The sequence below is a fragment of the Zalophus californianus genome, chromosome 5, assembly GCF_009762305.2.
Source record: "Zalophus californianus isolate mZalCal1 chromosome 5, mZalCal1.pri.v2, whole genome shotgun sequence".
In the NCBI taxonomy this organism is placed as follows: Eukaryota; Metazoa; Chordata; class Mammalia; order Carnivora; family Otariidae; genus Zalophus; species Zalophus californianus.
The window spans coordinates 670,241-738,390 of record NC_045599.1 but is presented as its reverse complement, the minus strand read 5'-3'; the positions used below and the strand labels follow the sequence as shown (position 1 = coordinate 738,390).

Below are 68,150 nucleotides of genomic sequence, written 5' to 3'. Positions count from 1 at the left end.
GCAGAGCCAGTCCCGGCCGGCCGGCGCCGGGGTCCTGTGCGCTGGGAGGGCCGGGCGCGGGTGGAAACGGGGCTGGGGCCACAGCCGCTAGAGGATGCAAGGGTGCAGAGGTGCGGGCTACAGGGGTACCTCGCGCCGGGACGCACAACTGAAGGCGGTGCGGGAGGTGCAGACGTGGGGGCCGCGGGGGACGCAGAACTGCAGGCGGTGCCGGGAGGTGCAGAGGTGGGGGCCGCGGGGGCGCAGAGCTGCAGGCGGTGCCGGAGGTGCAGAGGTGGGGGGCGGGGGACCTTCGCCTCAGGGTGCCCCTCACCCGCACAGCCCCGGGAGGCCCCTGCGCGGAGCAGGAAGAGCGGCGGCCTGTGTGTTTATCCGAACAGCCCATCCCGATTGGTGCTAACTTAATCGTACCCGATTGGCTGAGGCACCTTCTGGAGCTTTCCAAACCTCCCCTTGATGCCATTGCCTTTGAGCGCCCTCTCAGTTTGGTTTATGAACTTGGAATCCCTTGTATTTTATTCACGTTTGTGCCTTAATGTTTCCACCCCTGTCTTTGGCTGTCCTCGTGATTTCCTGGCAAGCGGGTGACTTAGGCAGTTCGGCTGCTCTGACAAGGAAGAGGGGGACCTTGGACTAAGCCGCGCGGAAGGGCGGGGGTGTCCCCAAGGCATGCTCCTGTGGGTGAGGCGGCTGTCTGCCCAGCCCAGGCCCCTCCCTAACACCCTCCTGGCTTCCCCCACCTCCCCTGCGAGGCTCCTCCCCCACCCCCTCCCACCTCGCCTCTTAGACCCCACCCCTGCCCCATCTCCCTTCCTACCCCCCGCACTCACTCCCCTCCCCCCACCTCCCCTGCGAGGCTCCTCCCCCACCCCATCCCACCTCGCCTCTTAGACCCCACCCCTGCCCCATCTCCCTTCCTACCCCCCCGCACTCACTCCCCTCCCCCCCTCCGAGACTCCTCCCACCCATCCCCCAGCTACGCTGCCTACACTGCTGCAAGTCTCCTCCCCGCCCGTCCCCCCGTCTGCCTTCTCAAACCCCTCCTGTCCATTTCTCACAGCTCTCGCTTCCCAGATCCAGGCCACCTCTCCCGGAAACTTAAACATACAAAATATAAAGTATGAAGTATGGAAAAATTATCCTCATAAAGTCTCAAGTTTCGTGTTTTCAGACATATGTGTGTTCCGTTTTCTCTGTGTTAAGAGGTAAACAGGCCTACTGAGACGTTTGGAATTTATTTGCGCCCGGATGAATCGGAATTGGGCGGCCTCCAGGCTAGCGGAGAGCAGGGAGCTCCGGGGAGCTGTGGAGATGAAAGACTTAGAGGCAGAGGGGAACCGAACCGGGACGTTATTCTCGGCAGGACAGCAGGTTATTGCAAGGACATTTTCCTCGCGGGAGCGGACGGCAGGGGCGTGTCGGGCAGATTTCCTCCCTAGAGCTGATAGGGGGCGATCCTGATGACTGGTTTAAGGTTCGGTTTCGGGGAGAGCCAACACTATCATTGAGTATCGGCTTGGTGGCCTGGGGCTGGGCATACGCGTCTCCATTTGGGACCCGGTGTCTCGTTTTAACTCCCCTCCGCAATTCCCAGCCTGAGAGACACGATCAGAATTTAAGGCCCTAGCACCACTCTTCGCTACCGCTGGACTTCCGCCAGTGTTTTGAGTTGGGGTTTGGTGTGTTTGTTTGTTGATCCTATGTGACATTCACAGGCCACTGTTCCGGGCTCACATTCTGTAAACTGGTCCTTGCTTTTGTTCCTTTTCTGACACTCTGACCTCAGAGGGATCATCTACTTGGTGGTGAGCGACTGCAAACATAAACCTTTAGTGTTTGAGAGCCTACATGGCACCAGGAAGCTGGTTATGGTTATGATACACGACAGTGTAATTCCCAATGTGTGCCGTGCACTTCGCAGCCGTGGTCCCCAAGATCCGAATGAGTCAGGATCACGTAAGTCAAGGAAAGATCCCGTTCAAATATTTTCCTACACCAGGAGATCTGGCACAGCTGAGTCTCAGCTCCCCCCAGGACTGGGGATCCAAGTGCAGCGGGTGGTGGTGGCCACAGGGCAGACTCCTTGCTCAGCTAAGAGATCATCAAGGGCTCTCCTATTAGCAGGAACGAGTCTGGCCAGAGAGTCAAGGGATTTGGGTTGGGCAGCTCCTGGTTCAATAGCAGATTCCACAACATTTTCATGAGTTAAGGGGACGTCCCCAGTCATCACCTCCTTTGTGCTTGCTCCTAGCCAGGGGAGTAGGGATCTGCCAAAGGAAGCCAGTTTTGAATCATGATTGCCTCCCGGTCATGCCCATTTGGATCTGTGGCCCAGGACTCCCTCCCTGGTCAGCTCTAGGGAGGAAAGGTGATAGCCATGGATGCCCGTAGGCCACACAGGTGGTTTTGTTCTGGGTACCCTTGCCTTGGGTCCCTTTCTTTGTCCAGAGCCTGGATGGAAGGTGCCCCAGGTTTGGGGTTGTTAGCCAGAGGCAGGGAGATGGATCCCCAGGTGAGCCTGGCACAGTAGAGATGGAGGGGTGAGTCTGTTCCCAAGAAACTGCGGCATTGCAAATCAAGGAGGGGGTTTGGATGGGCAGAACTGCAGGTTCACCAGCATCCTGGCAAATCCAACAGATTTTGCAGGGTGGATTATCCCCCTTTGCAGTGGCTGGAAATATGTGGCCAGTGGTCTTGTCCAGCATTTACACAGGACCAGATGTCAGGTGGAGCCTTCCTCAGTTTCGACACCTGCTGGTTTGGCAATGGCGTCAGCGATTGGGAATACTTGGTAGGGTCCTTTCAGTGAGTCTTGCTTTTGCAAGAGCATCAGAGTAAAGCAGCTAAGTGTTTTTAATGCCTGTGGGTAAAGACGTGGTGAGTGTTTCTTCGATAAGGAAATGTAATTACTTCTGTGGCATGCCACAGTATAAGGTCATAGCTGGACAATGAGCATATTGACAAATGTCTCTGAACTTTGAACAATCCCTGGAATACCTCTATTACTCACATATACACACTCATTCAGCCTAAGGTTTGACATCATGTATTTGACAACGTTTCCTATGTAATTTAGCACTCCAAAGAAACCTAATTAATCTAACATCTTTCCTCTACAAGGTGAGAGACACATCCTTTGAGATACTCCAGGATCCTGCTTGGAAATGTCAAAGTTAGTGTAAGGTCAAAGGCTCCATTTAAAAATTTGATTTGGGGGAGGGGCGCCTGGGTGGCTCACTCGTTAAGAGTCTGCCTTCGGCTCAGGTCATGGTCCCAGGGTCCTGGGATCGAGCCCCGCATTGGGCTCCCTGCTCCTTGGGAAGCATGCTTCTCCCTCTCCCACTCCCCCTGCTTGTGTTCCCTCTCTCGCTGTCTCTGTCTGTCAAAATAAATAAATAAAATATTTAAAAAATAAAATAAAATTTGATTTGGGGGAAATGTCAAAAGGTTTGGACATTTGATTACATAGGATGACAGATTATCATGAAATAATATTTAATAATAAAATAATAAAATAATAATACTCACCCCTGTATTTGACCAAAGTGGCAATCAAGGAGGATAAAGGCGAAGACAGAAGTTTACAGAAGTGTGGACCAAACCTCCGTCTCGCACTACTGAGAAAACTGGGGTTCCCTAAGGATTCAGACACCTGATAAAGACAGTGTGAGGCAGGGCGAGGTATTTGGGTAAGACACAAAATCTTTGCTGTCTAAGCAGATGACTGAAGCTTTTAAAGAACATCATGATGGCTATAATCTCTTATTAAGAGCAGACCAGGAACACCTGGGTGGCTCCGTTGGTTAAGCATCTGCCTTTGGCTCAGGCCCTGATCTCAGGGTGCTGGGATCGAGCCCCGTGTCAGGCTCTCTGGTCAGCTGGGAGCTGCTTCTCCCTCTACCCCTCCCCCCGCTTGTGCTCTCTCTCGCTCTCTCAAATAAATAAGGAAAATCTTAAAAAAATTAAACAAAAAAAAAGAGCAAACCAATCATCTAAGAAAACTTTGTCCTTTTGGCAGAGAAAACCAAATTCTAATTTTGTATTGTGTACTTTTTTTAATTTTTAAAAATTTATTTTTATTGTAGTAAAATATATGTATGACATATACATATACAACCACTATCCACTTAAGCAAAAATTAAAAACACAAATTTTACTATTATTCAGCAATTGTGCTCCTTGGTATTTATGCAAATAAGTGAAGAAGTTGTCCACGAAAAAAACCTGCATATGGATGGTAATAGCAAGGTTATCTGTAATTGCTAAAACTTGGGAGCAACCAAGATACCCTTCAACAGAATGGATATACTATTGTACATACATACAATGAAATATTATTCAATATTAAAAAGAAATGAGCGGTCAAACCGTGAAAAACCACAGAGGAACCTTAAGTACTTATTACTGTGTAAAAGAAGCCCGTCTGAAAGGCTACAAATTGTGTGATTTCAGCAATATGACGTTCTGGAAAGGGCAAAACTACAGAGACAGCAAGATCTTGCTTGCCAAGAGTTGGGGATAAATAGACAGAGTCCAGAGGATTTTTAGGGTAGTGGAAATACTTGATATGCTATTGTAATGGTGGACACAAGTCATCCTACATTTGTCCAAACACACAGAACACACAACACCGACAATGAACCCTAATGTAAACTATGAAGTTTGGGGGATGATGTGTCAGTGTGGGTTCATCAACTGTAACAAATGTACCACTCTGGAGCAGGATGCTGATTTTGGAAGGCAGCTGTGTTTGTGCAGGGTTGGAGATACATGGTAACTCTGGACTTTCTGCTTAGTTTTGCTGGGAACCTAAAACTGTTCTAAATAAATAAAGTCTATTAGATAAACTTTACTTTCTAAAATGTTACCCTTCTGGCATTGAGGACATAAATACTGAAACAACACTTAAAAACGCCCATGTTTGTTAAAAAAAAAAAATTCCCATGTTTACTGACAAGAAAAAATAAGCTGATTATGTTGTTCAGGCAAAAAAACAGGTAATCCAGATGTATGCCATCAGTTATGTAAAACAAAATCAATAGATACAGAAAAACATCTGAAGGGATACACACCAAATCGTTAACAGTGGTTTTTTATATATAGGATGGTAAGATTATGGATATTTTCTTTTCATTTGGATTTTTTTAAGTAACAAATTACTTACCTGAAAACAAACAAAAGCAAAGCGATGACATCATTGGTACACTCAGTTATTTTTTCATCTCGTTGGTCTATAAGTTGTTTGACGACAGGAGCAATAACATTAGGGATATGCACGGTTTTACACCAGAGAGTACCGCAGGTCTCAGAGTGTTCACACATACCACAGGGCAGGCTAAGACAGTCCGAGTGGGCTGACTGGAGACCCTAATCCAAATCCTCAGAACCCGTATCACTTTACGTGGGTAAAAAAAAAGAAAAAAGTGACAATTACATTACAAAACAGAAGATGGGATTAGTTAAGGATTCTGAGGGGGGAATGTGAAGACGGAGGCAGGGACTACAGTGATGTGGGCACAAATCCAGGAATTCTGGGGAGGCCCCCAGGAGCTAGAGGAGGTGAGCAATGGATGCTCCCCTAGGGTTCCCAGAAGACACGTGGCCCTGCTGGGTTTTCTGCCCTCCAGAACTCTCAGAGAGTAAATTTGTATTGCTTTCAGCTGCTACATTTGTAGTTCGTTAAGGCAGCCTTAGGGCAGTAACACATCAGGTGTTCCCATTTTACCAACAGCAGCCCTCGGGTGCAATTGTGCTGAATAGTCTTAGAGCTACCAGGTAACAGAACGGATTAGAACCCAGATCTTTGGCCTCCCAGGGCAGAGCGGTACTTTTCCCATTACTCAATATTTTCTAGCGCTTACTTATTCAAATGAGGGGTAATTCAAGCATTCCAATGGAAAAAACCTGCCAAAATAATTTTTGGTAAGGATTATGAAAATAAGACAATTTGCTGAACTATCTTTTAAAATATATTTATCTTGATGTTTTTAAGCCTTGCTATACATTATGAAACATAAAGAAATCTAAGAAAAATGGGATGCCATCTATGAAATGCTTCAAAATTCAAGTGATACCACTCTATTTGCAATTTTTGGTTTTATTTATTCACAAAGTGATTTCCCTTGGGCCTTGCTAATTTCTTTAAAACCTTGATTTGATTCACTTGACTAAGTTCTCTCTTTTCTAGACTAGACGTAAGATTCTAAAACCAGAGTGAGACCCCGTGAAAAAAAGACAGCTTCATTACCTGGAATACATGAATATTTTGCTCGAAATCCCAGTCCTTCAAGTTCTTCATCAGAACGAAACTTAATCCACACGAATCTCCCTGTTGACCTAATTAGTGCAGGGCTTTTCACACCACAGTAACGATCTGTAAGTGCAGAGAAACCAAATGGCCCATCTCGAACCTCCAAGTGGCCAAACCGACATTCCCATGATGGTTCTATATAATAATGTTCATCAAAGGTCAGCTCTATTCTTTGACGTGGAGCAGCTTCCAAAACGTAGATACACTCCTTTTTTTTTTTTTTAAAGATTTTATTTATTTGACACAGAGAGAGAGACAGCGAGAGAGGGAACACAAGCAGGGGGAGTGCGAGAGGGAGAAGCAGGCTTCCCGCGGAGCAGGGAGCCCGATGCGGGGCTCGATCCCAGGACCCTGGGATCATGACCTGAGCCGAAGGCAGATGCTTAGCGACTGAGCCCCCCAGGTGCCCCAACGCAGATACACTCCTTGTTTGGTGGACTGGAGTCGGGATAATTTGGTGGGGCAAAATGACCTCCATTGCTGGTTCGAACCCAAATGCCACACTGGGTTGCAGGAATATGCTTGATCCCGATATTTTGTGCCTCTTGGGTCTTCCGGGCCACAGCAGCCCCTTCGACTGCAAGTGTGGTTGTTAATAACGCTTCCAGGGAGCAGTCGCTTCTCCGTCCGGAGCTGTGGCTACTCTCCTCTCCGATCTCCTGGTGAGTTCGTAGGTGTTCGGAATGGTTGGGTCCCTATTCGGCTGGACGCCTGAGCCCAGACGGAATCCGGGTCTCCCACTCCCCCGCCCCCCTGTACTGTGTACTGTGGATATTGGAAGGCATTCTCGAAAAACCTCAGGAAGTCCATTCCAGTCTCGACCGCATATAACAGTCCTTTCTCCCAAACCTCCTACGACTGTTTTCCCATATGTATCCATTCGGATTTCAGCCCGTTTTTTCCTTCTCCCTTCTCATTTCACAGCAAGCCATCGCTTTACTTTCCTCACATGCGTACTTTTCATACTATTTTCTTTCTCCCTTCTTATTTCTAAGTGGCTTTGTGACATATTTTTTTACAGTTTCACTTATTTAAGTGATCTCTACATCAAGGTGGGACTTGAGCTCAAGACCCTGATATGGAGAGTCGTGCACCCCTCCGACTGAGCCAGCCAGACACCCCGTTATTAGGTGTATTGATTAGAACTGTTAGCCCTCAGATTTCGCGGTTTCCAGTGAAAACTGAGGATGTGCGGACTGTCACACTGGCATGCTGTGGCCTGGGACATTTATAAATACGATTCCTGGGCGCCTGGGTGGCTCAGTTGGTTAAGCGACTGCCTTCGGCTCAGGTCATGATCCTGGAGTCCCGGGATCGAGTCCCGCATCGGGCTCCCTGCTCGGCGGGGAGTCTGCTTCTCCCTCTGACCTTCTTCCCTCTCGTGCTCTCTCTCTACCATTCTCTCTCTCTCTCAATAAATAAATAAAAATCTTAAAAAAAAAATACGATTCCTAGTTTCTGGGAGCATATTCTTCATACCAGCTTTCAAATGTGGCTGCAAACGTGTTTGCTAAGAGACCCAGATAACCTTCATTCCTCCGTAAAGAGAAGCCAGAAGTGGATAAATCTTTGTTCCGGAATTCATGATTCCGTGTTTCTCATATTTAGAAAAGATCTGGATATTCAGCAAACGCCCATCACTCAAATTATCTCGGTATGCCTGGAAGGTTTCGGACTGCCAAAAAGATTTTGGAAGCTATTCTTCTTCAGTGGACATACCATAAAGCATAATAATTGTTGAGAAGCTCATTTATAAACCATCATGTTCTTTGCATCTATTTAATTCACTTGTTCCCAAGACTTATGGTTGGATTAGCCAGGACAATATGATGAGATATTCAGCAGCTACCCATTATCTGAATTGTGTAAAAGAAATAACGAGCTTATTTAGTAAACCTAGGCAGACTAAAAGTATTGTATTTAATATTGTCAACTCTAAAGAAATGCCTTTTTTAGTTAAACCAACAAATTTCAGCTAGCTTGCATATACCAATGATGATCCTAAATTGCATGAACTAGAAAAATATGTTTCCTGGGTCTCCTGGGTGGCTCAGGCTGTGATCCTGGGGTCCTGGGATCGAGCCCCGCATCGGGCTCCCTGCTCGGTGGGGTCTCCCCCTGCTTGTGTTCCCTCTCTCGCTGTGTCTCTCTCTGTCAAATAAATAAACAAAATCTTAAAAAAAAAAAGAAAAATATGTTTCTGAGAGTGTACTTGATCTTTATAAATGCTTGTTTGCCTCTCAGCCAATTACATAGACCAGTTTACAAATTCACTTTGGCACTACCATCCAGAGGTAGAAAAATATCACACATTTATAACGTGCATACATTGACACACAAAAACATACAGGCAGAGGCAAACAGATCCTACAGTCTTCACTCTAAAATTTTAACCGTGAGACAGGATAATGTAAACTCTCTAGTTTCTAAAACGACAGGTGGATCCAATTTATGTTTCTGGCAGATGTTATGTTTATGTGCTCAGATGGCAGATTGCCAAAGCTTTCCACTACTTTGTACGTGTGGAAGAGGTTTTTAGGATTTTTATTTGCCTCGACAATTAATCTCAGGGGGGTGTGGACTTGATTTTGAGCAAGAGACCTTTTATAACGCTTTGTATTTTTAGAAGCCTCCTTCCTCTCTTCCCTTCGGTGTCAGGGGTCTCTGGGCAGTGTTTTGGTCATGTCCTGGGGTGTTCACAATCCAAAGACACGGTAATATGGTCATCTCCAAGGGACACAGGAAGAATGCAAGTTTCCTCCTAGGAGTTTGGGGTGTATTCGTCCATTATCAGAACTCTAGGGTAATTACTATTTAAATTTTTCCTTCCGCGCAGGACAGTTCTGTTTCCAAAGTCCTAATCTTTTACGGTGTCTGCAAGCATTTTGAGATGAATAGCAGACATTTGGGGAACCGTAAAGATAGGTGGACGCGTAATTGTTTCTAGAGCTGTGTTTCTGGTTTTGCAAAGATTTGCCAGATGAGGACAGTGGATGGTGTAACAGCCTGAGTGATATCAAGGAGCTGACCCAGCCATCCAACAACATCACCCTCACTTTGCCTCTTGATATCAGGGAGATCCCCAACTGCAATGGAAAGCAAAGGATTCCTATGTTCCAGATTTTACCTGAGGAGAGAAGGCCTAAAACAAAGTTCCTACCGGACTCTGAATATCAGGTTCCAGTTTGGCCAGCCTGTGACCACGGAGCCACATTTTAAAAAAATCCCTTTGCATATCTTGTCAGGTTTCAGGTGGGGCAAACAGTAGATATTCTTGGCGATATTAAACAGCCCTTTGGACGCAAGGGGGGGGTCCCCAAAGAGCATGCAAAATATGCGACCCTCCCGAGATGCACAGCCGCTCCCAAAGAAAGGAAGATTTGGACAATTTTCCCTAAAGCTGGTGACAGTGGGTGGGACCCCGGCTGCAAATGGACCACAACCGGCCATATTTTGGGGTCCCCAACCTGACAGCTGCCAAACCAAGTTCCCAGGACACAAAACAAGACAAACGTAAGGCACTAGTTGTCCCTGGGAGAGAAAGGACCGACAATCTATGGGTACCCGACTGCAAATCCACAAGTCACCATTCCAAGATCTCAGTTTTACAAATGTGATTCTCCTGCTGACCCAAACTTGGAAAAGAAGGGAGGATGTGAAATTTTACCTACCTCTCTCGACCAAGCACCGCAGGTGGAGGTCTGGTAAGATTTCTCAGCCTGTGCCGGCTTCTGCCTTCTTTCCCAGGACCTCGTCTGTCTGCAGATTCTGGAGCGAGTGAGGTGTCCCAGCGAGTGTCAACTGTAACGGAAGAAAAACAACTTTCTGTCTAGCTTTTACGGTGAGTGCTTGGCTGAGACCCCTTTTGTTCTGGGACACCTCATAATGGACGAGCTCATCTAGGAGAAAAGTTCTCCACGGTGGCCACTGTGTCTCAGGATTATCTTTGGACATCCAGATGGCCAACAGACACATGGAAAGATGCTCAACATCACCTAGCATGAAGAAGTGCAAATCAAAACCAGGATGAGCTATCACCTCACACCGGTCACAATGGCTAGAAATAACAACTCAGGAAACAACCCAAGAAACGACAGATGTTGGCGGGGATGCGGAGAAAGGGGAACCCTCGTGCACTGTTGGTGGGAATGCAAGCTGGTGCAGCCACTCTGGAAAACAGTGTGGAAGTTCCCCAAAAAATTAACAATAGAGCTACCCTATGACCCAGCAATTGCATTCCTGGATATTTACCCTAAAGATACAGATGTAGTGAAAAGAAGGGCCATATGCACCCAATGTTCATAGCAGCAGTGTCCGCAATAGCCAAACTGTGGGAAGAGCCGGATGCTTTTCAACACATGAATGGATAGAGATGTGGTCCATATATACAACGGAATATTACTCAGCCATCAGAAAGGCTGAATACCCAACTTTTACATCCACATGAATGGGATTGGAGGAGATTATGCTAAGTGAAATAAGTCAAGCAGAGAAAGTCAATTATCATATGGTTTCAGTCATATGTGAAAGTCAAGAAAAAAGCAAAGTGGCAAAGGAAAATAAGATACAAACCAAGAAACAGACCCTTAACTACACAGAATAAGCTGAGGGTGACCAGAGGGGAGGTGGGCAGGGTGATGGGGGAACCAGGTGATGTGGATGAAGGAGGGCACTTGTGATGAGCACCGGGGGTTGGATGGAAGTACAACAGTGAGTCACTATACTGTGCTCCTGGATCTAATATTACCCCGCATGTTAACTAACTGGAATTAGAATAAAAACTTTAAAAAAGAAAGAAGATGATGTTTGGTATGGTTAACCTGCTTGTTCAGCCTCTAAACAAACTTTGATTCACCTGAGGCCTCACACTGGACCAAGCCCAACCTCAGTCGCACCCAATCCAACCCCAGACCGTGCCAGGTTTGTACGTTGGGCCCAGTCTGACTTCAGCCGTTTTCTGGTCTGGAAGCTCATAACACAAAAGCTCAGACCAGAACAAGAGCAGGGCTTCTCCACGACCACCAGGCGTGGCAAGACAGTGGTGGGCTCAGATTCAGCTCCCTGACCTGGTCCCACCTCTGCTGCCATGGTCCCCCGTCTCTCAGTCACCCCTGGAGATGCGCTTTGATCGCAGATCGATCCACTCTCTTCTGCCTGCTGAAATCCTGCGGAATGAGCACAGACGACGCTTTGGCCAACCCGAGGTCGAAACCCAGTCTCCTTGCACAGGATGTGGGGCAGTACCCGTCTCAGCCGGATGCTGCACAAGTGGGCCCAGAGCCCCCATCCCCGTGAGGAGTAGGGCAGCACTTTGGAGGGGTGGGTGCCCAGCCTCCTGCCGAGGGAGGTTCGGCAAATAAGTCTTAAAAAAAAAAGAGAGAGAGAGAGAAGAAATCTGAACTGGACTTACGTGTCCAGACTGTAGAGTTTTCCTTTGACCACTCTGTGTCCCCTCCCTCCCTCCCTCTCAGACAATCTCGGCTTGCCCTACACTGTTCCATCTGTCAGAACGCCATGTTGCTCCTGGCCCCAGGCGCTGCGACAAACACCACCGACCGGGCCACTTGAACAACAGGCATTCATCCTCAGGGTTCTGGGGGCTGGAAGTCCAAGACCAGGTACCAGCCAGGTGGGTTCCTGATGGGGTCTCTCTTCCAGGCTTGCAGAGGGCCCCCTTCTCACCACGTCCTCACATGGAACAGAGAGAGAGAAGCAAGTACTGTCCTGGCTCTTTTTTTTTTTTTTTTAAGATTTTATTTATTTATTTGACAGAGAGAGACACAGCGAGAGAGGGAACACAAGCAGGGGGAGTGGGAGAGGGAGAAGCAGGCTTCCCGCGGAGCAGGGAGCCCGACGCGGGGCTCGATCCCGGGACCCTGGGTCCATGACCTGAGCCGAAGGCGGACGCACAATGACTGAGCCACCCAGGCGCCCCACGTCCTAGCTCTTCTTATAAGGACACTAACCCCACCACAGGGGCCCCAGCGCCATGACCTCCTATAACCTTACTCTCCTCCCAAAGGCCCCAGCTCCTGACATCAATCCACTGGGGATTAGGGTTTCAACACATGCGTTTGGGGAAGACACACACATCCAGTCCATAGTACCGGCCCAGGAGAGCCTGGTCCTGACTTTCTGGCACTAACCAGCCACTCTGTGGGGGTAGAGGGACTCCCGAAACTTAGCACCTACACAGAAACACAGCCTCTTACTCGAGGCCGTGCCTAGAAACACTCACCTCCTCTCCCACACCCCAAGGAAGCCAAGAACCCCCAGCAGGACCTGTGGAGGACCAGCGTTCCAAGGGCTGGCAGGACCAGGGCGGGTGCAGGGACTGCGGGTGACAAGGGGTAGGCCCACGACCCCCACCCCCGCATGGGGCCTGCAGGTTGAGGGAAACCCAGGGCCAGCTCCATTGGCCAGCAACCTGAGCCCACGCCAGGGCTGCCCCGAGAAGCGCCCCGAGATCGCCTCGATGCCCTGCTGTGGGCATCCTACAAGTCTCGGTAGTCTCTGGACAAGATGCCGAGATTCTCATTTTGCACCAGTTCCTGAAAATCCTGTCACTGGCTCTCTGACATACTCAAAGCACGTCCCCCCCAAACCTCCAGCTCCTCAGTCGCAGAAACGCTTTCCTCCCTGACATCGCAAACATGTTAACAGCCCCAGTGCCTGCCTCCCATGAGCCCCAGCTGAGACAGAAAGACCGCCTCTGAATGGGGAGTTTCGAGAATACGTCAGAGAGATCTGAGCCAACTAAATCTGCAGGCAAGAGGAGAGCAGTTCCTGCTTGGAGTGCACCTCCTGGGTGAGATCAAGCCTCAGACCTCTTCCAGTGGTGCTGGGAGCCTAGATGAATCATCTCTATGCATTACCCATTACATCGCCCAGAGAACACGGTAACGATGTCCGCAAAAGTGGTTTGGATAGATGATGCAGAAACAAGCTCTTTTTCTATTTTCTTAAGTGCCTTGTATTCAAAGACTTTATCTTCCTAGTGGAATCCGCGATTGTGGAAGTCGGTGCGATTTCATCGATAATACCATCTTTCTACCGCAGGAGAAATCATACAACGTCTGACTTTTTTTTTTTTTTTTTTTTGGCCAGGAACTTAAATACAGAGCAATGCATCTGTGTTTTAATATTTTTCTTCTACACACCACATCACAGTGGTGTTCCTTCCTTCTACAAAATGAAAGAAAGGTCCCTATCCAAAAATTTTCCAACTCTAGGTTGCAGTTGGCTTGGTGCCTGGTACCAGTCAACCTGATTTCCAGGGTCAGCTCCTGCCTCACGGGCTGCTTAACTTGGGACATATTTTCTCCAGCCTTCTGCTACCCATCTGTAAGATGGGGTTGATAATAGTGCAGTCCTGGAAAGGCTGTTATGGGCACCACATTGAATTAGGTATTTAATAAACGGTCACCTATCTCCTAATGAGCTCCATAGAAATATTTGTTAAATCAGTTATATATCTTTAAGGTAAAGAGATAAAATGGTTTAATGCTGAGTATGTCCAAAGCAGCTCAGGGCACCCAAATGTCAAGAGGCCCATGGACCTCAGAGAACTTATTTGCATATGGAGGGCATTTGTGTTGGTATCTTGAAGGTATCTTGTTAACTGCTCTGAAGCTGTGAGCCATTTTGTCCTGGGGGCACCGTTAGGGTTCCTGGCCTGCTTGGAGAATGCCCTGGGTGGCTAAGGTGGCCAGAGAAGTGACCCCCTGAACAGAGCTGTTTGAAATACAGATTCTGAGTCAATACCTTTGAGGTGGAGCCCAAGATTCTGCATTTCTAACGAGCTTCCCAGGTGATGCTGAAGTAAGTGAGAAATGTGAATTCTGAACACCTTTTCTTTCCCTCTTGGCATTTAACATATAGGGAAACTTAACTCATGTTTATAGGAATTAATCTGGTAACTTCTGATAAAAACAGGACAAAAGGTCCAAAATGGAGTGCCTCATGCTAAGCTTCTGGTCAGCTAACCAAGACTTAATTTATGGAAAGTGTTAGCTCTCCCAGAATGCTGTCAGTCAGGAATTCCCTGATCAGCTCTAAAAACCTGATCTGGTTTTGGTCTGATAGCCCCCTGCCATCCTGGAAAAGGAAAGGGACCTTGCAATATTGCTTTCTTTGCTTCGCGTGACTTCTTGTTCACACTCAGTTCTGCCTATACACGTTTTTCAGTTTGTACAGCTCCTTGGAACTCCTTTCTATCTGTTAAATTGGGTGCTGCCTGATTCTAATCAATTTTTGCTCAAGTACATTCTTTAACATTTTTAATAGGCCTTGGCTTATCATTTAACAGGTCTACAAGCCTGTGTTCTGATGCCTAGAGAACAATAGCACTTACCTGCAGGATTTTTTTTTTTTAAGGTTTATTTATTTGAGAGCGAGAGCGGGTCCTCACGTGTGCCCACCATTGGGGGGCAGGGGAGAGAATTTTCAAGTAGACTCCCCACTGACATGGAGACTGTTGCGGGGCTCAATCCCACCACCCAGAGATCACGACCCCAGATCCCCACCTGAGCCGAAACCAAGAGTCCAGCTCAACCCACTGCGCCAGGCAGGTGCCTCCAACCGTCGGACGTTTTGGCAGACTAGATGAGCTCCTATGTATCAAGCACTTAGCATGTACCTGTCACTTCAAAGGGGAGTCGTCAGCGTTGAAATTAACAATGTGAAGGAGAGGGCGCCTGGGTGGCTCAGTTGGTTGGGCGACTGCCTTCGGCTCAGGTCGTGATCCTGGAGTCCCGGGATCGAGTCCCACATCGGGCTCCCTGCTCGGCGGGGAGTCTGCTTCTCCCCCTGACCCTCTTCCCTCTCATGCTTTCTATCTCTCATTCTCTCTCTCGCAAATAAATAAATAAAATCTTAAAAAAAAAGACAAAAAAACAATTTGAAGGACTTTTTCCCTTGAAACGGATTCATTTCCTCCCTCCGGTTGAATGCCTGCCCTGTAGCTACACTTCCAATACGAGTACCTTAATGAATTTTCGGTGTTTTCTAAAGAGCCCTTTGCATTTGCTCATGAACTCTTACACTGGCCTCTTGGGGTGGGGGTGGGGCGATATGATGGGAAATAGTTAAATTTTTCCCCATCCCCCTCTGCTCAGTAAGTATCAGCTTCTCCTCCCCAGCCTTTGGCCTCAGAATTGTGTTTGCCCTTGGCCGGAGAAGATGGAGACGCGGGGTTAAACCGGTTTTTATTTCCGTATTTTGGCGTCCTTTTTCCGGTTCCTATTTTGTCCCATCCAGAACCTACGACTAGACAAAGAGCCCTCTCCCGGCTGGCACGAAGATCCTCAAACCTGACTCCCGCGCGCGGCACACGCGTCTTCCGATTGGTCGGATTACCGTCCAATAGGAGAGAAGACCGGCGTCTGCTATTTACATAAATTCCTAGCGGTCCCGGCGGCGCAGCCGGCCGTCCAATCGGATTCCAGCGATTTGGAGCCTTCATTTGAATATGGAGACCATAAATAGCGCTGCCGGAGCCGCCCGCGCGCCTCTGGGCGCTGTCCCGCCGCCGCCCCGCCAGCCATGCCCGAGCCGTCCCGCTCGGCGCCCGCGCCCAAGAAGGGCTCCAAGAAGGCCGTCACCAAGGCGCAGAAGAAGGACGGCAAGAAGCGCAAGCGCAGCCGCAAGGAGAGCTACTCCATCTACGTGTACAAGGTGCTGAAGCAGGTGCACCCCGACACCGGCATCTCGTCCAAGGCCATGGGCATCATGAACTCGTTCGTCAACGACATCTTCGAGCGCATCGCGGGCGAGGCGTCGCGCCTGGCGCATTACAACAAGCGCTCGACCATCACGTCCCGCGAGGTGCAGACGGCCGTGCGCCTGCTGCTGCCCGGGGAGCTGGCGAAGCACGCCGTGTCCGAGGGCACCAAGGCCGTCACCAAGTACACCAGCTCCAAGTGAGGCGCGCCCGGCGCCCCGGAACCCAAAGGCTCTTTTCAGAGCCACCTCTGTGCTCAGAAAAGAGCGTGCCACCCGGTCTAATCTAGTGCTGCTCCATGGGGGTCCTGGGGCACTGGAGTGCGCGACGGGGCGCAAGACTTGGTCTAAAGCTGAATTCCTCTAAAGGCGTGTATCCCGCAAAGGCCTCTCGCCTCAGTCTCCACCGAGCCAGCAGCGGCAGAGGGAGCGCGCCCTTGGCTTTATAAAGGCGGGGGCCCGGTGGGGTGAGGGCGCGCGTCACCTCCAGGAAGTCCTCAGGCCACCCTCCCCAGCAGCACCCCCCCCCCCCGCCCCGGTCCCTGAATGGGTGAGGTCGGGGTGCGCTGGGCGCGATGGTAGTGAGGCTCCGGGTGTTGTGCGTCTTTGGTGGTGGCGTCCTTCCCTGGCCCCACTGGGCACCAGGAGCTTCTGGCCACAGCCCCCTCAAGCAGTGTTGAGTTGAAGCAGCTTTTTATGGGCATCGAGCGTTTCTGTTGCAAAAATCAAAACGGCGGGAGCGCAGATCGTGGCCTCCGAACTCCTACTCCGCCAAAAATCCTTCCTATTAGGATACCGCTATTTCCTTTTTCGAAAAACGTGTATACTTTTAACATAAGCCTAGTAAGCGGCCAAATATCCTTTTTATTGTGTTCATTAGTTCCAGATGTGTTTAATATTTTATCAGTATCTGTGTAACACCCAGTGGAAAGAGCCTTTTTAACAAAACGAATGGAGGGCATTTAAGGAAAACAAAACAAAAACAAATAGGTAAATGATACGCAAAGGGGATAAAATGTGCCTGCTTCATAACTGAAACATCCGGCTCCCTGGCCCTAAAAACGTCTGGTACTGGTGACTCCCGAAGTACAAAGCACACCTCCAAGAGCACCCTAGTCTCCGAAAGCCAGCAGGCCTCCCAGGATCTGGGTGGAAGCCTTGGTTCCCTCAGGCGGGCCTTGGCCTGATTCCTGTGCCCTAGGGGCCTCACACCATCTCTGGTGACTGCCACACCTCCTTCAGCATTTAACCTATTACACAGTAAGCTGTTTGTTTGCTTTCTTATTAAAGGGATAGCCCCTCCCACTCAAAATTGACTTGAAATTTTTAGCTGAGATGGAGGGTCGGGAGAGTTTCTTAAAGGCGCCTCAGGTAAGATACCTGTGAAATCCCTCCAGTGCCTTCCAGATCTAAGCGTTTACTTCCTTATCTCAAACCCGGAGAATTCTTCCATTGTGTTGGGTCCTCCCTCTCCGAGCCTATGTGCTGTCAGTACCCAGCGAGCCTCTTGCTCCCACCTCCAGCTTAACGTAAATCACGTTTCTCTTGCTCTGTTGTAGCAGTATTACAAACGTGGGCTCTCTATTCAATCTGCCTCCATTTTCTTGATTTATAAATTCTCAACAGCAGGGACTCTCACCCTGCATCTCCCGTAACAGATTCCCTGGGAGGAGAGGGCCCAATCGGGCCCATGCTACGACCGGGGCTGTGGGGCTGGCTGTCTGCAGCCTCCACCATACTGTTGAGCACATAGAGGCAGTCGTCTTTTTTTTTTTTCTTCATGCTAATGAAGTGTGTGTGCCAGAGCCCCGAAAAGACTGAGAAATTAATCTGCATTTTGCATTACCCACAACAAAACATTCTCATACTGTTGTATTTGGGATTTATTTTCCTTTTTTATTTTTGTTGCCTACTGCTAGCAATTTCACACACTGGTGGAGACGAGTTTCATTTCATTAAACCTATGTCTTAAGCTCATTATGCAGGCAGAGAATCACGTGGGTCCGGGAGACTAGTTTCCTGTTGCCTCATGAAGATGCTGACTCCTAATCTACCTGGGTAGTGGGCTGAGGGATCAGACACAATCAGGAGGCCCCTGCTTCATAGTGGAGGGCTGGATTCTGCAGTGTTCAGTATGAATCATACATCTCTTAAAATTAAAGGTGTCGATTCTGATGATACCTCACCCGTTTTCAAATGCTGGGATAACTAGGAATGATAGAATGGAGTAAAATAGCCACGACAAAATTTCTGTCACTATGGGTTTTGGGGTGTTTTGTTTTGTTTTGTCTGTAAATACTGGTTCAGAGCATGTATCTAAAAAAGAAAGTAAAGGGTAAAGCCAGGATGCACAGCGGTATCACTCTAACCATAACAATACTGTATGTGCCTATCGAGGCATAAACTGAACGAATGCAGGGAGCACCACCACCAATCTCACTGAATGACGTAGGTTTCACCAAGATTAGATTCTGATTGTTTGAGGATTACAATTATTTCTCTTTGATAACTGTGTACCAAAATTATGTTTTCATCCATTGCGCACTGCCCAGGTGATTTTTTAAGTATTTTTAAAATTTCAATTTACATAACTTTTATTAATTTTTTTTTGGATAAGGAAGGGTAGTAGATAAAACAATTAAAAACATATCTTACATTTGGATGAAAATCTGAGAGGTGCAATGGGTATGAGTTCAGGGAGAAAAAAAGGATCATCTAGACCATCTCAGTGTTAACGAAGAATTTGATCGTGTGTTGTATGAATTGATTATGGTATCGAATTGCTATTTCAATAGATACCTTGAAAAGATTGATGTGATCACCTATATCTCAATCAAAAAAATTTTGAAAATGTGTAACAGCTCAAGAACTTTACAAATATTCCAACGTTTCTTGGAAAATTTTTGTTGGTAACGTCCTGTGTTGGGATTTGCATCCTTGTTAACTATTAGAACTAAGGATAAAAGTATTTTAGATGTCAACTGAAAAACGTGTGAGATTTTAAATCCCTTTAGATTGGACCCACGCAGAAGGAATGGGTGGGTGGGCTTCCAGCCGCTGGGGCGGAGGACGCCCGGGTGGCGACGTTCCCTCCAGACCCTCCCGCCCAGCCCGATACCCGACCGGCCTCCTCCCGAGAGACGATTTGCAGAAACACGACTGTTCTCTTTCATTGTGTATCAATGCCACCACCTTCCAATACATCTAAGACTCGAACACGCTCAAGGCAGCGATTAAAAATCCCTTGTTTACAAATAAGAAGAGCAAAGTGAAGGAAAAGGCAAAGCGATGTCTTTTCCCAAGTGAAGACTCTTCGTGCCACAGCGCTTTCTCGGACCAAGAGAACACTTTCCAAATTAAATGTCATAAATTCAAAGAAAGGGGGGAATTCTACGTCACTGACGCTTCACAGAATATAATAACAAAGTCGCTGAAAGGGGAAGGAGCCAATTTGTTCAGAAAAGGAGGCATTACAGAGAAAGGGAATTGTTGTCCTGAGCCATGCCCGCAGCAGGAAGTGGCTTATCACATCTGGCTCCCGCGCACAGGACGCTGCCGTCTCCCTCTCGGTTCCAATGCCGCTGCAAGATCCAGCCACGCAAATATCCTCCCGGAAATGTCCCCTGCTTGAGAATAAAGATGTCCGGTCCAGGCAGGGATGCAGCTCCAGGCGCCACCGCCCGGGCTGCGCAACAACCAAGCCCTCAGCTCCGGAGTCCATTCAGCAGGGACACCGGGGAAGGAAGGCTCGCATGAGGTCCTTACGGAAGCAATGACCCGCGCCCTTCACCCACAGGGGCACGCCACGCGCGGACCGTGCGCCGCCTGGGAGTCCACGCGCGCAAACGCCGGGGATACGCTCTGCAGCCACCAGAAGACGCAGAGCTCGAGGGTCCTACTTCGACTAACGATGCATTGATAGCCCCCAAGGGGAGGGTGGACACGGGATCCTTGGTCGCACTGGCCGCGGCCACCATCCCAGACCTCCGTAAAGAACACTTACACATTCTTCCTCTCTGCTCACGTACGCACAGGCGCGCGCACACACACAAACCCGATAACCAGGAAACGGACGCACACAACGGAATTGGTTCACATGACAACCCTTCACCGTGTTCGAAACCCTTTTTCGATTGTGTGGGTGGCTCTGAAAAGAGCCTTTGGGTTCCGGGGCGCCGGGCGCGCCTCACTTGGAGCTGGTGTACTTGGTGACGGCCTTGGTGCCCTCCGACACGGCGTGCTTCGCCAGCTCCCCGGGCAGCAGCAGGCGCACGGCCGTCTGCACCTCGCGGGACGTGATGGTCGAGCGCTTGTTGTAATGCGCCAGGCGCGACGCCTCGCTGGCGATGCGCTCGAAGATGTCGTTGACGAACGAGTTCATGATGCCCATGGCCTTGGACGAGATGCCGGTGTCGGGGTGCACCTGCTTCAGCACCTTGTACACGTAGATGGAGTAACTCTCCTTGCGGCTGCGCTTGCGCTTCTTGCCGTCCTTTTTCTGCGCCTTGGTGACGGCCTTCTTGGAGCCCTTCTTGGGCGCGGGCGCCGACTTGGACGGATCAGGCATGATGGCAGACCTCTCCAAACAAAAGGAGCCCACGTCCTGAGGAACTGTATTTATACGTCCTGTATGCAAATGAAGGATCCAGAGTTCCTCGTTTCTGATAGGCTCAAGTGCCGCGCAACGTCACTACCTGAAAAGGCGCATGCAAATTAGGGGAATGGAGGCCTCCTTTTCTGATTGGCCACCATTGCTATCCAATCGGGCGAGGCCGGCTTGACTACCTCCGAACCATATATAAGGGCTCACAGAGGCCAGTACCTTCGTTACTTTGCCGGGGTTTTTCGGCTTTTTCTTTCCCCGACACCCGTCTTGGAAATGTCCGGCCGAGGCAAGCAGGGCGGCAAGGCGCGCGCCAAGGCCAAGTCGCGCTCGTCGCGGGCCGGCCTTCAATTCCCCGTGGGTCGCGTGCACCGCCTGCTCCGTAAAGGCAACTACTCGGAGCGTGTCGGGGCCGGCGCCCCCGTGTACCTGGCGGCCGTGCTCGAGTATCTGACGGCCGAGATCCTGGAGCTGGCGGGCAACGCGGCGCGCGACAACAAGAAGACGCGCATCATCCCGCGCCACCTGCAGCTGGCCATCCGCAACGACGAGGAGCTCAACAAGCTGCTGGGCCGCGTGACCATCGCGCAGGGCGGCGTCCTGCCCAACATCCAGGCCGTGCTGCTGCCCAAGAAGACTGAGAGCCACCACAAGGCCAAGGGCAAGTGAGGCTGCGGAGGCGGGCTGGCAGCGGCCGTGCGCCCCGGGCGCCCCGTGACACCAAAGGCTCTTTTCAGAGCCACCCACAGTCTCGAGAAAAGAGCCGCACTGAGCACGCATCCTTTCCTTGTTTTAGGACTGCGTTCTCGCGGGCGCACGGGGAGCCGGGCCCGAGGCACGATCCGGGCGAGCCTACGCGCGCGGTGGGCTCCCGCGTCCGTTTGCCGCAGGAAATGCCAGCGGACACGTGTCTGCCGTCTGCCTTTGAATCTCATCCCCACGCCTCGGGCTCGGTCCGGGTCATCGTGAGGGTATCTGTTCCTGCGGCTAACCGCTGCCTTCGGCTGCGCAGAGTGTCATGCGGTCACATCTAGACGCCAAGTGCAGGCTGTTCTTTTCCCGGGCCTGGATACCCGGGCAGTTTCACCTGGTTTTGAAAATACGTACTGTGTAGGGAGAATCTGCTTTTTGAGGTTCTGCTACGTAAACCTTATGATTTACCTGTAAAAATGGAAGGGTGCTTGACTGATTGGATGTTGCAAAGTTCTGGAAACCGGTGCTTTGGAGTTATGAGCTAATGTGGAGATTAAGATCTTGGAAAGGGTTTTTGCTCTAGAGGCGTTTGCAACATTTAAAAGAAAGTCGTTTTTAAGGGGAGGGTAAACTTTATGACGATTTAAGAGAATTTAAATTACTCAATTTGGGTTGGCCAAACATGAATCCGAGTCCCTTAACCTGATAGCTAAAATTAGGGACTAGAATAATTTGTCTATTGAGTTTGGTCAGGAAAACTAGGTTTGTGAATTTAGTTGCGGGTACAGCGAACATTGTTAGGATCAGATTATGTAATACATATGTGGCTATTTCAGAAGAGGGCTGTTCATGAGCTGCATATTGTGTAATAAACGGGAGTTGGACAATCCCAGGGGTCCTGGCAACGTGATGAGAATGTACATAGCACCCACCTCATGGGGGAGGAGGGATTAAGAGGTTGATTCATAATAATTCCTTTAAAACAATGTCTGGCACAGAGAGAGCCTGATAACTGTTGTTGTTCCTATTGTCATTATCTTTATTGTTTTCGTTACTTTTTTATAGCAATAAAGACAGGCAGGTAAGACAATTCAGGATTATTACATAATTTGTACTTACTAAAATTAGGTCTACTCAAACCAGGGCTGCCTGGACACCATCTGGTGCTAACCACACATCTGCTGGTCTTAGGAAAATATCCTAGTGCTGTGTAAGGGAGACACCAGGGATGTACGAGTCTGCTCTGTCTACGTGCATCTGAGCACAGGACTCCCCTGCAGTGGAGGGACGCAGCAGAGCAGGTGGCTGAGCGGGCCCCATTTCTGTGATGCAGGCTGCATGGACTGTCCAAGAGACTATAGAGCTTTCTGGAGATGGAGCTGGCCATTCTGTTTCCAGTGACGGTCTTCAATTCTAGCTGAAATTTGTGTTTATGCGTTGATACCGGTGTTGGTCATTGTATGTCGTCAAACCCTTCAGTGGTATTTAAGAAATGTTTTTCGGGGGCAGGGGGGCTTGGGTATGCCGAGTGTCCCTGTGGAGCTCCCAACTTTTCATTCCTGAAATGGGATGCTAAGAGGGAGGCAGCCCCAAGGTGGCTGAGCTGTCCCCTGTGGAGAGCAAGAAGCAACAAGGGCTGTTCGGTTTTCAATGACACAAAATGAAACACACGGATACAGTTTCTTAGCCGCCCCAGCCACACATCGGACAGCGGGGAAACAGATTAGCTCTATCATCGCCTCAAGTTCCATCGCAGGGCTCTGGTCTAACGTCTGATCGTTTGCGAGGGTTTCCTGGTTCAGAAATGTGATAAAATCCTCAGAGCTGCCCACCTCTGCAAGCCAAAGCCCATCAGACCCTCGCTCCAGTAAGAAAGCCCCAGGTGGCCCAGCAGGCCCACTCCCAATGACTCGGTGACTCGCACATTCCCAGCAGCACAAGATTGCTCACATCCCAAAGCTGGAAACAGCCCAAAAGTCCCCGCAATGTATGCGCAAACTAACTGTGCTCTGTGCGCTTAGTAGAATGTCATTCAGCCAAGGACAGCCGCACCGGCAAGCGCTACCACGTGGCGGAACCTCGAACACATATCCGGGAGGCCAGACAACAAGGCCACGCAGGGTACGGTCCCATTGATAAGAAATGGCCAGAAGAGAGAGATCCGTAGAGGCGGGAAGCAGATCAGTGCTTGCCAGGGGCTAGGGAAGGAGGTTGGATGGCGCAACACACCACCAGCCTCTGCGGAGGCCGGAGCTTCGAGGCCAGTTCCCGGCTCCCTGTGGCAAGTGCCATGGGATTATCTCTGTCGTGCTGCCCACGCCCCTGTGGGGTGAGTAGTTTATTCAGAAAGGTGAGCCAGGGAGATACAAAGTCCCACAGGAAGAATGCGAAAACATCCACACCCACTGCCAGGAAGGTGCTTCCAACTTCCGGAATTCTCCGCTCACTTTGGCCAGGTCCCATAACTCACCCTTTTCTGGGCATGGGTCTTTTGCTGCTTTTCTGGGCATGGGTCTGCTTTTTGGGCTGCTTTTCTGGGCATGGGTCTGTCCCCAGCCTGCCCCACATCTGGTCTCTCCTCCTTGCTCTGTTCATTTCCAGCACGTTCAAGAATCTCCCAAGGGGGGGTGCCTGGGACGCTGGGTGGCTCAGTCGGTTAAGGGCCTGCCTTGGGCTCAGATCATGATCTCAGGGTCCTGGGATTGAGCCCCATATTGCGGGGCTTCCTGCTCAGCGGGGAGTCTCCTCCCTCTCCCCAATTTTGCCCCTCCCCCCCGCTCGTGATCTCACTCTAATGGTTAAATAAAAGCTTTAAAAAATGAAAAATAAAACTTTAAAAAAATCTTTCAAGTGAATAAGCATAAAAGGACCCCCTCGTTTTCTGTGTTTGCTTAGACCCTGATTTAGAGTGTTAGGGGACACGCCTTGAGGAGGACTCGGTCACGCAGCCTGAGAGCTGTCAGGTCTAGGCTGAGCGGAGCTGTTCCCTCGCATGGAGGTCCTGGACCTGGTCCTCAGAATCGACCTCATGCTCCCAGGAAGGTCTGTTTCTGTGCACTGCTCACCAGGCCTCACCGAAGCTTTGCTTTCCTCCCGCACCTGCCCAGCAAAAGTTTTAAAATTGCATCATCCCCTCGGCCCACGCCCCTCCACGTGGGTGGCCAGGTCCCAGGCAGCTCTCTGGGGCGACCACATCCTGGTGCCTCCTTCCTCCCCCTGGGACCGTGGAGCCTGTGACCACCTGTCCTGCCAACCCTGCCCTCGGGCCTCCAGGACACCTTTCCTTACCCAGTGCCCGTCTGCGGCTCGCCCCAGCCCTGGGGCAGCCCTACTTGGGTGCCATCTTGCCAGTTTTCTCCGGCGGGATGATGGAGCAGCCCAAAACGTCCCAGCCGCTGGAGGGGCAGGGCGCTCCTCATGGCTGGGTGCCTTGTGTCCTCATGTATAGTCTCACTCCTTGGAGTGACGCCGTCCCCCAAGGACAGAGTCCCCGGGACCCCTGAGGCCCAGCCTGCACCCTGCGTCGAAGGCACACCCCCATGGCCGCCCCTCCTCAGTGTCCCCCCAGCCAGGTACGCCCACCTGGAGACCATCCGCACATGCAGAAAGTCGGGAGGCAGATCCTCTCCGTGGAGACACCCTAGTCCTGGATCCCATATGTAGTGCTCTCCCCCCAAACACCCCATTCTAATGGCCAGAACTTGTGACTGTGATCCTATTTGGGGACGGGGTTTTCCAGGTGCAATTTAAAGATCCTGAGATGAGAAGGTCATCCTGGATCAGGCACTAGACTAGAACATGCCAAGAACTCACAACACTCCACAGTGAAGAAGCACTCTTGGCTTTCGGCAGGCCAGGCCTCCCTTCTGCCGTTCATCCGCTCCGTGCACCCTCATTCCCTCCACCTGGATGCAGCCTCCTGGAGGCAGCACTTGTTCTATTGTCTTAGAAGATTCTATTCTGCTGGAGAAGACAAGAAAAAAAAAAAGTGTGCGGGGGGGAGGGGGGAGGAGAATGGATGAATTTCCTAAGATGGAAGCATAGATAAAAGTGAGGCGAGAGAGTGGGGCTTAAAGATACGAGAGAAGCAAGACACAGGGTAGTTAAATGTGAGGCTTCTGGGCACTAAGTATTTGTGAGTGTTAAGTATACCGGAGGAGCTAAATATTCAGGATTATTAAGTATGCAGTAGACACTAAGCAATCACCTTTGAGGCCCTGAGTTTCCGTTAGGCCTTAGCCACCTCTGGGACTCTCCATAGGTGAGCCATCCCGGAGTGGCAGGGACCCCACACCTGTGTGCATGGGCCCAGCACCCCCGGTGACCCCACCATCAGCGGGAAAATGACCGGACACGTGACAGGTGTGCCCGGGACGGGGAGGGGCACGGGGGTGTGTGCCCGGGGCGGGGAGGGGCACGGGGCGGGTGTGCCCGGGACCGGGAGGGGCACGGGGCGGGTGTGCCCGGGACCGGGAGGGGCTCGGGGCGGGTGTGCCCGGGGAGGGGAGGGGCACGGGGGTGTGTGCCCGGGGAGGGGAGGGGCACGGGGCGGGTGTGCCCGGGACCGGGAGGGGCACGGGGCGGGTGTGCCCGGGGAGGGGAGGGGCACGGGGGTGTGTGCCCGGGGAGGGGAGGGGCACGGGGCGGGTGTGCCCGGGACCGGGAGGGCCACGGGGCGGGTGTGCCCGGGGAGGGGAGGGGCACGGGGCGGGTGTGCCCGGGGAGGGGAGGGGCACGGGGGTGTGTGCCCGGGGAGGGGAGGGGCACGGGGCGGGTGTGCCCGGGACCGGGAGGGGCACGGGGCGGGTGTGCCCGGGACCGGGAGGGGCACGGGGGTGTGTGCCCGGGGAGGGGAGGGACACGGGGCGAGTGTGCCCGGGGAGGGGAGGGGCACGGGGCGAGTGTGCCCGGGACCGGGAGGGGCACGGGGCGAGTGTGCCCGGGGAGGGGAGGGGCACGGGGGTGTGTGCCCGGGGAGGGGAGGGGCACGGGGCGAGTGTGCCCGGGACCGGGAGGGGCACGGGGCGAGTGTGCCCGGGGAGGGGAGGGGCACGGGGGTGTGTGCCCGGGGCGGGGAGGGGCACGGCGGTGTGTGCCCGGGGCGGGGAGGGGCACGGGGCGGGTGTGCCCGGGGAGGGGAGGGGCACGGGGCGGGTGTGCCCGGGGCGGGGAGGGGCACGGGGCGGGTGTGCCCGGGACCGGGAGGGCCACGGGGCGGGTGTGCCGGGACCGGGAGGGCCACGGGGCGGGTGTGCCGGGACCGGGAGGGGCACGAGGTGCGTGTGCCCGGGGCGGGGAGGGGCACGGGGCGGGTGTGCCGGGACCGGGAGGGCCACGGGGCGGGTGTGCCCGGGGAGGGGAGGGGCACGGGGCGGGTGTGCCGGGACCGGGAGGGGCACGAGGTGCGTGTGCCCGGGGCGGGGAGGGGCACGGGGCGGGTGTGCCCGGGGAGGGGAGGGGCACGGGGCGAGTGTGCCCGGGGCGGGGAGGGGCACGGGGCGAGTGTGCCGGGACCGGGAGGGGCAGTGCTCCTCCCCACTGACACCATCTCCTCCACCTTGCTTCTGCTGGGAGCGTTCAATGGATTTAATAACCCACCTGGTTTGAGAGCTCAGATGGGCCCGCGAGCCCTTCGGTGCCAAGACCGGTAGCGACTTCGGAGAGCCCATTGGCCTCCAGTGTCCGCTGCACCCGGTAGCTGGAAGCAACCTCCGGGCAGGTGAGCTGGAACCCCGTGGAACTCCTGTTTCCTCCCCTCACTGCACTGGCTAGTGTGCGGGACTCTCAGAGCTCGCCCACGGCAGGAGAAACCCTGGGCGCCCTGAGTCCCAAGGACACGTGTGCACGTGGAATGGCGCGGCGCGGTGAGCGCCCCTACAGGTGTGCGGGAAGCCGGGTGCACGTCTGCGTGTGTGAAACATGGCCATCTCCCACGCCACGTGCGTGTCTGGCCGGAGGCGCTCTAGCGACCAAAGCCCTTGAAGGCATCACGGCCCGGAAACCGTCCAGGGACAGCACACGTGCCGTGTTAGCCTGGCAACAAGTCACCAAGAAAAGAAAATGAGGGACTCCAGAATGAGCGCCACCTTCCCGCAGGCTCCGAGACTTGACGGAGCTTGCGAAGCTTCAGGGGCGGTCGGGGAGAGCGCGCACGGCTGCTTTTGCTGAAACGGAAAAAGGGACTGGGCTTGATGATGTCTTCTGAAGCCGGGGTCGCCATCTCGGGGCCGCTCCCGCAGGCCGCGGCGCATGCGCTGGGCCTCCCCGGGCGTGTCGCGGACGCGCCGGGCGGGGTGGCGCGCTGGGGGGGGCCTAGCGCCCCGGGCCGGGCGGCTCATCGCCGCGAGGCTCGGTTTTGGGGTCCTAGGTCCGGGAAGGCAGCGCTCGATAGGGAGGCTTGGGGAACCCCTGAGGGTGGCGGAGCTCCGGGGAGCCGCGGTGGGGGTGCCGGGTGGCAGGGAGGCAGGAGTGAGGGCATGCGGGGCGGCGGGAACACAAAAGCGCAAAGGAAGCAGGGATCCCGGGTTGCGGAGGCCCCCGCTCCTGCGGGCTGCGCTCGCGACTCGCTGGGTAAAGCTCCGAGGCCGTTGCGGCCCTTGTTTACGCTCGCGCACGTTTCCCGGTTGGTCATTTCAAAAGCTCTCCGCCTGACCGCGCTGTAGGCGAATTCGCCCCGGTGGCCTTGGGATGCTGAGCGCCATCGTGGGCCCGGTGGCCGCCGCGCCCCAGCCCTGCTTCCTCTGGGCTCCGAATCTCGGACGCTGACCGGGTTCTGCACGCTGCACGTCACTGATTTCTCGCATTCGTTAGATGCAAGCGCTACGTGCGTTCTTCCGGAAAGGGATCGTTCTGTCTGTCCGGTGACGGCTCGCCGAGGCCTTTTCTTCACGGCGCGCACGGATGGAGCTCCGCCAGCACCCCTTAGCGCCCAGCTTTCCCCTCGCCCCTTCCCGGCTGCGTATCTTCCCTCCTCCCTTCTGCTCCGAGCGCATCGGATCTCTGTCCACGCTGTTTCCCTCTTTGCTGCTTCTAGGGATACGCGCACGTCTACATCTGAACGTTTCATATGCTTAAGACCCAAAAGGCCATATAGGTCAGCGCTTTCCTGGTCACCCAGGTCCGTAAAAAGGCAGCGCAATCTTATTTACATCCTTCCGTAGCCTTATGGTTGTAATCTTTGTGTAAACTGCACATTCTAGTTAACCGTGAAGCTGGACTTGCCACTGGCGTCGGATCTAGGGGTGTTGTAGTCTTATGGGACTGAGCCCTGAGCCTGTGGGGTCTGATCCTGTCTCCAGGTAGATAGGGTCACAACCGACATAAACTTCTGGGACATGCAATGTCCTCCAAGGCCGGGAGAATTGCCTAGGGACGTTGACAAACACAGATTGGATTTAGGTTGTTTTTTTTGTTGTTTGTTTTTACTCAAAACAGGAATTCAGCTATTTTGTTTCTGTTTTTTGCACTCAGGGTGTGAATGAAACCACACTGCATGGAGTTTTGCTCTTGATGAAAATTAGTATTGCAGACGTGGTGAAGAGCTGGGTGCACACCTTACCGGCTGTGCGGCGGGGTGGGGGGAGGTAGTCGGTGCTGCTTCTATTATATCTGCTTCTCTTGCTCACTGTTCTCTCCTCATAGTGACATCCGTGACCCTCCTGCGGAGACAGACTGATCTTCAGAGTCCTGGGTCGCTGGTGGTCCTCTACGTTTCCACAGCCGACACTGGGTCAAACTGGTCCTTCGGTGCCACCAGCGATGGTAAGAACGTTCCTTGCTCCCACTTGACTCTCAATGAGCCCTTTCTCTTTGGCAGAGTCGGCTGCGATACGGGTGTATTTTTTCCATCAGAGTCACTCCATGTAGCAATGCAAATTTAAGAAAGGTCACCAGTGTGCAGTTTACTTAGTTCTGCTCCTGAGAGGAGGTGGGTTTGCCCTGCACTAAATCTCCCTGTGCTGCTTTGAGTTCAGCAAATGTTCGCCCACCTCAAGCCCCACGCTTCACCCCAGGGGTGAGCTGCCCTGCTCCGCTGACCTTGGGAGTGGCCTTGTGTGGCTGGCTCCAAAAACCGCCGTGGAAGGAACTACTCTCTTCCTCATCCCAGAACCTTGTGACTACTACCCTGTGTGGGAAATGGGAGGAAAGCAAGGATTTTGGGAGGAGGAGCTTCTCCTGGATTACCCTGGGCCTAAATGCAATCCTGTGTCTCTTGATAGAAGAGTGGCAGAGGCACTGTGGACACAGTGGGGGAAAGGTGAACAGGGATCCAGAGACTGGAGTAATGTAGCCACAAGCCGAGGCACATCTGGAGCCCCCAGGAGCTGGAAGAGGCAGGAAGGATTGGCTCCTAGAGCCTCTGGGGGGAGCATGGCCCCGTGACACCTTGATCTGGGACTTGTGGCCTCCAGCCTGGGGGGGGGGGCATTAACGCCTGTTGTAAACCCCACAGTTTGTGGTAGTTTGCTAGGGCAGCTCTGGGAAGCTAACACACCGGAAAAGACCTGGGCCTATTTACAACTAGAGGTGAAAGACAAAGGAGAGTAGTAACTCCAAGTTTTCTCAGCGGGGAATCTCCAGAGAAGCAGAAACAATACGACAGACAGAGAGACAGATGTGTTTTAAGGAATTGGCTCCCGTGATTGGGGGGCTGGCAGGTCTGAAATCTGCAGGGCAGTTTGGGGACCCAGGAAGGAGCTCATAGTGCAGGACAATCACAAAGTTACAGACTTTGTCTTATGTTTTTAATGTGCAAGGCTGTATGCCTTTAATGTGGGAACCAGGGAGGTTTTTTTTGTCTTTCTTATCTTTATGGTTAGAATATTCCTTCTTGGTTATTATTATTAATATTTTTTTTATGAAGCACACATATGGAAATAGAGCCCATGCTCTGAGGTTTTACCAAATCATTGTCACCTTGGTAAATGTTACAGTATAGCTTTCCTGGGAGCCCAGGACCTGGGCCCACGCAGGTTAGAAATTGAAAAATCTTCCTCTATTTATGCTTATAAGCTCTGTGTAGCATACTGTTGAGAAGGTTTGTTACTGATAAACACCTGGAAGACAGGATCTGCCATTTCTTGAGGAGTGACATTCATTGTATCCCTGATTTATTAAACAATCTTTCAGTCACCTGGAGTGGCCTAGGAACTCAGGAAAATATTTATGTATGAAGTGTTATGATATTTTGGATTTTATTTTTCAAAATAACCTGAGCAAGAGAAAGATAATGAGTCAAACTTGGTCTTTGGCTGATAATTGCTGAAATCTAGTCCATTTTACTATTTGTCTATCTTTGTACGTGTTTGAAATTTCCCAGGTTTTAAAGGGAAAACCCTAGTTATTTAACAAATTAGTTGACCCTTGAACAACACAGGTTTGAACTGTACAGGTCCATTTATACACAGATTTTTTTTATTTATATATAAACACATTACAATACTGCAAATGTATTTTCTCTTCCTTCTGATTTTCTTTTTTTTTTTAAGATTTTATTTATTTGCGAGAGAGAGAATGAGAGACAGAGAGCATGAGAAAGAGGAGGATCAGAGGGAGAAGCAGACTCCCTGCTGAGCAGGGAGCCCGACGTGGGACTCGATCCCGGGACTCCAGCATCATGACCTGAGCCGAAGGCAGTCGCCTAACCAACTGAGCCACCCAGGAGCCCTCTTCCTTCTGATTTTCTTAATAATATCTTATTTTCTCTAGTTTACTTTATTGAAAGAATCCTGTATATGATATATATCACATACAAAATACATGTTAATCAACTGTTGATGTTATCAGTAAGGCTTCCTGTCAATGGTGGGCTATTGGTAGTTAAGTCTTGGGGGGAATCAAGAGTTGTACATGGATTTTCAAGGGCTCAGGGGATCGGGCACCTAACCCCTGCATCGTTCCAAGGTCAACTGTGTTTTCGTTCTTCTTGAGTGTGAGCCACAAAGACTTTGAGGTCGCCTGATTTAGCATGACCCTGATGGTATGGACATCACCGAATCCATGGCCATATATGTGGGTAGCATACATCCCGGGAGGGTGACACTTGGCTCTCTTTCCACACTTGCCGCTGAGAGCAGACGCATTCTGCTGTGAACACATTTGGGTTTGTGGCTGCTGTTGTTGTTGTCTTTTATTTGACAGAGAGAGAGCACAAGTTGACAGAGCGGTAGACAGAAGGAGAGGGAGAAGCAGGCTCCCCTCTGAGCAGAGAGCCTGATGCGGGGCTCCATCCCAGGACCCTGGGATCATGACCTGAGCGGAAGGCAGACGCTTCACCTTCTGAATAAATCCTAAATATTCATTCATTCAGGCAGGCAGATATCCCCACCTGGAAAAACTCAGACATAGCACGCCTTCTGTGTTAGTGTCGTCCGACACATCCCCGTTTCATCAGGTCATTTTTCCACCACCAAGCAAACACACCTTCCAGCTTTGCTATATCCCGTTTGGTTGAGCCATCTGTGGATGTTCGAGCGAGGACGTGAACCCGGCTTACTCGTATGGGTGCACCTCCGGAGGAACGAGCTTCGTTTTTACCACATAACCTCACTGGTTTGCAATATAGACGACTACAGAGGTCCTAAAGGAAAGTCTAGAGATGTCTCTGGTAGACAGACTGCACCCCCCTGCCCCTGGCGGGACTTGCGGCTGCCATTACCGCTACAGATCTGAAGAGAGGGAGATCATCCTAGATCTCCCAATGTAATCACAGGCGGTTTAACAGCAGAGAGCTTTAATCCGCTGGAGCAGGAAAGGCGCGGCGCAGACTCAGACACACTGGAAGCCGGAGGGGGGATGGGACGGGCCCCCGCTGGAGGGGACCACCTGGCTGGCAGAGAAGGAATTCGGGCCGGGTCAGGGGGAAAAGACAGCCCCCAGTGGATCTGCTAGCAGCCGCGAGGGACTGCGGCAGCCTCGGTGAGCCCCCCGGGGCGGGGCGGGGTGGGGGGGATTATGCAGAGCCCTCGGGCAGGAAAGCAGCCTCGACGACACCTTCAGCTGAGCCCCCGAACCTCTACAGGGGGCCCAGCTGAGCCAGGACCTGCGACCTGCAGAACCGCAGAATAAATGCGCTTTGCTTCAATCTGCTGTCTTGGAGGTAATTTGTTACGGCCTCAAGAGGAAACCGATTATGAAGTCTGTTTTTTTTTTTTTTTTTTTAAAGATTTTATTTATTTCTTAGAGAGAGAAAGACAGAAAGCACGAGAGGGAAGAGGGTCAGAGGGAGAAGCAGGCTCCCTGCTGAGCAGGAAGCCCGATGTGGGACTCGATCCCGGGACTCCAGGATCATGACCTGAGCCGAAGGCAGTCGCTTAACCAACTGAGCCACCCAGGCGCCCTATGAAGTCTGTTTTTAAAGTAGCTGGGAGGGTTTGGGTTAATAGAGAGGGTCTCGGAGTTTACTGGAGAAAGAAGCAGCCCCCTCGCTGCTGCCGAACCTGGAGATCTGGGCGTTTCCGTCCTGAATATCAGGCACACCCCACCGTCAGGCCCTCCCGGGGCAGGGGCGACAGCGCAGCCCCCGGGGATGGTGAACGGCACCCGCCGTCCTATTTATGTGGCTTACATGCAAATGAGGGCTTGGGGACAGGCAGCATGGGATTGGATCAGAGAGCATATTTACATAGCCGGAGGCAGCTCGGCTCTCTGATTGGGTTGAAGAGCTGGGGAAGCGAGCCAATCAGAACGCAGATGCCCCAGAAGCCCTTGAAATAGCGCTCCTGCGGTTTCTCCCGCCACCAGAGCGAAGCTTGGGCTCCCCAAGAGCGCTGGTGATTTTCGTCCCGCGAGGTGAGAGCTATAAATGGGGCATTTGGGGTTGATGGTAAATTCATGGCTCCTCGTTGTGATGAAGACCCAGCATGACATATAACGGTGAAACCCATCACCTTCCGAGTGACAAAGAAATCCGGTTCTTTTTTCTGGAATATCAGAGAATGTAGAGAAAGAGGGTTTGGGGGTGTCTCTGTGGGGTGTTTGTTAGTTTTCTTAGGGAGACGATATATACTTCAACGTACGAGGGTATTTAGGATATTAGGTATTTAGGATTTATTCAGAAGGTGAAGCGTCTGCCTTCGGCTCAGGTCATGATCTCAGGGCCCTGGGATGGAGGCCCACGTCCGTCCGGCTCTGCTCAGCGGGGAGTCTGCCGTTCCCTCTGTGCTCGTAAGTGCTCGCTCTCAAATAATTCAATTAATATTTAAAAAGAGAAAGAGTGTAACGCGCCACAGTTCTGGAAACTAGAAGTCCAACATCAAAGTGTTGGCAGGGTTGGTTCCTTTGGGGCTGTGCGGGCCGTATCTGCTCCAGACCCGAGATCACCACCGGAGCCGAAATCAAGAGTCGGATGCTCCCCCTTCTGAGCCCCCCAGGCGCCTCCCAGGTTTTCCCTTGAGACGAGGAAACCTGTCGAATTAAACTAGGGCTCACTCTAATGACCTCACTTTACCTTGATGACCTGCCTGAAGACTCGGTCTCCAAACACAGTCACCTTCAGAGGGGTCGGATGTCAGTTCTCGCACCTAGGAACCTAGGGAGGGATACACTTCAGCGCGTCGCAGGGGAGGAGCACTACCTATAAGCCAAATAAACCGGTTTTCCGAATCCACATGCTGTGTCGCCGTGTTTCCTGCTGGAAACTGGAGGAAAGCTGCAGGGGTCTCTGGAGAGAGCTGCTGCAGGGCCTGACCCTTACTCTGAAGCTCCGAAAACGCACTCAGAGCTGGTGTACTTGGTGACATCCTTGGTGGCCCCGACCATAGGGACCCTGGCCAGCTCATGTGCCCCTCGAGGGATGAAGTGGCAGAACGGCTCTTGGAAGTCATGCACCCGGTGAGAGCCTGCACTAAATGGGGTGCCATCCGTAAAAGCACTCATCTCTCCTAAAATACTCAAAAATTTGACTGCCTGTAACCTATACAATCTAACCCGGGTTCCCTGACTTCCCCAAGGGGCCCTGGCACCTCCATCCAGTTCACCCGCACCCCCACCTGCGTCGACATCTAGCACGCTCTCAAATCCCGCGGCCCCTGGGTGTAGGAGGCTTTGGTTCCGTTTATCTTCACTTTTGTCTGAAAAGGTGTGTATCAGTTAGGGTGCTCCCCACAAATAGAATTAATAAGATATTTAGATATATCGTTCTTATTAATCCTGTTATTAGTAAGATATCTGTATCACATATATATAATTATGCATATAATGTACTCTGAGTCTGAGGGCCCGGGAATGAGGAGCCTCAAGGAGAGCATGGACGCGCTAACTCCTCAGCCAGACAGAAGGGCTCCTTCCTCCACCCGTTGTTCTGTCCTGGCCCTCAGCGGCCTCGGTGATGCCCACCCACATTGGAGTGAGCCATGGGCTGTACTGAGTCCATCCATTCAGAAGTGAATCTCAGCCAGAAACACCTCACAGACACACTCAGATTCGTGGGTAATCTGGGTGCCCTACACAGCAGTCAAGCCAGTGCACAAAAGTCACCGACACCAGGTGCTGTCTGCGTTTCCTTCTTTTTCTAGGTGCCCCTGTGTTCCCTGAGTTTCCCTATGGTGAGCAGAATTAGGAGCTGTGCGCTCCCACCTCGGGCCCTGTGCAAATGCCAGCCTTCCCCTATGAGGCCCCTGTGAGGGTCACAGCCCAGTGACATGGGCCGTGAAGAGACTGAGACTTAAACAGAGGGGCACGCTCCGCCTGCCCATGGCCTACCACCGCCCCAGCAGCATCCCGCCAGGGGGTCAGAGCGGGGAGGGCCGAGGAGCCACTCCATCAGAGACGGGGTTCTTCGGGAAGCACAAAGACAGCAGGGCACACAAACGAGGACCCTAGGGGTATTAGGAGCTTCTGGGGCCTGGAGCTACCCTACACGCTAAGTGCAGCCCAACCCCCCACACCCGGAGCAGCACAGACCCTCCCCCTCGAAGCTGACTCACTCGAGTTCTCATCACCCAGCATGAACCGCGTGTCTGGCTTCCAACCAGAAATTACCAGACATGCCCACAGGCGAGGAAAACTCCGTCTGAAGAGCTAAACGGCCGTCAGGACCAGACGCAGGCTGACACAGGTGTTGGAATTAGCAGACCGGGGATTTAAAACAGCTGTGATATTATGCTAAGGGCTCCAGGGGATAGAGTAGACAGACGGGTATGTACGCGGAGGGACGGAAGTGCCAAGAGAGACGTGGTCAGAATCACCGAGGCAAAAGCAAAGGCCACCTCCGAAGGGCTCAGCCAGCTGGCCGTGGCCGAGGGGAGAATCGGAGAGCTTGAAGAAAGGCCGGTAGGAACCTCCCAAACTGAAATGCAGAAAGAAAACGGAGTAATATTATTTTATTTTAAAAACCCAGAGTAGCCAAGGACTATGTGACAATCACCAAAGGAGTAATATGTGCAATTTGGGGGCGCCTGGGTGGCTCGGTGGGTGAAATTTCCTACCCTTGCTTTCGACTCAGGTCATGGTCCCAGTGTCGTGAGATCAAGCCTCACGTTGGGCTCCACACTCAGCCTGCTGTCTGCTTGAGGTTCTGTCTCTCCCTCTGCTCGACGCAGGCCCCCCACCCCCGCTCACACGCTCTCTAAGTAAATAGATAAACATATAAAATATTTTTATGAATAAAAATTCAAGTAAATAAAAAGCACAGTGGACTTAGATTGGTTATAAATGTATGTTTCAAACTCTAGGCCAATAACGTAAAAAGAAGTTTACGTAGAAGTATAACCAATATGCGAAGGAGAGGACAGCAAATGGGGTCCTCACAGTACAGGGATCCCTAAATGTCCTTCATGCCCACAGCCACTTACAAATGACAGTAGGAACAAGTCCTTCCCTGGTAGAACTTTGCATTTACTGCAGTAATAAGATGCACATTTATACACGTACAACTGTATGTATCGTATACACATAATTAATTTGTATACATTTTGACAATTTATTTCAGCACCACCGATTTCCTTTGCAGTTCTAAAAAATGTCATGCAGGGCGCCTGGGTGGCTCAGTTGGTTAAGCGACTGCTTTCGGCTTAGGTCATGATCCCGGAGTCCCGGGATCGAGTCCGACATCAGGCTCCCTGCTCAGCAAGGAGCCTGCTTCTCCCTCTGACTCTCCCCCCTCTCATGTACTCTCTCTCTCTCTCTCATTCTCGCCCTCTCAAATAAATACATCTTTTAAAAAAATAAAAAATAAAAAATGTCATGCATTTAAAAACATTCTGAGACATTTCATGGTATGCATTTTTAAATGTTTTAAAATATTCTGAGCTTCACTGAACTGCCAGAGGAATTCCTGAGGCCAAAAACAGAAAAAGAATTAAATTCTTGCCACCTATTCACCGAAACAGAAAACAAGACTTTCTAAAAAGGAAAAAGTTACAAAGCATTAGCAGGACATGGATTGAACCCCGTGGCAGAGTTCTTTCCTACTGTGGAGGCCAAGGGGAATCACCACAGTGGAGACAACCCCAAGCGGAGCCTCCTATGAAATGGGTCTAAACAGGGAGCACACCTGTTAGGGGAACCCCATCATGGCTGGAGAACCAGGCCCAGTCTGCAGTTTTGGAGGCGCTTTGGTGCCTCACGGGTCCTCCAAATGCTCCATGGTGGGTGACGGTGGGTGCCTGGGGTGCGCCCCAGACTCCTGGCACTGAATGCCGTCACCTCATGGGGTTCTGGGCAACGCGAATTCAACGCTCACTGTGTTCAGGGCCAGAGAATGGGAGGGCAGGACCTGTAGATGCTCAGCAGGAATTTCCCACAAAGGGGGCCGGAGGAACGGGATGTCAGTTGGGGGGTATCGGAAGGGTCCTCCCAGCACCTGGACACCTGAGCGTCCTCTGTAGTTGTCCGCTCTGGGGGAACCTTCATGCACTGTTTATCCACGACCACCTGCCCCTGGAAGGACCCCACTCCACCTGTGGAGTGAGCTCCTGGAAGTCCCGATAGCTCCCATAGGACTCCACAGAAATGATGCACGAGGTCAACCACCTGGGACCTCAAATCCCAAAGGACCTACAACAAAGTGCTTCACACAAGCCCGTATTTCCCGAGTTGCACCTGCAAACACCGTGAGTGGTGAGAGCAAGGAAAGGATGTTCTAGCTCAGGGAGGGATTCCCTCAGACGCAGGAAGGAGGCTGAACAGCTGGAGCGGGGTCACCAAAGGCGATGGTCAAGAGAGAATTCTTGAGACGTCTTTGGTGGACAAAGGTGTTTATCTTAAAGCACAGGGACAAGACCCACGGGCAGAAAGAGCGGCAGGGGTGGCTGATGACTACTTTTCAGTGTGCGGAGGGAGGGTAGAGATAACGTATGTTTCCAAGGAAGTTCTGTAGGCTAAAAGTGAGGTCTACGGAACCCCAGAGGTCTGGCTATTGTCAAGAGAAGGTTGTCTCTAGTCCCAAATAAAACGTCGACATTAGGGCATCCGCGAGTTCCTGGAGAGTTGTAGGTCACACTCTGGCCCGCTCAGGGATTTATCAGGGGGCTACAAGCTGTAAGGGGGTTTCCTCATAGCAGCTTTTCTCTTGCCTTTGTTCTCCTCAGCACAGTGATTGGCACCAAATGTATGCACAGAGCACACACAACCTCATCCATCAAATGCACGTGTCCTAGACAAGCCAGAACCTCGGGGGGAATGTTTGCCTCTGCGGCTGTCCTCAGAGAGATGATCTCTCTCCTCTTGGGGAGTTTTCCTAGGGGATGATTTCCCCCTGGGCCTTGACACCTCTGAGTAGGAACCACGGGAAACTCAGTTCTCGAGATCATTAAAACTGTTAACGGAACCACCTAAAAAGAGGTTTTACGTGTGATAAAGAAATTCTCAGCTTTTCAAGGGTGTGGGCCCTGCTTCTGGGCTCCCAGGGAAGCTATACATTGGCCAAGGTCAAATGACTCAAAGCATGGGCTCTCTTTCCCTATTTCTGACGGTGTCAGACCCACACCATATAGGCCAGGCAACCTTGGGGCGGTCCCTCAGTTCTTCTCCCTGGCGCCTAGCCAATCCGACCCGACTTGGGGACGACGGCAGAGATTCTGTGTGACAATCATGACCAACTAAAAACAGCCCAGATTTAGTAAGGAGAGACTTTTATCTGAAAGGACTAGTACAAGGGAGGAGAGAAGACTCTTGCAACAGGGCAGGAAAAGTCTTTCCTCTACTCATCTTAGGCTTCAGTAGGGGCTCTAAAAAAAAAAAACAAAAACAAAAACAGATTCACAAAAGCATTTAAATTATTTTTCTTAAGATTTTATTTTAGAGAGCGAGCAAGTGTGGGGGTGGGGGAAGGGCAGAGGAAGAGGGAGACTCTCAGGCAGGCCCCATGCTGAGGGTGGAGTCCCAGGTGGGGCTCCATTCCGTGACCCCGAGACCATGACCTGAGCCGAAATCAAGAGTCTGATACTTAGCCAACCGAGCCACCCAGATGCCCCAAGCATTTTAGGTTTTCTTAGAACGCAGAAACCTTCGCGAGGAAATGACCCACAGAAGGGGCAAAACCTACATGCTCTCACACTGGGTTGAACAAAGAGAGGCGATTGTAGGAAAGTGGCTAAGATGCCCCGGGAGCCCTAAGGAAGATCGGAATTCTGTCAACAAGGTCTGTGTGTGCAGAGATCTCTTTGGTCTTCACTTGCCCTCCGGGATGATGAAAATGTTTCTTCTCCGCAGCTGTAGACCTGTCAGCTTTCACATGGGAATCTCAGCTCTGCTTTCGGGAAGAAAACGAGGGCTTTGAGCTCTCCCCTTGCATCTGCTTGCATTTCCAAGTGCCTTTAGCTCAAAATTACCCTGGGGTGGACCTTGCACGTTTTGGGATGGCACATTTGGCCCACCCGTGGGCCGTAAACTTGGGGTCCGCAAGTGCCTCAAGGGTTGGGCAATGCGGGCTCTTCTCTCACAGGAGCCAGTGCTGCAGGGGGACGCCCGGGGCTGGGGGGCCAGGCCCCAGGAGGGGCCAGAGGGCAGCACCTGGGGAAGCACGGCCACTGAACCCAATCTGGGCGCAGCAGCACCTTGTTGGGGTCGTTGGGGTCCAGCTGTGGGCACGGGCAGCGCACTAATCACCCCCGAGGGAAGGATGGGGACGCGGAGGGTCTGTGCCCAGCCCTGTGCTGGGCCTTTCACCGGCGGCTGGGAAAATTCAACACTGTCACCATGGAAAGGCCGAACGCAGAAGGCACACTTCTAGAAGGTTCTTCTCGCCCCCGGAGCGTTCGGGAGCCAGGGGGAGTGCTGAGGGAGAAAGGAGGGAGCCGTGTGGGGAGAGGCGACGCCGGCGGCCACGTGGCCCGACCCTGCCCCGCTGCTGCGAGGGCGGGAACAAGCTCGTCCGACCGCTGCGAGACCCCGACACGACTGGCAGTCACGCCGGCGCCGGGCGCAGATAAGGGGCAGGCGGCCGAGCGGAGCGTGCAGCGGGCCAATCACAGCGCAGCCTGCCATCGCGCCACCCAGCGGCCGGCCAATGGGGAGGCGGCAGCCTCTATAAAAGCAGGCGCTGCCGGGGTGCCAGCTGTAGGCGAGCTGCAGCAGCCACGGGTTCAGTAGTTTAGCTACGCCCCGGCCAAGGCACGCACCGAGCACACTGCGTGCAAGTCGACCGGCGGCAAGGCGCCCCGCAAGCAGTTGGCCACTAAGGTGGCTCGCCAAAGCGCGCGGGCCGCCGGGGGCGTCAAGAAGCCGCACCGCTACCGGCCCGGCACTGTGGTCCTCCGCGAGATCCGGCGCTCCCCGAAGTCCACCGAGCTCCCGATCCGCAAGCTGCCGTTCCAGCGGCTGGTGCGCGAGATCGCGCAGGACTTCAGGACCGACCTGCGCTTCCAGAGCTCGGCCGTGATGGCCCTGCAGGAGGCGTGTGAGGCCTGCCTGGTGGGGCTCTTCGAGGACACCAGCCTGTGCGCCATCCACGCCAAGCGCGTCCCCATCATGCCCAAGGACATCCGGCTGGCGAAGAGCATCCCCTGCCACACTGAAAGAAAAGGATGGGCCGCAGGGACTCTCGCAATCCCCAGAGGAAACAAGAGTCCTGGCCCGGAGCCCCGGACGGGCATCGCGGAGGGGAGGGCACAGCAGGTGTATTCGGCAAGATTCCTGGGGGGGTGGTGCTCCCGCGGGGATGGGGGACGTAAGGAGCTGGGGCTGCACTGTGGCTGGGGTATGGCAGGGAGCATGCTCAGCTTCCTGATCGGAGAGTCCAGAGGAGCCAGGGGACCCTCCTCTTGGCCTCCTCACCGGCCCTTCCTAAGGGGCAGCGTTGGGGAATGACGTAAAAACGGCGTGACCAGCTATCGAGCCGAGAGCAGGACCCGGGCGCTCGGAGGCTTCTCACCACCCTGGGTCCTAAGAGTGTGGGTTCGACTTGCCTCTCCCGCCCCCAGGGGCTGCTCCAAGGACGGAGCCTTCAGACGCCGGGGAGCGGTTAAGACACCTGCGTGGTGTGGTCACTGAGCCCGGTCAAGGCCTCTTCACAAGCTCGTCAGATTTGGCAGGCTGCCGTGGGGGTCTGTTGGCCTTGCTGCCGCCCCAGACAAGCCTGGTGAGTTCCCTCTGCCTCCTACGACTGTCGTCTGCAAGCCCGTCTCTGGGGTGTCTCCTTGCCCTCTGAGTACAGGGCCCAGTTTCAGGCTGTGCCCGTGGCGTTCCCAGGAGGGTTTCAAGTTAGCAGACGACTCCTGATCGCCGGCCAGCCCCACGGTCCATCTCCAACCAACCCACTGAGCCTGTCCTGCGGTCCTTGCGGGAGATGCTCCCCATTTCCCGCGTCTGTGCCCCGGACATAAGCATGTCAGCAGCATCTGGTCCAGAAGACGGTCAGAAAGTCACATCAGACAGTCCAAGTAAGGGGACGGAGGCTCAGTGTGCCCGCTGTCTGTGATGGGCCGAATTGTGGGCACCGCCAAACCCTGCAAAATCCCTGTGCTGCACCCCAACGCCCAGGAACTCAACGAGGCTGTGTTTGGAGATAGGGCCTTTATAAAGTGTTCATAAGAGAAAATGCAGTCCCTATGGTCAGTCCTAATCTCATAGGACCGATGTCCTTACAAGAAGAGGAGATTAGGATGCAGAGACGCACAGAGGGACGCCCACGTGAGGCTATGGAGAGAGGACAGCTGTGATACTGTGGCTTATAATAAATATGTTTGGTCTCAAACCCTTCAGACATTTCTGTGATTCAGGTGATAAGGGTGACTTTTGCTATTTACAGCAAGCCCCTGCCCACCACACCTGAGTGTGTCGATGAGGTGAGTTTGGAAAGCCCCTGACGATGGCAGCTGTGGCCGGGGGACAAGAAAGCATGCACATGCAGGGAGCGTGGTGCACCCTCAGCTCCACGGGGACAAAAGTTCCTGCAGGCGGGACCACTCCAGATCTCGCTGCGGCTGCGGATTCATATCCTCTCGTGCCTTTTGCAACAAGCTGGGAAGCCAGCAAGTGAAATGTCGCTCTGTGAGCCACTCCAGCGAGTTAATGGAACCCGAGGAGGCGGCCATGGGAACCTCGGATCTGTAGCCAGCAGGTCAGAGCACGGGGGACCCCGCACTTGGGACTGGCATCTGCAGTGGGGGGGCAGTGGGCCTGAACCCTGAAGCTGTGGGGTCTGATGCTCTCCCCACATAGATGGTTAGAGCTGAGTCACACTGCAGGCCCCCCACCTCTGTCACAGGCTTGCTTGGTGTGAAAGAAGCACCCCTCCCCCTACAACATTTGGGGATCAGAAGTGAAGCAGAGGATTGAAAGTCTGTGAAACACATGGAAGCATGTTTTTCACAGCAAGCCTGTGTGCATGCCGGGGAGAGAGGCCTCGGGAGGAACCAGCCCCACGCACGCCGGAGCTCAGACTCCCAGCCCCCAGGACAGGGAGACAGTACGTGTGTTGTTGGAGTCGCCAAGGCTGTGGTCTTTGTTACGCACCCTCAGCTGACGGATACATTATCCTTACACTTAAAAGTAGCATTAGAATTAGTTCTTTTTCTCCCTGCCACTTAGACGGGAGTTTCTAGGTGTGGGGGCAAGAGAGACTTCCTTCACTCTCACTCTGGGGGATAAACTGAAAGGCGTGAGCCTCGGAGGGCCGTGGGTCATTGTATTTTTTGTTGCATGAGGCTGGTCCAGGAAGCCAGGAACTGGATTCCAGGCTTTTCCAGCTGTGCACCTGCCCCTGCCTGTCTGACGGGCCCCACCGGGAACTGCCTCCAATGGTCCGGTGACCCTGTCCACAAGAAGAGAGGCAGGTGGGGACTAGAACTACCCCGAGAAAGAGGTCTGACCCATGCCCACCACTGCCCGGGGGGAGAGGGTGCAGACTGGACAGACGGGCAGCTCTCTGCCCTGAAGAGGGTCACCCAGAAAAGGGTAAGAGCACACCCCAAGGCAGGGAAGGCTCCGTGGTCTCAGTTGTCCGCACGGGGATGTGGGAAGGAGCAGAGACCCAAACAGACGCTTCCAGCCGTCACTACAGCGCCTGTGGCTCGGGTCCCAAAGCCTCAGAGTAACTGCGCCCTCGTTAAGTCGCAGGACCAACCTTCCTACGTGTTCTGGAATAACTGGCTTTGCTTGCTGGTGACCCCCATCCCATGGTAGAGGCCGTGACCTGGTCTCCAGCATGAGGACGCATTGCAGAGCAATCACCAAGAGACTGAAGGGGATCAGGATGTGTGATCCCCACAATACACCACTTTGCACACAGGTGATTTTGAGCTGAAGGCAACTGAGAAACAGCAAACACAGGGGGAGCTCTCTGCCCTCCCGCCTATTCTCTCTACAAGCAAAGCAGAAATTCCTATTTGGACAGACAATTTCTGTTTGCAAAGGTGCCCCTCTCCTGTGCCAGGAAGAGGACAGTGACTCTCATCACCAGAGATGGGACTGAGATGAGTCTGCATGAACAAGTCTTTGGTACTTCACAGCTTATCAGCTTTTGTTAAAATGGTATAGAGGCCAATTTGTGTTTTCACTTCTTTTCTGTGAAGTCCCCATACACAGACAATTAAAAACATAAGATAAAATTTGTATGCCTTCTCACCTATTAATCTGGCTGTTGTCTAATTCACAGACCCCGGGTACAGAACATAAGAGGGTAGAAGGAAAGATTTCCCCCTCCCCTACAAGGCCCATGGTGCACATGTAGTGAGTGAGAAATGACCTTTGCTGTGGCTATCTGCTGCATCCGGGATGCAGGACTGTTTGTTTCGGCCATAAAATCCTGACAGATACAGCAGGTTCTCTGGTAACGGTAGATAAAAACAATCACATCAGCAGGAAATGGTGACAGCAACGCAGGTATTGGGGCTATAATCTGGTAGAGAGGGGTCGGGAGAAAGGTGTGGGGTGAACAACAAAAATGAGACCTCCAGGGGCACCTGGGTGGCTTAGTCCCTGAAGCGTCTGATTTCAGCTCGGGTCAAGATCTCAGGGTCCTGGGATCGAGTCCCGTGTCAGGCTCCTTGCTCAGCAGAGAGTCCGCCTCTCCCTCTCCCTCTGCCCCTCCCTCTGCTTGTGCTCTCTCTCTTTCTCTCAAATAAATGAATAATCTTTGAAAAAAAAAAATCGAGACCTCCAGACATTAGAAGGACAACATGAGGTAGAAGAAGACAGGCGAAACCAGAACCAGGCCTTGAGGTTGCACGGTTGTGCACTTGACCTAAGACCATTCCCACCAGATTCCTGAGAGAGGACAGGCAAGCATCTCATTCACTGGGAGCCGGGTGCCCACTGTGAGGGTTATGCACAAAGGGTCCTGCTTTGCGAGGTGGCTGGACCACCGGGGCCCCATCTGACACCAAGAGTCCACAGCTCTGGGGAAATGACACCCAAAAGTGACACTGAACGTAGTTCAGTTTCCTCCACGCTTTATTCCATACAATACTGCCCCTAAGGTATACAGGAATGCGGGTGGTTCCCCCAGTGGCCCCGGACGTCACTGCAGAGTGTGCACATACCCCCCCGCTCCCACAGACCGCAGGGCATCTTAGTGCAAGCTCAAGCTTTAATCTCACAAAGACTCTCCTGAACCCCCAGCCAGGCTCCTCTGAGCCCTGGCCTCCTCAAGACCTCCTCCGTGGGTTTCCGTGTCCAACCCTGCACAGCCCAGTTGTAGCAAGAATCCTGCTGAGTCCACTTGGTGAGACCCCCCCTCCTTGATGCCTGATCTAGCTCCTCAACCCCCACTTCTGACATATTCGTGCATCTCTGTCAGGGCAAGGATCTTGATGGGCCAATGCCATCGGCGGAAGGCTGCGTCTCCAAAAATCAGATGTTGAAACCAAACCCCCAGTGTTATGGGTTTTGGAGGACGGCGCTTTGGGGGGTGACGAGGCCCTGAGGATAGAGCCCCCACGATGGGGTTAGCGCCCTTGTAACAGACCCCAGAGAGCACCCTTGCCCCATCCACAGGGAGCAGACTCCGTCCGTGAACCAGGAATTGGGCTCTCACCAGACACTGGATCTGCCAGCACCTCGATCTTGCACTTCCCGGCCTCCAAAATTGTGTGCAATACGTTTCTGTTGTTTACAAGCCACCCCGTCTCTAGCATCCCGCTGGAGCTGACCCCTCTCTCGGCTTGCTGGTCCAAATCTCCAGCCATCTCTGCTGTGTTTGCAGCTCAGCTGAGTCGTAGTCTCTGCATCTTTCCACTCTTGCCATAGTGCTGAATAAAATCTGTCTTTACCCCCTTTACTTAGTGCCCACTTCACCTCTGACTATAACCTCTGAAGGGGATCAAAATATGTCACCCCCACAAAGGCCGGTTTGGCATAAGGATGATTTTGAGCCGAAGGCAAGTGAGAAAAAGCAGACACAGGATGAGCTTTCTGCCCTTCTCCTGCCTAAAACAAGACATAAATCCCCCTTGTGAAGGTGTCTCCACCATCCCTGTACCAGGAAAAGGAGAATAACCCTAACACCAGAGATGGAGGCAGCACCCAGATGAGTCTGCATAAGCCAACATTATTAAATAACGCTGATTTAGTTGGTTTCCCCACATACATTTACCACCCAAACTCCCTTTTGTCTTGTCAGTTCTGCACAATAGATCACCCTTTGTCAAAATTGTATATAAGCCCCCGAGTCTGTTGCTTTGGGTTTTTGAAATCTTACTATGAAGCCCACAGGGATGTAAGAAAATAACATCAAGTAAAATTGCATATGCTTTTCCTCTATTATTCTGTGGTTTGTCTGTTTAATTCACAGGCCTCAGGGCTAGAACCTAAGAGGGTAGAGAGGAAGATTTCCCTTGCCTACACCTTAGAAGAACAAATGCTCTAAAAGCACAAAAATCAACAATTGAAACTTTATATTTCCTTTCAGGCTTTAATTTTGTGTTTCTGTTTCTCTGACTAAAAGTGGCAAATGTGGACAGAAACAAAACATCCAAATCTTTGAGTGAATCGGATCACGTCCAGAACCAACCCAGTTCCGACTGTGGTGGCACGTTATTGACACAGAAATATAATGACATACCATGAAATCTCCTCCCAACCCAGAGAACGTCTCCACACAGAGCGAGGAGAAGGCAAGTTTGCTGTTGAATGAGCATCCAATCAGAGCGCCCCTGAGATGTTCCCAGGTCTTTCTTCAGCCATTGAAAAGATTGGCATGCATTTTCAAGGGACAGAAAAAGAAATTCTGAAGGGGAAAGGTGGGGGAGTCTCTTATGTTCCACAGGGAGACCCAAAACTCTTATTTTCATTGTGTTTGTTCTTCCAGTGAGATGCTGTCTGAGATTTTTAAAAACAGCAGTACCAGGCCCCTCTGCAGAGATTCTGAGCCGGCCCCACACAGGGGGCTGGGGCACCTCGGTGGCTCAGTCGGTTGAGCATCTGAGTCGATCTCAGCTCGGGTCTTGGTCCCAGGGTCATGATTTAGAGCCCCTGGGAATGGAGCCTACTTAAAAAAAAAAAATCCCAGGGTAAGATGGGGTGGGGGGGGGATCCTACTGTGTAGCCCTGGTGCAAAATTCAGCTCTAAAGCAAACCTCCCTAGGGGCATCTGGGTGGCTCAGATGGTGAAGTGTCTGCCTTCAGCTCAGGTTGTGATCCCAGCATCCTGGGATCGAGCCCCGCATCAGGCTCCCTGCTCAGCAGAGAGTCTGCTTCTCCCTCTCCTCTCTGCATTTCCCCTCTGTTCACGTGTTCTCTCTCAAATACGTAAATAAAATCTTTTAAAAAAATAAAGCAAACCTCCTTTGGCAAGGCGTTCCCAGGATGGAGGGATAACATCAGGAACACTCTAAAGAAGCAAGGTGACAGACTCATAGGACACCTGCCCTGAGGCCTGCAGTCACCGGCATTTAGGTGATGAAGGATGAGGAAAAGTACGTAAGGAAAAGAAGAGGAACAGTACCGATCTAAAGTCCTAAAAGACCTCATCACCTTGTTTGGATCCTGATTCAAACCAACTTTTTTAACAGTCAGTGTTAAGGTAACAGGTGGAGTCTGGGCAAGGACCAGAGGGCAAATACAACAAGGAATTACTGTGTGTGGTGGTTATGCGAGAAACACACTTTTGGAGATGTGTGGGAAGTGTGGGGGCCACTCCAGACCCCAGAATCGCCGCATTATTTTAAGATAAAGACACTTGAGATCCAACAGATGCAAAAGAAAGCCTCCTGGGAGCGTCGCTTGTTAGACTAAAAGCAAGGTCTGGGAAGTGAGGCTGCCCTCAACCCCTCTGGGAGCGGCTTCCCACCCGAAGGAGATGGACCACCCATAGCCGTACAGACAAGCAAAATCACAAGCTTTCTTAGCTCCCGTTCTCCTCAAAACCCACTTGCCTTTCCTAGACGGACCTGCTCATTGGACCCATAGAGGCCATTGCTCCCCTCCATTTCCCCTACTAAGTCAGGCATACACCTCACGTTCTGAAAAGCCTTCTACCATTTAACAAGCCGGCTAGTTCCTTTGCGGGCTCCCAATGCATGCAAAATACAGGCAGTATTTTCTCCGGATACTCGGTCTGCTGTCAGTGCAACCGGGGGCGGGGGGGGGGGGGGGGGCTCCAGATATTTCCTGCCCTACAGGAAGCAGCAGGTGGAGGTGAGTGCAGGGGTGTCTGGGGTTTGCTCAAACAACACAAACATTCTTCCTTCAAGACAAGACAGGACGACAGATACAGCAACCACCCTAAAAGGTGTTAGTATGGGATCCATTGCTTTCTTGTGTGCTTTCCTGAAAATTTTAATTAAAGTTTTAAACATTCTGTGACTCCATGTCCTAAAATGAAAGAGAACCCTCCGCCCTTCCGGTGGAAAGGACAACAGAGGGGTCAGGGCCTCCTGGAGGGGAGATTAGAATCAGCAAGTTGTCGCCCCTCCTCCCTGCACTGCCCAGGCGCGCGCGCGCGCGCACACACACTCACACATACACGGGATGAGCGGCCAGACGGTTCCAGCGTGCGTCTACACCCGCACAACTGCTTTCCCGCCCTCCTGTGGGGGCCCAGGCTCAGTTCCCTCATCTGTCCGCTCCCCCAGGACCCAGGACTTGGGGGCATGCAGCCACCAGCCAGGGCTAGGTCGGGGTTGGGGGCAGCGACCCGCCAAAGCCACCTCCCGCGGTGGCAACACCCCAAGGGGTCGACCCCGCCTGGAGCCCCCCCACCCCTCCGGTTGGCCCCTCCTTCCCTACCCCTGGATCTGGATGCCGCCCCCTCCCCTCTAGCCGGCTCTGACCACTAGCGAAGCCACCACCAGAGAGGTAGGTCCGCTGCAGGCCTGGCTGAGAAGGCCTTCACCTCCCCCAACGGGGCGACCCCCCTTCATCTGCCCCCCAGCGACCCCTTCACCTCCCCCAACGGGGCGATCCCTGTTATTTTCTCCAAACCCAGTGACCCCTTCATCTTCCCCAACGGGGTAACCCCCTTCATCTCCCCCCAGACACCCCACTTCCCCAAACGGCGCGACCCCCATTTTCATTTCCCCCACCCAGCGACCCCTTCACCTCCCCCAACGGGGCGCCCTCCCTTCATCTCCCCCAATGGGGCACCCACCCTGCTGCCACCCCCCGCGACCCCCTTCATCTACCCACTCCCCTGCAGAGACCCCTTCAACCCCTTCACCTCGCCCAACGCCCAGACTTGCTCTCTTCCTCTCTAGTCTTCTGCACTGGGGATCCATATCCGGCTCCCCTCCACCCCGCAGGCCCACACCCCCCTTTCTCCTACCTCTCAGAAAGATCCTCCGGATTGGCCCATGCCGTCTCCCCATCCAGTCCCGACCATGCCCTCCCCACCCCCCACCCCCGCTGCCAGAACCCCCTACTTCCCACCCCCCCACCCCCGCCAACTCTGCGCTCGCCCTTGCCTGTCAAGAGGCTCCCGCCCCCACCCTCAGGCTGCTGACAACTCACACCCCCGCCCCCGCCCCTGCTGACGCCACAAAGCCCTGCGCCCCCCGCGGCCCCCTGCGCCCCCGTGGCCATCGTTCCGATGGTCGTCAGCACGCAAACGCAGGCTTTCCCGGGCGCTGTTTGCGCGCTTGGCTGCGGACGCCCTTCGAGGTGCGGCCCGCGGCCCCCTCCCCGGTAAGTACCAGTTCCTCAAGACCCCGGGGCCGGCGGGTGGTCACCCTGTGGGCCCTGAGGCTCAGGTCGGGACCGCGTGCACTGCTGGCCCAGTAGCAGACCCCGCTTTGAAGATGGTTCCAAAGTGGAAGCAGACGGCGAACTGGTTTCCCCACCCGACCCCCGCATTGACAGAGGAGCAAGGACGGAGGGTGGCCTGTCCGTCGTCACTGACCCGGGCTCCCCCTGGAGCCGGACCCCCAACCCACCAGACTGCCGCGCTTTCCCCTGCTTCTGCTGGGTGTGCAGGAGTGCACCTCGGGGTGGCTGAGAGCTGAGAGCGAGACTGACCCCAAAGTCTCTGCAGAGACAGCTCCAGATAAACTGAAACCCCTGTCAGGGACCGTGGAATGTCTGAGGCACCCAGCCCCCACCCCTTCAGATGACTGCAGAAACTGGGGCTGGGGTAGGGCGTGCAGCCCAGGAATGATGTGCAAATCCAGCCTCTGACAGGGCTCCAGTAGCCCCCGGTGACCCGCCTAGGCGGCTTTGGACCTCCAGGGCATGAGGTCAGGGGTAGTGGCAGGCCAAACTCTGTGCGCGTGTATGAGCCCTGTGTGTGTGCATAGCATGTGCGTGTGTGCACGTGCCCTGTGCATGTCTGTATATGTGTGCATGTGTATACCGTGTGCATGTGTGCACGTGCCCTGTGCATGTGTGTATACCGTGTGTGCGTGTGCACGTGCCCTGTGTATGTGTGCATACCATGTGTGCGTGTGCTTGTGTCCTGTGCATGTGTGTGTATGTGTGCACGTGCCCTGTGCATGTCTGTATACCGTGTGTGCGTGCCCTATGCATGTGTGTATGTGTGCATGCGTGTATACCATGTGTGCGTGTGCACGTGCCCTGTGCATGTGGGCAGTCTTTGTGTGAGTGCATGTGTGCATACCGTGTGTGCAGGCCTCAGCGTGTGGGGTGTGCGCACACAGTTGCGGTTGCACCTGTGTTCATGTGTCTATGTTCTGGGCATGCATGCACACGCAACTGTCTTTTCTGCACAACACCTTGTCAAGGAAGACCACAGATGGTCCAGAGTTAGAACAGCAGAAACACTTTGTTCAGGGTTATTGCAATAGGCGGAAAGAGATCCCTGCAGAGAACTGGGTCATGTCAAATAGGGGGCACAAGTCGGGATTTATGGCCAAAGAGCAGACGGGGGGGGGGGGCAGGTCAGTGATGGAAAATCACGAAGAGGTGCCATGGGGAGGGGGATTCTTGCCAGACTGGCCTAACAGGATTCTTGCTCTTGCTCTACACACGTCAGTGGGGGGCTAAGGAAATAGGTCATACATATTGGGGGGCACTCTAAACCAGCTTAGCATGATTCTCCCTAACGTGGGTGGGGCCAGCCAAAGACAGGGCTCCTTGGAGGAGGGTGTGAGGGACATTGTATCCCTTCCCCAGGAGACATGGATGCCTTGGGCCTTGCCAGAAACCTCCAGGAGGCGGCCACAGGCTCCATCTGCCTCGACTACTTCACGGATCCCGTGATGACCACCTGTGGCCACAACTTCTGCCGCGAGTGCATCCGGCTAACCTGGGAGAAGGCCAAAGGCAGGAAGGGGGGCAGGAAGTGGAGGGGCCCCTTCCCCTGCCCCGAGTGCCGCGAGCTGTCGCCCCAGAGGAACTTGCGGCCCAACCGCGGGCTGACCAAGGTGGCCGAGATGGTGCGGCAGCACCCAGCCTTCCAGAGCCGGGACCTGTGCAGTGTGCACCAGGAGCTGCTCAGACTCTTCTGTGAGGATGACCAGAGCCCCATCTGTGTCGTCTGCAGCGAGTCCTGGGAGAACCGGCCCCATAGGGTGGTCCCCGTCGAGGAGGCGGTGCAGGAGTACAAGGTGGATCCGGGGCTGGGGGCAGGGGAATGCGGGAGGGGGCCAAGTGCATGTGTCCGAAGGCAGGTGGGAAGGCTACCATAACCAGCCGCCCACGTGTGGGACCGCGTGGCGAGTGTCTGTGTGCTCCCACAGCCGCGTGGGCAGCCAGGCCACGGTTATTCGGGAGTCCAGGCTGAAGAAGGCCCTACCCGGGTCCATCCAGTCAGGGATCCAGCACCGCTGGGGAAGAGAGCGCGCCCTGGTTCCTGGGGGGCAGTCTTTGCCCTGTGTCCTCACTGGGCGGGAGGCTCGAGGGCACTAATCCCGCTCCTGGGGGCTCCACCCTCGGGGCCTCAGCACCCGCCCCGCCCTCCCCGCCCCCATCCTCACACCGTGGGGCTGGGGTTAGGATTCAGCACATGACCTTGGGAGGGTACATGCAAACCGCCGCAGGCACTGAATACTGGGAAACTCATGGATGAGAAGGAGCGCTAGTGCAGGTGCATCTTGGCGCCTGTACAGGTCCTTCTTCCTATTCGGCCATAAAACTTCCCAGGAGAGGGGATTCATGGCTCCTCTCACTTCTCAGAAGTTTGGGTGCTCAGTCAGAAAAGGCGAGCCCTGGGAGGGTGTCTTTTTGCCGCTGTTCCTTCTCGATTGGTTCCAGCCCAAAATAACTGTTGCAAAGCGGCACGTTTTGGGTGGCGTGTGTCCACCCCCAGCACCCCCTCACGGTGTTCTTTGACGGGGGTGCAGCTTCAGGGGATGCCGTCCAGATGCCAGGGTGTGAGGGGCCCTGACCCCACATGCTGCTGTCTGTGTCCCACAGTTGAAGTTGGAGGCGGACATGGGGTACCTTCGGGAGGAGATGATGAAGTTGGGGAAGCTGCAGGCCAGGGAGAAACAGACCTTGGCCGAGTGGCAGGCAGGTGCTGGGGGCTGGGGTGTGCGCACACAGCAGCCCCATGGGGTGGGGGGCGGGGGGAGATCGCTGTCCTGTGTGGATGAGAACACACCCAGAGCTCGGAGGCCCCGCTAGAATCAGGATCCAGGACGTGTGCTTGGCCCAGGCTGGCCGCGTCACAGACAGGGGACGGAGGGCCCGCGCATGGCCGCATGCTGCTGCTTGGGACCCCGCCTGGTACCCCACAGACACTCCCACCCCTCCAGGGACGGCTCATTTTCTGGGGGTCGTCAGGGCCCTGGGGTGGAGGGCTGCCAGCATCCAAGCTGGTGGGTGCGGCTGGCCAGGAAGAGAGTGGACACCTGGGGCAGCAGGTCCCCAGGTGGTGCCTCACATCCGCTGCCCCCCCCCGCCCCCCGGCAGGTGAAGGTGAATGAGCACAGGCAGCGCATCCTGCTGGAGTTTGAGAAGATGGGCCTCCTCCTGCTCGAGAAGGAGCAGTGCCTCCTCCAGGCCCTGAAGCAGGAGGGCGAGGTAGTGGCCAGGCTGCGGGAGAGCGCAGCCACACTGGAGAAGCAGAGCCATGCCCTGGAGAGGCTCCTGCTGACACTGGAAGACAGGGACGAGCACACACCCCTGCAGATGCTGCAGGTGAGGCAGACGCCCGGCTCACCTGGCAGTGGAGGGGATCCCTCAGCACCCCTGCTCACCTGGCTGGTGGGGGAGGGGAGCCCTCAGCACCCCTGCTCACCTGGCTGGTGCGGGAGGAGAGCCCTCAGCACCCCTGCTCACCTGGCTGGTGGGGGAGGGGAGCCCTCAGCACCCCTGCTCACCTGGCAGTGGAGGGGAGCCCTCAACACCCCTGCTCACCTGGCAGTGGAGGGGAGCCCTCAGCAACCCCGCTCACCTGGCTGGTGGGGGAGGGGAGCCCTCAGCACCCCCGCTCACATGGCTGGTGGGGGAGGGGAGCCCTCAGCACCCCCCCCCGCTCACCTGGCTGGTGGGGGAGGGGGGCCCTCAGCACCCCCCGCTCACCTGGCAGTGGAGGGGAGCCCTCAACACCCCTGCTCACCTGGCAGTGGAGGGGAGCCTTCAGCAACCCCGCTCACCTGGCTGGTGGGGGAGGGGAGCCCTCAGCAACCCCGCTCACCTGGCTGGTGGGGGAGGGGAGCCCTCAGCACCCCCCCTCACCTGGCTGGTGGGGGAGGGGAACCCTCAGCACCCCTGCTCACCTGGCAGTGGAGGGGAGCCCTTAGCACCACTGCTCACCTGGCTGGTGGGGGAGGGGAGCCCTCAGCACCCCTGCTCACCTGGCTGGTGGGGGAGGGGAGCCCTCAGCACCCCTGCTCACCTGGCTGGTGGGGGAGGGGAACCCTCAGCACCCCTGCTCACCTGGCTGGTGGGGGAGGGGAACCCTCAGCACCCCTGCTCACCTGGCTGGTGGGGGAGGGGAACCCTCAGCAACCTTGCTCACCTGGCTGGTGGGGGAGGGGAGCCCTCAGCACCCCCGCTCACATGGCTGGTGGGGGAGGGGAGCCCTCAGCACCCCCCCCCCCCCCCGCTCACCTGGCTGGTGGGGGAGGGGGGCCCTCAGCACCCCTGCTCACCTGGCTGGTGGGGGAGGAGCTCAAGCCCAGGTGTGGTCAGGGCCGCTGACTGCAAAACAAATATCAACAGGGAAGGCTCTGACTCAGTCAGCTGAGGCTGCATAACAAAGACCACAGGCCTGAGGCCCCAACAACACACAGACTCTCTCCCTGTCCTGGGGGCTGGGAGTCTGAGCTCCAGGTGTGGGCGGGGCTGGTTCCTCCCGAGGCCTCTTTCCTCCTTGTGTCCTCACAGGGCAGTCCCTCTGTGTGTCTGTGTCCTAAACCCCGCCTCCTGCAAGGACACCGATCTTCTGAGGTCAGGGCCCACCCCAGTCACCTCACTGTACTGTAACCCCCTCTGTAAAGACCCCATCTCCAAATACAGCCACCTTCTGGGGCCCTGGGGGCTAGGGCCCCGGCGTATGCATTTGGAGGACAGTCTGTCCAGGCCCCAGGCCCGCAGACTGTGTCACTTCGCTTCCTAGCCCACGGCCGGTGAGGGGGGCGAGGGCTCACTGGCCCAGCGAGGCCCTGACGGCGGGGGGTGACAGTGGCCGACAGGTGGGAAAGTTGTCAAGCACAGGGATCCACGGCAACAGATAAGATTTCGCACACACGCACAGGCGTGTTTAGACACCAGAGGCAGATGCCGCCTGCAAAGCGCCGGACATCCTGCTTGCCTGGGTCGGTCCCAGGGTCTGTCTGTCGTCCTGAGCTCCCGTGGGCCTTGGGCCCAGGGAGCCACCTGCTGCAGACAAGTTAGTTGCCCAAAATTTGGGGAACGTTTTGTCTTCCATTAGAAAGCGGCTGGTCTGCAGGCTAATAGGCAGACGTCTGAAGTACAAAAGGCCCCATTTGATGGTCACCGGTCACGTGCCCCCACCGCCGTCGCCGCCCCATGCCTTCAGCACCCCTCGTGAGCGGGATAGCGTCCAGCGCCCTCAGTTACAGGGGGACAGCAGGGGGCCTCGTGGCCAGAGGTGGAGGATTCCTGTGTGCGGCCACGGCAGGGTGGCGCTCTGGAAAGTGGGTACGGGGCCCCAGGGGAACATCATAAAGCCCTTCTAGCTCTGCAGACCAGAAATGCAGCCATGACACCCCACATTCCTCATGAGGCCTTGCCTATTTCCGTCCCTGCTCCCTGTCTCTCAGGACACGAAGGAGCTCCTGAGCAGGTACGTGGCCACCTGCGGGGTTGGCAGTGATGGGCGCAGGGAGGGGCTCCGCGTGGGGCCAGAGGGGCAGTGAGACCTGTGTCCACTGGAGGAAGAACAGCCTGAGTGTTCAGTACCCGGAGGCCACCCCTACCGTGCTGAGGACGGTCTGCAGGGTCCCCAGGCAGATAGAGGTGCTCAAGAGTTTTCAAGGTAAGCAGGGGCCCCGGTGCTCTGGGCTACTCCCCGCCCTGCCCCTAGTCACTCAGCGGGAGCCCCCAGTTGGGGCAACCGTTCCGTAATGGACAGCCACGCTCTGGGCCCTGAGCTTCTGCTCCAGGGCCATGCTCTCCATTCTGTTCCTATGGGGACACAGTTGGAGATGCCCAAACGGCCCCCTGACCGCCATCTCCTCAGCACCACTAATACGGACAGGTGGGGTAGGGGCCCACGCAGGGACCCAGGCTCACCGCTGGACTCAGCCTTGGGGAGGCCTAGGGGATGGTCAGCGACGGCAGGGATGATCCGGCCCCCTTTTGCCATGGCCCCTGGCCTGTCTGCAGAGGATGTGGTGCCCGACCCCGCCACCGCATACCCCTACTTCCTCTTGTACGAGAGCCGCCAGAAGCGCTACCTGACTACTCCACTGGAGGGCGCGCCCCACGGCAAGGACAGATTCCTGGCCTACCCCAGCGCGGTGGGCCGGGAGACCTTCTCCTCGGGAAGGCACTACTGGGAGGTGGGCATGAACCTCACCGGTGACGCACTCTGGGCGCTGGGCGTGTGCAGGGACAACGTGAGCCGCAGGGACAGGGTCCCCAAGTCCCCTGAAAACGGGTTCTGGGTGGTGCAGCTGTGCAAGGAGAAGAAGTACCTGCCGGTCACATCTGCCCCGACCCCTGTCACGCTGGCCGAGCCCCCCAGCCACATAGGGGTCTTCCTGGACTTCAAGGCAGGGGACGTGTCCTTCTACAACCTGAAGGATGGGTCCCACCTGCACACCTACACCCAGCCTGAACTCTCCGGCCCCCTGCAAACTTTCTTCTGCCTCGGGGCCCTCAAATCAGGCCAGATGGTCATCTCTCCAGTGACCTTGTGGGTGAAGGGATAGGGGTAGAGGCTGGGGCAGTGAGGGTGGCCCTGGTTTCACGGGAAGGTGAGGTGGCCCAGCTCAGCGCAGGCCACCTGCCAGGCTTACCTCTGGCGGTTTCACAAAGATGAAATATAATCCCGATTAAGGCAGTTAAATGTTAAGAGAGGATATTCACACGTGTTTCATAAAGGAAACTCTGAAAAGCCGCTGAGTTTCCTAGTGGATCGATTCTGAGTAAGGACATCCAGTACCAGGCGCGGTGTGGCGTGTTTGCCTTTAAAAGCTGTCCCTGGGATACCCGCGCCCACCTAGGGATGGAGCCCGCGCACTGGCTCTGCTGTCCTTCGGGTTATTCTACGTAGAGCCGCGACTTCCAGGGTCCACCTGCTCTGTCTTCCATACATTCCATGCTTGCACCTTGCGCGGGTGTGTGTGTGTGTGTGTGGGGGGGGTGATGGGAAAATGAAACTTTCCACACTGATCCCTATAAACCTCAAGGGAGTTTAAGCTGCACAAGCCGGGGCGCAATTCAGAGTAGGGGTCACGGGTGGGAGAGACTCCTCTCCACCCGCCGTCCTCTGCAGTTTCAGGCGCACTCACAAGCCTGCGGCCGGCCGGGCACCCGAATCCCCCCCCCCAGGGTATGCCTTCCCTCCCCAACCAGCCCAGAGTCTCCGCAGGCCGAGCCCCTCCCTCCACGCATCCCGATCGGGCCCGGCCCAGGGGCGCACTGGGCACGGCTTGGGGCTCGCCGCCGCAGCCTCAGGCCCCCCTCGTCCTCGCAGTCGCTGTGCTGAGCGGGGAACCCGGTGAACGTGCGGGGCGCCCCGATGGCCCGGGTCCTGCAACTGGTTCGGACGCGAGGGAGCAGTGACCTGGAGCTACCAGCGCGCGCGCAGGCAGCGGCAGCGCCGCCGCGAGGTCACCGGGTGAACAGCCTCCAATTCTGTCCGGCCCGCGGGCCGCGTGACAGGCCGCGGCCAATCCGAGGCTAAAGCGGGTTGTTCCAAAGGAGGAAAAAAAAAAAAAAAAAAAAAAACCAGCTGCTTCCTGCTTCCGCCGCGGCTCCTCTTCCTGTCCGCGTCGGGGAGCCCTGCGCCCCGCGTCCCCGGAGCCCTGAGTGCCGCGACCCCCGGTGCCCTGCGCCTCGCGTCCCCGGAGCCCTGAGTCCCGAGTCCCCCGGTGCCCTGAACCTCGTGACCTCAGGTGGCCTGAACCCCGCGTCCCCCGGAACCCCCCCTTGCCCCGCACCCTGCGCCCTGCGCCACGCGTCTCCGGAGCCCTCGCGTCCCCGCGCGCTCTCCAGAGTCCCGGCGACGGAGGCCACCGCCCGACCCGGCGGAGAGCGCCGCCTTCCTCCGCCCCAGCGGCGCCATGGCCGCCCCCGACCTGTCCACCAACCTCCAGGAGGAGGCCACCTGCGCCATCTGCCTTGACTACTTCACGGACCCGGTGATGACCGACTGCGGCCACAACTTCTGCCGCGAGTGCATCCGGCGCTGCTGGGGCCAGCCCGAGGGCCCGTACGCCTGCCCCGAGTGCCGCGAGCTGTCCCCGCAGAGGAACCTGCGGCCCAACCGCCCGCTCGCCAAGATGGCCGAGATGGCGCGGCGCCTGCACCCGCCGTCGCCCGTCCCGCAGGGCGTGTGCGCCGCGCACCGCGAGCCGCTGGCCGCCTTCTGCGGCGACGAGCTGCGCCTGCTGTGCGCGGCCTGCGAGCGCTCGGGGGAGCACTGGACGCACCGCGTGCGCCCGCTGCAGGACGCGGCCGACGACCTCAAGGTGCGGGGCGGGGCCTGGCCGGAGGCGCGGGGCGTGGGGGGGGGGTGGTGTACAGAGGGTGTGCGTGCAGCCAGTCCCAAACCCGCACCCTCCTGGGACGGGGCCACCAGCCCGGAGATCAGGGAGAGGCGCGCTCTGGGAGGCGCAGGCCCTGCTAGGACTTCACATGGTGGGAGTCTGGAGGGACCGGGCAGGTGTGACTGACCATTGGCAGGGATGGAGCTCAGAGCAGGAGAAAGCAGGAGGAGAACCTTAGAGGTAGCTGGTCTCGTAGGGAGGTAGACAGACCAGGCCTCAGCCCTCAGAGGGTTGTGGGCAAGGCTGGGCTGTGGGAAGTCAGCCAGGCCAGGATGGGTGGAGGACGGAGCCATTGCCCTGGGGGTCAGGTGCCAGGGTTGCTGCAGCCACCAGGCTTGGTGAGTGGGATACTTGGGGCCACTTCTGCCATCCGACATGCCAGGGATCAGCCCCGCTTTGACTCTAGGCTGAGATGCCTCCATCTGTTCAGGAAATGCATTTCTTTAAAATCCAAACCCACCCTCACCCCACTGCCGAGAGCCTCGGGGCAAACACTGCCCTGGTCGCTATCTGCATTGCTCACTGGACCTCGGGACTCCTGGAACCGAGGTATGGAGTGCCTGGGTGGCACCCTTCTAGCTTTGTGAATGTGGTTTGCATTTGCTTCCCGGCCAGGAGCCTGTGTGTGCTGGGGTGCACCAGGGACATGGTTTGGCAATTGAGTCAGTGCTTGGCCACTTTGTCGCTGTTACAGAACAAGTTCTGGGACCCAGAACAAACTGGTACCCGATCTGCATCAATGGACTCGTTGTGACAGATCTCATAGTCTTGCTTCTGACTCCAGGGCACAACACACGTGCGGGATACCCCACCCTCTGTGTCAGCCCAGCAAGTGCGCACTCCTGTCACTGAGCGGAAAGTTATCATGAGGGCAGAGAGTGGCCAGCAGCTCTCCAGAGGCACCCCCCAGCTGGCCCGATACAGACCCTTGGGGCAGCACTTACCCTTCCTATTGTAGGGGGCACACACCCTTTTTCTCTAACCTGTTAGGTTTGCTCCACGAGGCTTGCAAATTAAAGGCAGAGTAACAAGTGAGAAGATGTACAGTTTTATGTTAGTCTTTTCAATCTTATAGATACAAGGGGCTTCACAGAGAAGAAGTGAAAGACCCAGTTGGACTGAGTTTATGTTCCATTTTCACATCGAATAATAAACTGGGGAGCAGGGGCTAGAGAAAGGAAAGGGATTTGGGCTTCTAGCACCAGGAAGACCTAAGGACTGGGGTGGGGGGGAACTGATGGAAGATCAGGGCTATCTGAGTAGAAGAGTCACCTGTGCTGAGTGCTCTCCCCTTCCTGGTACAGACGGAGGCAGAAAGGAGGGCAGAGGGCCCTTCCTGTGACCGCTCCAAATCGTCCCTGTGTCAAAAGTGGCCTACTCGGGGGTGGCACATTCCGACCCCCTTCATGGTGCTAGCGCCCAGCTGGTCTTCGTCCTGGGGATGCCCAGCAGACTGTCTTTACCTGCCCCCCCGGGCGAGCTGCACCTGATATTCGCATACCCTGGGGTGCTGGGTCCCGAAAGCACCACCTCCCAGGCCTGGGTCCAGCTAGACGACGGACAGAGCGTATAGTCAGGCAGGGCTGCACTGGCTAGGGGCCTACAGAGAGCCCAGAGCAGGGTGGAGAAGTAAGGGGGCTGGGATTAGGGGGAGGTCAGGAGACGGCATTCTGGCAAGGGGGCCTGGGTGTCTGGGCTGTGCCCTGGCTGGCTAATTTGAGGTTGTCCGCGGGTCATGCGCACGACTGTGGTTCCCGCCAGCCGACTTCAGGCTCTGCGGGCGTTGACCGTTGACGCGAGCAGGAACTGGGCCCACGCAGCAAAGGTCACTGTGGTCTCGCTTTCCCGCAGGGGAAGCTGGAGAAGTCCCTGGAGCATCTGCGGAAGCAAATGGAGGATGCACTGCTGTTCCAGGCGCAGGCTGAGGAGACCTGTGCCTTGTGGCAGGCAGGTGGCCCCGAGCCCGAGGTCGCGGGTGGGGAGTGGCCGGCACCTGAGCCCCCGCGGAGGGACACTGCGGCCCTCAGCATCGCGCTGCCCAAGAGGAGGGAGCCCTGTCCCGGACCCTGCGTAAACCCCGCGTCAGGGCTGAGGTTGGGGCGGGCCGTGGGCCGGGGCGCGGGGAGCAGGTGGGGCAGGCCCTCAGCTGTGCTGTCCGCCCGCCCGCAGAAGATGGTGGAGAGCCAGCGGCAGAACGTGCTGGCGGAGTTCGAGCGGCTGCGCCGGCTGCTTGCAGAGGATGAGCGGCGTCTGCTGCGGAGGCTGGAGGACGAAGAGCTGGAGGTGCTGCCCCCGCTGCGGGACAGCGCGGCCCGCCTGGGGCAGCAGAGCGCCCAGCTGGCCCAGCTCATCGCTGAGCTGGAGGGGCGCTGCCAGCTGCCGGCGCTGGGGTTGCTGCAGGTGAGCCGCACCGCGCGCCTGCACGCGCGTTCCCGGGAAAGGCGGGGGCAGGCTCGCCAGGGCAGGTACCCCTCGTGTGACTGCAGCTGTGGTTGTGGACGCAGATCCCGAACCCCGCCAGCATTTCGAGGGCCGTTCCTGGAGCCCGTTCGCGCTCGGGCGGGCCTGCGTGTTGGGTGGCATCCAGGGTCCATGGGTCACCAGGCTGGCTCCAAAGGTTCGGGTCCACTGTATGGAGAAGAAAGGCTGGCAGGTGCCCCGTCGGAGCCCTGCATCAGCCCCGTGTCGCCCGGAGGCTCTGCCTGGCTCCTGACCCCTGCCCCAGGAAGGCGTGAGGATGCTATGTGCGCAGCCCAGGGCACTTCCCACTGGGGGTGGCCCTCCTGAGTCCCAGAGCTGAGCAGACCTTCCGGGACCAGGCAGAGGCTCTTGACGGCCCTCCTGGGGTTTGACCTTGGTCCTTCCACCGCTGCTGAGACCTCGGGCGGTTTACGGCCTGGGAAACAGGAAGAACCCCAGGCGAGTGTCTGGCGGGGAGTGAGGGAAGTCGGCAGAAGTAGGCTGTGGTCACTGAGGTGGGGTCTGGGTGGCCAGCCAAGGAGGTCAGGGGAAATGAGTGGTGCTGGAGAAGCCAGAGGAAGTGGAGGTCCTGGAAAGAGGAGGGGTGGGCCCCAGAAGTGAGATGAGAACCTCAGGTCTGTATGAAACGTGATTTGGGGTCTCAGCTGAGATGTCCAGTGTGCGGGACATCTGCACTCTTGGATTTCATACTAAAAGTGACCACCTGTGCCCCCGCTGCCCCTCCCTGCTCCCATCTGCTCGCCACCGCCCCCTACCTGCTTCCCACTGCCCTCACCCCTACGTGCTCACCGCTCCTGACCTGGGGTCCTCGCCTGGGTGGGTAGCTGCAGGGAAGAGTCCCCCTCACCCCTCTCCTCACCACCGCCCAGCCTCAGGGCTTCCCCTTGCCTGTGCTGGGCGCAGAGGTGGGGTCTGCTGCATGGAGGGGCAGGACAGCAGCCCTGGGCAGCCCCCTGCCCCCCACTGACTGATGGGAATAGGGGAGGTCAGGTGTGCCCATACAGTCGGACCTCAGTGCTTGGCGGAGGCCCACCACAGGGAGTGGCCGGGTCAGGTTCTGGCACCTGGGGTGGGCAGGGGGTGTGCCCCCACAGACAGAGGAAGTGAGGGTTCGGGTGACTTCAGGAGGCCACACCCTGGGTCGCAGCTTCCTTTCCAGGCTCGCCCTGGAGCCATCCTGTGTAGGTGCAGAGCCTTTTCCTAAAGGAACATGTGTCTCCCCAGGGGCCAGGTGGTGTACATGGAGGCCAACCCCTGTCCTTAAGGTCAGGACCCCCGCAGGACCCTCAGGGCAGGGAGGGTCTGGTGTGGCGTGTCCACACACACGGTCCCGGAGTGGGTTGGCCTGTGACAACCAGGACTATCCCCTTCACTTCCCAGCTCCCCAGGGTGGGCCACCCACCCCACGAAACTACCAAGGACAGGCTGTTTCTGCTTTGCCTGCTGCCCACACCAAGCTCCTTGTGCCCCAGGCCCTTTGCACATGTCCCTTCCAGTCCTGCACTATCCCCCTCACTGTATCTTCAGAAACCTGCATTCTCCCTTTTCCTTTGAGGCCTCATGTGTCTTGTTGTACCCTCCTGCCAACCAACCCACACAGAGACCATCACTCGTGTGTGGAGATCTCCCACCTCGAGGGAAACCCTCTATAGGCACCATGTCTTACTTACCTCTGCACCCTGGGGTCTGGCATGATGGCTGGTGCATGGGTAAAATCACCGCAGATGGGCCGCCTGTGATTGACGGTGTGGACCGGCCAGGTACCTGCTGTTCTCAGGGGTTCTAAGAAGACCAAAGCCTTTGGTCTTCCCATCAATAGCCAGTGTTCTAAGTAATTGAATGTCCCAGTCAGCTCAGGCTGCTAACAAATACCACAGGCTGGGAGATTTGAACAACACACATTTATTGTGTCCCTGTCCTGGGGGCGAGAAGTCACAGATCTGGGCGTGAGTGGGGCTGGTTCCTCCGACGCCTCTCCTGCCCGTGTCCTCACGTGGTCGGCGGCCTGTCTGTTCCTTGATCCCCTCTTCTGGTAAGGACTCCAGTCATGCGGGATCCAGGACCACCCTAGTGACCTTATACCCTAACCACCTCTGTAAAGACCCCATCTCCAAATACAGCCTCATTCTGAGTTCCGGGGGGTTGGGCCTCCAACATTTTGATGCGAGGGACACGGTCAGTTTGTGACGCTGAGTGAAAGGCTTGTATGTGTCACTATGGGAGAGCAGAACATCCAAGTGGAGAGGCCTCACCTGGAAGGTGGGTGTGAGTCGACGGCTCCGAGAGGGCAGGCGGGCAGGTGCGTGGGACCAGGCACCAGTGAGCCCTGGGAGGCGGGAAGCGCTGGGCCAACACAGGCATGGCTCCCCGCTGGGGGTGCAGGACCCCTCCCGCCTGTGCCACCACCCAGGGGTGCTGGGGACTCTGGGTGGGTGAGCCGGGGGCCGAGGCGCTGTATCCTCTGAGTGTGCTGAGGGAGTGCGGGCAGGTCTGCAGGGCTGGCCGTGCCCAGAGTTCTTTGGAGGGTCCCCGTGTCTGAGCTGCACATGGCAGGACAGCCCCTGCGTGGGTTCTCGTCACGTGTGTGTGTCTGCAGAGCGGGCAGCACAAGGGTTTGGGGGCACTGGTGGCCGGGACGTGGGGCGGATCAGAGGATCCGGGGACAGGCGCTGATGCCGCGTGTGTCTCTCCCACAGGACATCAGGGACACCCTGCGCAGGTAGGAGCCGCGGCCTCTCCCCGGGAAGGTGGGCGGGGCGCAGGGTGGGGCGGCCCTGGGGGTGACGCCTGCACCACCCCTGCAGGGTCCAGGATGTGAAGCTGCAGCCGCCTGAGGTGGTACCCATGGAGATGAGGACGGTGTGCAGGGTTCCGGGGCTGCTGGAGGCCCTGCGCAGATTCCGAGGTGGGTGCCGTGTAGTCCCGACGCCTGCGCGCTCGCGGGGCCCCGGTGGGTCTGCAGGAGGAGCGAACCTAGGCTCCCGGTTCACAGAAACCCCCCATGGGGGGAGGGGCTGTGGGCTGACGCGTGCAGGGATGGCCGAGGTGAGACCCGACCGCCCTGCCCCCGGGGTCCGAGGGGTGCCGGAGCGCCGGCGTGCCCCCCAGGCCTGGGGAGTGCCGCAGGCTCCAGGAACTGAAGGTAGATGTAGGAAGTCCCTGGGGTTTCTTCAGTCCTCTAAAGGAGGGCGCATCGCAGGGGAGCACGGACCGCTTTCTAGAACGTTCCCAGTTGCGGGGGGGCAAGCCGTTAGGTGATTTTTTCAGACGGAGCATCATGGGGCATGCTCAGCGCGCAGGCAGGGGTGCACGGGCCGGCCTGCCGGCTCACGGGGCGACCTCTGCTCCGTCTGCAGGGGACGTGACCCTGGACCCCGACACCGCCAACCCCGAGCTGGTCCTGTCGGAAGACAGGAAGAGCGTGCGGCGGGGGGACCTGCGGCAGGCCCTGCCCGACAGCCCCGAGCGGTTCGACCCCGGGCCCTGCGTGCTGGGCCGGGAGCCCCTCACCTCGGGCCGCCATTACTGGGAGGTGGAGGTGGGAGAGCGGGCCAGCTGGGCGCTGGGCGTGTGCAGGGAGAACGCCAACCGCAAGGAGAAGGGTGAGCTGTTCGCGGGCAACGGGTTCTGGATCCTGGTGTTCCTAGGCAGCTACTACAACTCCTCCGAGCGGGCCTTCGCCCCCCTCCGGGACCCACCGCGGCGCGTGGGCATCTTCCTGGACTATGAGGCCGGACATCTGTCCTTCTACAGCGCCACCGACGGCTCCCTCTTGTACGCCTTCCCCGAGACCCCCTTCTCGGGGACCCTCCGGGCCCTGTTCTCGCCTCTGTCCAGCAGCCCGACCCCCATGACCATCTGCAGGCTGAAAGGCGGGCCTGGGGACTCGCTGGCTTCCCAGTGAGGGGGCCTCCCAGCTGCTCGGGAACCTGGGCAGCTCCTGCGGTCCTCTGAGCTGGGGAAGCGCTCGCGGTGCCCGGCAGATGTGTGGGTGCGCACTCACTCCTGCAAGTGTGTGCCCGCGTGTGCAGGGCCGGCTTGGTCCTGTCGTCCGGGCGGAGGGCGCTGAGACACCCGCGTTCACCAGCGCCGGGCCCTGAGCCTCGCGCGCCCCCCCAGGCCCCGCGGCCCTGGAGCTGCCCCTCCAGAAAGCTGCGGCCAGGAGGCAGCTCCAAGCCCGCGCGCCCGTGTGCAGGTCGTCCTGGAGAATGGGGGGCGGGACGGGCTTGCCCTGCAGTACCCAGGGACTGGGTGATAGGCCGGAGGAAGCTGGGAGGACACCCGAGCACCCCCCTCCCCCGAACACACACCACTGGGGGCTTCTGGCTCCTGTTGCAGAGGTTCAGATAGAGCAGGTCCCTGGTGCCCCGGGGTGAGCAGGCACAGAGGCCCCCCCCCCCCGGTTTCCCTCCGAGCTGCTCAGAGAACCCCCAACTGGAGTCACCCTCACAGTTCTCTCCTCGCTGGCCTGGGGGGCCTCCTGACCCCAGAACTCAGCATACCTGGTCCCCAGTCCTTACTGCCCAGCCTGGGGGCAGGTGAGGCCTCAGAGAGCACCCCCCCACACACACCTTCTCGCTACCAGGGTCTGAGATTTGTCTTTGCTTTGTTCAGACTTTGCGTCACCCTCCCTAAAGGTCTGCCCCAGCTTGTTCGTACCACTAGATTGTATTTATTGTAAGGACTGTTCTCACAGTAAATAAACTAACCGTTGTCTGTAATCCACTGTTTGCAATTGGGGGGAGGGGAGGAAATGGGGGGTGGTGTAGGTGACACAGAGGCAGGACCCCAAGGTCAGGTTCAGGGGCGCTCTCCTGTGTGTTCATGTCACACACCAGCCTCAGGAGGTGTTTTCTTGTATTTTCAGAGAGCCTGAAAATACTCTGCAGGTGCCCTTGTGTCCAGTAGCTGAGTGCTTTCCCGTGTACTTGGTTACACAATCATTCTCCCATTCTGGGGCTTCTTCCTGTTTTATATATACAGACAAACACACCACCCTGTTCCGTCTTCAACAGTTCCCTCAAATTACATACACAGGCGAGTATTTCCCCCCCGTGGACCTGGGTTCTGGCAGTTCCCCACCTCTCTCCAAGCAACTTCCCTCTGCCTCGCTCCCTGAATCTGGGTGGTACTGGCTGTTTTCCCCAGGAGCAAGATTGGACCGTGAGGGTTTGGGACTTGCACGATGGCCATCGGAAACCCAGCTGGAGGGACACCCTCGTGGGTAGGAGCGCAGACAGGCACACGGCCACATGCAGGACACCAGGATGGACCCTCTGGAAACCTGCCTGCTCCCTTCTGAGGGCTTAGCTCAGAGCCCCGTGATGAGAGATCAACAATAGAAAAACAAGTTCTCGACACCCAGACCTCGTGTACCGGGGGAGATGACCCGAGGAAAATGAGGACCTCAGAGCAGGAGCCTGGAACCGCAGCTTACACGTGTTCAGCCAGCACACGATGGTGTGGACACATGTTGGGGTGTGTTAGGCTTCAAGGCATCAGCCCCGTGGAGGTAAACAGTGGTAGACGAAGGCCAGTTAGTAGGATCCTGTGGGGCCCCCCGGTGCCATGTCCAAGCTGATAGGGTCTAGAGTTCTCTCCTGTGACCGGCAGTCCTTCCTGGCGTGCAGGGCGGAGACAGGGACACCTAAATGTGTGTCCTGCTCCTAGGGAGGTAGAGGAAGGGCACCTGCTTCTCACCTGCCTCCAGCTCACATTAATCCTCCTGCCCAAGTGGGCCACTTGCAGCTGTCACATCCTGCTACCCTGCAGCAGGGACAACGAGAATAAACTTCAGTGATGCCCAGTCACAAGGTGCACCGGAAATTCACATGCTTGCTCTTTGCACGGGGCCTGACTGCCTGCCTCCAAGGACCGAGGGTGCCATCCGCTGCTGCAGATGGTGGACAGACTTCTCCAGCAGCATGCAAGCTCCTGCCTGTGGAGCTGATACCCATGTGAGGGTGGGTGATGACCTGTCACAGATGTCCCCACTAGCAGGCGTGAGCCCCTCCACGACCCCCTGACGAGCCCCTCCACTGGTTTTCAGCCTCATGGTGGATACGTGCTCCGGGGGGCGGATGTGGCAAGGGTGCAAGTGCAGAGCCAGGATGTGTGGGAAGTGGCCAGCCATCTAGAGCTTCCACAAATAACCCTACACACAGCCCACCATGTCCTGAAGCGCCCAGAAGCCTTGCTTCCTGTTGGCTCAGCTATCCAATGGGGAAACGGGAGAGAAAGCAGGCCGTCGGGGTTGTGCAATGAAGACAATATTCAGGAACGGGCATTAGTAAGTACGGTAAAAAGAAAAATCTTAAGGCATTGGTAAGTACGGTAAAAAGAAAATCCAACAGTAAAGCCAAACGTGCTGGGGCTGGCGCTCAGTCTCTGCAACCCTTCCCCTCCTTTTGCACCTCTCCTGGTCAGTAGAGCATCCACAAAATGGTATTTTATTTTATTTTACTTTATTTTATTTTATTTTATTGTTATGTTAGTCACCATAGTTAGTCATCATTAGTTTTTGATGTAGTGTTCCATGATTCATTGTTGGCATATAACACCCAGCGCTCCGTGCAGTACGTGCCCTCCTTAATACCCATCACTGGGCTAACCCATCCCCCCACCCCCCTCCCCTCCAGAACCCTCAGTTTGTTTCTCAGAGTCCACAGTCTCTCCTGGTTCGTCTTCCCCTCCAAGCCCCCCCCCCCCATTTCTCCCTTCCTTCTCCTAATGTCCTCCAGGCTATTCCTTATGTTCCACAAATAAGTGAAACCATATGATACTTGACTTTCTCTGCTTGACTTATTTCACTTAGCATCATCCCCTCCAGTCCCATCCACGTAGACATAACAGTTGGGTATTCATCCTTTCTGATGGCTGAGTAATATTCCATTGTATATATGGACCACACCTTCTTTATCCATCATCTGTTGAAGGGCATCTCGGCTCTTCCCACAGTTTGGCTATTGTGACATTGCTGCTATGACATTGGGGTGCATGTGCCCCTTCTTTTCACTACATCTGTTTCTTCGGGGTAAATACCCAGGAGTGCAATTGCTGGGTCATAGGGTAGCTCTATTTTTAATTTTTTGAGAAACTCCACATGTTTTCCAAAGTGGCTGTACCAACTTGCATTCCCACCAGCAGTGTAAGAGGGTTCCCCTTTCTCCACAACCTCTCCAACCTTTGTTGTTTCTTGCCCTGCCCATTTTTCCCATTCTAACTGGCGTAAGGTGGTATCTAAATGTGGTTTTGATTTGAATTTCCCTGGTGGCTAATGAGGATGAACATTTTTTCATGTGTCTGTTGGCCATTTGTATGTCTTCTTTGGAGAAGTGTCTTGTTCTTGTCTTCTGCCCATTTTTTGACCTGGTAAAGAACTTTTAAAACTCGGCACATAAGACAGTTTTAACAGACAAAGCCTCTGTCTTCTCTTGTTCCCTCACACGGAGACACCTTACTGCACCTAATCCGACAGCAGGTCAGTGACGTAAGTGATGTCCTGCTTCGCCCCGAGGCCTCGGGGAAGCTGGGTGGAGTCTCTGAGAGCACAGCCTGGATCTTAAATACCTTCACTGAGGTCTTATTGTACTTCACCTGCGGCACACGTACAATTGGGTGATTTTGCACACTTTGATAGAGTTGCGCACCTAGCAGCGCGCAGCCTGACCCCCCCTCCTGATGACCCTAGTACCGCCGTAGAATCCAGCTGTTTCAAGTGCACAGTCCTGGCGGGTAGATCCCTGTCGGTTGTCTTCACGCTGCTGGATTCAGTTTCCGGGAGCATGCCCTTCGCGGTCGGTGACGTGCGTCTGCAGCTGTCCAGGGGCTCTCAGTTCCCTGCCCTACTAGTTTCTGAGCCCTCTCACGCAGGACTGCTCTTTCCTCCGTCGTGGTTTTCTGGGACTTTCCAGCGAGGCCTTCCAGGTCCAGGCTCTTCTACTTTCTGTTACTATTTGTAGCTTGTTGCAGGTCTGTTCAGATTCTCCATTTCCGAGGTAACGTTTCTCCTCTTTCATTTTTCATTTTGGTGATTTCCTTGTTTTTTCTTGGTCAGTAGAACTAACATTTTGTCACAATGATTTTGACGTTTTCAAAGAACAACTTTCCGTTTCATTTGGTATTCTCTAGTTTTTTCTGCTTTTCATTTCGTTGATTTCCACCCTCGTCATGATTCCCTCATTTTTGCTCACTTTGGGTTTGGTTTGCGTGTCTTTATCTCTGTTTCTTAAAGTTGATTTCAGGTTGTTCTTCTGTTCCAATGCAGACATTTGCGGCTATAAATTTCCCTTGACACACTGCTTTAGCTGTATCCCATGACTACTGATACTTTGTTTTCATCTTCATCCAGCCCAAAGCACTTTCTATTTATCTTCATAATTCCTTT

The 68,150-nt window shown here is 55.1% G+C and overlaps 6 protein-coding genes and 1 long non-coding RNA gene across 8 annotated transcripts; 6 read left to right on the top strand and 1 right to left on the bottom strand.

The window, feature by feature from the left end:
* The first annotated feature begins 15,853 nt into the window (after positions 1-15,853).
* On the top strand, positions 15,854-16,249 carry LOC113938892 (histone H2B type 1-B-like). The gene has a single exon (XM_027624357.1). The coding sequence runs from the start codon at positions 15,854-15,856 to the stop codon at positions 16,232-16,234; it is 381 nt and encodes a 126-aa protein (XP_027480158.1). The 3' UTR covers positions 16,235-16,249.
* A 1,053-nt stretch (positions 16,250-17,302) lies between these two features.
* Positions 17,303-20,637, bottom strand: LOC113938893 (histone H2B type 3-B). The gene has a single exon (XM_027624359.2). It carries the CDS (start codon positions 20,595-20,597, stop codon positions 20,217-20,219), a length of 381 nt encoding a protein of 126 aa, XP_027480160.1. The 5' UTR covers positions 20,598-20,637; the 3' UTR covers positions 17,303-20,216.
* LOC113938891 (histone H2A type 3) lies at positions 20,607-21,508 on the top strand. The gene has a single exon (XM_027624356.2). It carries the CDS (start codon positions 20,910-20,912, stop codon positions 21,300-21,302), a length of 393 nt encoding a protein of 130 aa, XP_027480157.1. The 5' UTR covers positions 20,607-20,909; the 3' UTR covers positions 21,303-21,508.
* Positions 21,509-28,449: 6,941 nt separating this feature from the next.
* On the top strand, positions 28,450-30,874 carry LOC113938894. Its single transcript, XR_004820055.1, has 3 exons — positions 28,450-28,724; positions 28,968-29,087; positions 30,815-30,874. It is a non-coding gene; the product is annotated as an uncharacterized LOC113938894 (long non-coding RNA).
* Positions 30,875-39,464: 8,590 nt separating this feature from the next.
* LOC113938920 lies at positions 39,465-42,172 on the top strand. Its single transcript, XM_027624400.2, has 2 exons — positions 39,465-39,815; positions 39,858-42,172. Exons 1-2 carry the CDS (start codon positions 39,465-39,467, stop codon positions 40,572-40,574), a joined length of 1,068 nt encoding a protein of 355 aa, XP_027480201.2. The 3' UTR covers positions 40,575-42,172.
* A 5,705-nt stretch (positions 42,173-47,877) lies between these two features.
* On the top strand, positions 47,878-56,093 carry TRIM17 (tripartite motif containing 17). 2 transcript variants are annotated; one of them, XM_035727503.1, is made up of 8 exons: positions 47,878-48,002; positions 48,638-48,827; positions 50,299-50,704; positions 51,513-51,608; positions 52,011-52,238; positions 54,329-54,351; positions 54,443-54,543; positions 54,894-56,093. In XM_035727503.1, the coding sequence occupies exons 2-8, from the start codon at positions 48,733-48,735 to the stop codon at positions 55,439-55,441; spliced, it is 1,497 nt and encodes a 498-aa protein (XP_035583396.1). In that variant the 5' UTR covers positions 47,878-48,002; positions 48,638-48,732; the 3' UTR covers positions 55,442-56,093. The 2 variants fall into 2 exon arrangements, with proteins under 2 accessions (XP_035583396.1, XP_035583397.1); XM_035727504.1 differs by lacking the exon at positions 47,878-48,002 and having other exon boundaries at positions 48,716-48,827; positions 50,271-50,704.
* A 376-nt stretch (positions 56,094-56,469) lies between these two features.
* On the top strand, positions 56,470-64,476 carry TRIM11 (tripartite motif containing 11). The gene is made up of 6 exons (XM_027624411.2): positions 56,470-57,205; positions 59,135-59,230; positions 59,453-59,683; positions 62,461-62,483; positions 62,569-62,669; positions 63,121-64,476. Exons 1-6 carry the CDS (start codon positions 56,798-56,800, stop codon positions 63,666-63,668), a joined length of 1,407 nt encoding a protein of 468 aa, XP_027480212.1. The 5' UTR covers positions 56,470-56,797; the 3' UTR covers positions 63,669-64,476.
* The last annotated feature ends 3,674 nt before the right edge of the window (positions 64,477-68,150 follow it).

Coding starts and splice junctions, on each gene's coding strand:
- LOC113938892 (XM_027624357.1), top strand. CDS start 15,854: ATGCCCGAGCCGTCCCGCTCGGCGCCCGCGCCCAAGAAGGGCTCCAAG.
- LOC113938893 (XM_027624359.2), bottom strand. CDS start 20,597: ATGCCTGATCCGTCCAAGTCGGCGCCCGCGCCCAAGAAGGGCTCCAAG.
- LOC113938891 (XM_027624356.2), top strand. CDS start 20,910: ATGTCCGGCCGAGGCAAGCAGGGCGGCAAGGCGCGCGCCAAGGCCAAG.
- LOC113938920 (XM_027624400.2), top strand. CDS start 39,465: ATGGAAAGGCCGAACGCAGAAGGCACACTTCTAGAAGGTTCTTCTCGC. Junction 39,816..39,857: donor TAAAAGCAGGCGCTGCCGGG/GTGCCAGCTGTA, acceptor CGGGTTCAGTAG/TTTAGCTACGCCCCGGCCAA.
- TRIM17 (XM_035727503.1), top strand. CDS start 48,733: ATGGTCGTCAGCACGCAAACGCAGGCTTTCCCGGGCGCTGTTTGCGCG. Junction 54,352..54,442: donor ACGAAGGAGCTCCTGAGCAG/GTACGTGGCCAC, acceptor TGTCCACTGGAG/GAAGAACAGCCTGAGTGTTC. Junction 54,544..54,893: donor GGTGCTCAAGAGTTTTCAAG/GTAAGCAGGGGC, acceptor GCCTGTCTGCAG/AGGATGTGGTGCCCGACCCC.
- TRIM11 (XM_027624411.2), top strand. CDS start 56,798: ATGGCCGCCCCCGACCTGTCCACCAACCTCCAGGAGGAGGCCACCTGC. Junction 57,206..59,134: donor ACGCGGCCGACGACCTCAAG/GTGCGGGGCGGG, acceptor GCTTTCCCGCAG/GGGAAGCTGGAGAAGTCCCT. Junction 59,684..62,460: donor CGGCGCTGGGGTTGCTGCAG/GTGAGCCGCACC, acceptor TCTCTCCCACAG/GACATCAGGGACACCCTGCG.